Source organism: Haliotis asinina, chromosome 10 (genome assembly GCF_037392515.1).
Source record: "Haliotis asinina isolate JCU_RB_2024 chromosome 10, JCU_Hal_asi_v2, whole genome shotgun sequence".
Taxonomy (NCBI): Eukaryota; Metazoa; Mollusca; class Gastropoda; order Lepetellida; family Haliotidae; genus Haliotis; species Haliotis asinina.
The window spans coordinates 51,898,371-51,970,459 of record NC_090289.1 but is presented as its reverse complement, the minus strand read 5'-3'; the positions used below and the strand labels follow the sequence as shown (position 1 = coordinate 51,970,459).

Below are 72,089 nucleotides of genomic sequence, written 5' to 3'. Positions count from 1 at the left end.
CGTAGTCTCCACAAGTCAGTGTGCTCAGTTGCCTCCATTCAGTGTGCCCAAAATCAGTGGACAGGGGTTTAGAATCTGTGATTATTTTCTTAATTTGTCAGTTCTAAACCAGTGGTATCTGTGTTTCCAAAGAGGTAAACATCCAAGAATATCTTATGTTTGGGGTGTTCCTTCCTCATCAACATGACAATCAATGAAATAAGTGAAATACTGTAAATCTATACTCACTCACATGAACTGAATTGCACAAATAGATATACAGTGTTCAGGATTTATTTGGATTTAGCTTATAATTTCATTTACATATTGCGTTTTATAAGATGTTGTCTTATAGAAATGTTGGCATTGGTTCCAGTCTTGAAATCCAGCGTGATGAGAATGAGGCCCTGAAGGTGGCGCTGCAGAGCACTCTGAAGGCCAAGGAGGAGGACCTGAAGCTCTACAGTGACGCCATGGATGAAACCAAGAAAGTATTCCTCCAAGCTCTCCGACAGTTCAAGGGAAAGCCTCAGACAGCATCTTGATAATCAGTTACCAACACTAGGAATGTTCAGACACAACGCTAACTCACTATCTCCATCATCAGCTACATATGCGTGACAGCATCTCAATCATCAGCCACAATGTGTCCATTCACACATCCTATGTATGTCCAGCTAGAGTATTCTATATGTTGGACAAAGCAGGTAGACTCGGTGAAATATGATATGCATAGTTTTCACAAATTGTGATTTGTGGCACGTTTTGATAATAAAGTCATACATCCAGTCAGGAATCAGGTGGACATCTACTTGCATTTTATGTGAAAAATGAACATGACTCCATTCCCATGTCATTGATCAATCATGGAAGCATTCCAGATTTGCGAGGTGTCCCGGTATTTTATCAAAATTCTATCTTAAGCTTCAGTACTTCAGTGTGCAGGTGTCATGTGAAAAGGTTCTTCACATACTGACATGCTTGGGACATCACTTCATGAAGTTGTGGATGTATGGATGTTCCAAGCCACTGAAAAACTGCTGATGCTACTGACACTTTCTAGGCCAATGTTTGTTGCTTTTAGATCACAAAATATGTTTTGTAAGACATTATTGTTGAGTTTGATTGTAATTGTCTGTTATGTATGTAGGTACGGTTCCATAAACTCGGTAAAGGAATGGTTTTGCTCAAACTTTTTTCAAATATTCCATCCATTCCTGTTCCATATGTAGCAAGTTGTCTTGTTGTGGATCTGAAAAAGCAACCTGTTGCATGTCTATGGAATTCGTTTTGGTATGCTGTTTTTCATTTTGCTTGAATTCTACAAGTGAGAGTTTACAGAACTGACATTGATATAATTATTAGTGATATAACTAAAGGCATTTACACTTAGAAATGCTTAGGAAAACTGAACAATTTCCTTAACGTTATAGTATCCAAAGTTAAATAAAACATTCCGTCCAAATCTCATACATATGTTATGTATAATTTATTCAGTACATGTAGGTCAATGGCTTTTGAAGCACTATTTTGACATTCCCTTGCGCTTGTTCATTTTTTTCATGATCCTCCCCAATGTGTATTGTCTTTCATGAATTCCCACTTTTCCACTTTCACACTGTGTATGAAATCTGACTGTTTTCTTCAATAACAGGAGCATTCCTGCTTTAAAGACAGCCAGTAATTAGTTTCTAGACATATTAAGGCTTGTCAGCTCAGTGAGGGAGACAATTGGAGGTGATGTAGATGGTGTTTGATGAAGAAGCATAATGCAGACAAACAAGGCTCATCATCAGGTTAAACATGAGACTTGTGGTTCCTTGCATAACTAGGGGACACCACTTTGTACAAGGAAGACATAAGATTATGGCCACACATGCCGTAGGTGGTGATTATTCTTGTCAACATGGTCATGACTTAAAACCAAACTTATCAGCAAACAGTAGTCTTGTAGTGTCTGTTGACTCTGTTCAGTTTAAGCAGAAACAAAAAAGACTTTTCTTGGCTATCCAGTAAAATGTCACAGAATTTTTATATTTTTCAGTAATATTTTGCTGTGGGTCCATCAGGAATACAGGTTCATCATCCTTTCACACATAATGTGATAGCCCCAAATGTTATCCCACATTCCATAAAAGGGAGATTTTTACCTCTTTCATCAATATTCCATTGGCTGACATCAGAAATGGGTTGCACATATTGTCCCCATACTGGGAATCAAACCTGAGTCTTCAGCATGATGAGTGAACACTTTAACTAACAGGCTACCCCACTGCCGTCATTATGTATTAGGAGATGCTCCAGAATGTACCAGTGGTGTGTAGATTCTGTTCCGGCACTCATAATGCAAAGCTTTTTGCATCCACATCATTGCTCAAGCAGTTGCATTACCTTTGTTTTCATCACAAGATAAATATGTGGAATATGTATATTTATTCATAATGATATGCATCTACAGTTGTTGTTGAATGTGTTGTTTTTCAGAAAACGCCAAATGAACAAAAATACAATGCACAAATAAACTTGATTCCAAAGTTGTCCTGCTAGTCTTGTATTGATTATTATGTGACAAGCTCTGCTTCAAGAATTGTTCTGACAAGTATCTTGGATGGGATGTAATAAGACTGGTGACAGTGACTGTGTACATTGAACCCCTGTGGTATCAGCAGATACTCAGGCTATAAACATCTAGTCTGAATCTTTGTTACAGGATGCAGTGTGCTGCAATGACTGCAGCATAGTATAACACTGAATCGTGGAATCATGATTGAGATGTTGTATACAGATGGAGATATGAAACACATTCTGGCCAAGACCTTCAATTAGTAACTGATGCTGATATATGTTGTGACTCAGTGGATCACATGGGCAGATTTGGTTGATGACTTGGTCATTGTGTCCTGGCTCACAATATCTACATCTGAATTGTCCAAGTATGTTACATGATGCATGTTAAGTTAATAGTAATAATGAGTCCATTTATATGGTGCCAACTCCATACACTATGTGTATGCTTATAGGGCTACAAGTATTCTACAATATTAACTGTGTCATTAGGACACAAAACACAAGGCAGTAGATCATAGTAAAGGTACAAGGGCTGGTCAAAACTTTGTAAGCCTACATAACTCCTAGACCGGTGACACCAACTAATCTTAGGAGTGTTGTTGGACAGTGTTCTTCATCACCATTTCCAGTCATTTTACTCAAATCGATCAACCAGTTCGAAAGCAACAGGTTCTTGAGGCCTACTGGGGTATACATATTTGCTTCAAAGTGAGAGATGGAACAACGTGCTGCTGTAAAGTTTTTGACACTGGAATGCATTCAGTCATCAGAAGTGGATGATTGCCCACCATGCTCCACAGTTAAGAGATGGGCTGCTTTATTAAGTCTGGTCTGGCAGGACAAGTCTGGATGATGACCCATCATGATTGCCCATCATGCTCCACAGTTAAGAGATGGGCTGCTTTATTAAGTCTGGTCTGGCAGGACAAGTCTGGATGATGACCCATCATGATTGCCCATCATGCTCCACAGTTAAGAGATTGGCTGCTTTATTAAGTCTGGTCTGGCAGGACAAGTCTGGAGGATGACCCATCATGCTCCACAGTTAAGAGATGGGCTGCTTTATTAAGTCTGGTCTGGCAGGACAAGTCTGGATGATGACCCATCATGCTCCACAGTTAAGAGATGGGCTGCTTTATTAAGTCTGGTCTGGCAGGACAAGTCTGGATGATGACCCATCATGCTCCACAGTTAAGAGATGGGCTGCTTTATTAAGTCTGGTCTGGCAGGACAAGTCTGGATGATGACCCATCATGCTCCACAGTTAAGAGATGGGCTGCTTTATTAAGTCTGGTCTGGCAGGACAAGTCTGGATGATGACCCATCATGCTCCACAGTTAAGAGATGGGCTGCTTTATTAAGTCTAGTCTGGCAGGACAAGTCTGGATGATGACCCATCATGCTCCACAGTTAAGAGATGCGCTGCTTTATTAAGTCTGGTCTGGCAGGACAAGTCTGGATGATGACCCATCATGATTGCCCATCATGCTCCACAGTTAAGAGATGGGCTGCTTTATTAAGTCTGGTCTGGCAGGACAAGTCTGGATGATGACCCATCATGATTGCCCATCATGCTCCACAGTTAAGAGATGGGCTGCTTTATTAAGTCTGGTCTGGCAGGACAAGTCTGGATGATGACCCATCATGATTGCCCATCATGCTCCACAGTTAAGAGATTGGCTGCTTTATTAAGTCTGGTCTGGCAGGACAAGTCTGGATGATGACCCATCATGATTGCCCATCATGCTCCACAGTTAAGAGATGGGCTGCTTTATTAAGTCTGGTCTGGCAGGACAAGTCTGGATGATGACCCATCATGATTGCCCATCATGCTCCACAGTTAAGAGATGGGCTGCTTTATTAAGTCTGGTCTGGCAGGACAAGTCTGGATGATGACCCATCATGCTCCACAGTTAAGAGATGGGCTGCTTTATTAAGTCTGGTCTGGCAGGACAAGTCTGGATGATGACCCATCATGATTGCCCATCATGCTCCACAGTTAAGAGATGGGCTGCTTTATTAAGTCTAGTCTGGCAGGACAAGTCTGGATGATGACCCATCATGCTCCACAGTTAAGAGATGGGCTGCTTTATTAAGTCTAGTCTGGCAGGACAAGTCTGGATGATGACCCATCATGCTCCACAGTTAAGAGATGCGCTGCTTTATTAAGTCTGGTCTGGCAGGACAAGTCTGGATGATGACCCATCATGATTGCCCATCATGCTCCACAGTTAAGAGATGGGCTGCTTTATTAAGTCTAGTCTGGCAGGACAAGTCTGGATGATGACCCATCATGATTGCCCATCATGCTCCACAGTTAAGAGATTGGCTGCTTTATTAAGTCTGGTCTGGCAGGACAAGTCTGGAGGATGACCCATCATGATTGCCCATCATGCTCCACAGTTAAGAGATGGGCTGCTTTATTAAGTCTGGTCTGGCAGGACAAGTCTGGATGATGACCCATCATGCTCCACAGTTAAGAGATGGGCTGCTTTATTAAGTCTGGTCTGGCAGGACAAGTCTGGATGATGACCCATCATGATTGCCCACCATGCTCCACAGTTAAGAGATGGGCTGCTTTATTAAGTCTGGTCTGGCAGGACAAGTCTGGACGATGACCCATCATGCTCCACAGTTAAGAGATGGGCTGCTTTATTAAGTCTAGTCTGGCAGGACAAGTCTGGATGATGACCCATCATGCTCCACAGTTAAGAGATGGGCTGCTTTATTAAGTCTAGTCTGGCAGGACAAGTCTGGATGATGACCCATCATGCTCCACAGTTAAGAGATGGGCTGCTTTATTAAGTCTAGTCTGGCAGGACAAGTCTGGATGATGACCCATCATGCTCCACAGTTAAGAGATGCGCTGCTTTATTAAGTCTGGTCTGGCAGGACAAGTCTGGATGATGACCCATCATGATTGCCCATCATGCTCCACAGTTAAGAGATGGGCTGCTTTATTAAGTCTAGTCTGGCAGGACAAGTCTGGATGATGACCCATCATGCTCCACAGTTAAGAGATGGGCTGCTTTATTAAGTCTGGTCTGGCAGGACAAGTCTGGATGATGACCCATCATGCTCCACAGTTAAGAGATGGGCTGCTTTATTAAGTCTGGTCTGGCAAGACAAGTCTGGATGATGACCCATCATGATTGCCCATCATGCTCCACAGTTAAGAGATGGGCTGCTTTATTAAGTCTAGTCTGGCAGGACAAGTCTGGATGATGACCCATCATGATTGCCCATCATGCTCCACAGTTAAGAGATGGGCTGCTTTATTAAGTCTGGTCTGGCAGGACAAGTCTGGATGATGACCCATCATGATTGCCCATCATGCTCCACAGTTAAGAGATGGGCTGCTTTATTAAGTCTGGTCTGGCAGGACAAGTCTGGATGATGACCCATCATGCTCCACAGTTAAGAGATGGGCTGCTTTATTAAGTCTGGTCTGGCAGGACAAGTCTGGATGATGACCCATCATGATTGCCCACCATGCTCCACAGTTAAGAGATGGGCTGCTTTATTAAGTCTGGTCTGGCAGGACAAGTCTGGATGATGACCCATCATGATTGCCCATCATGCTCCACAGTTAAGAGATGGGCTGCTTTATTAAGTCTGGTCTGGCAGGACAAGTCTGGATGATGACCCATCATGATTGCCCATCATGCTCCACAGTTAAGAGATGGGCTGCTTTATTAAGTCTGGTCTGGCAGGACAAGTCTGGATGATGACCCATCATGCTCCACAGTTAAGAGATGGGCTGCTTTATTAAGTCTGGTCTGGCAGGACAAGTCTGGATGATGACCCATCATGCTCCACAGTTAAGAGATGGGCTGCTTTATTAAGTCTGGTCTGGCAAGACAAGTCTGGATGATGACCCACTGCGAGGACGGCCCTCTACAGCCATTAATGATGAAACAGTAGACAGCTGTGGAGAAATGTATTCTTGCAGACAGACATGTGACTATTGCTGAAGTTAATCGAGAAACGGGTCTAAGCCATGGATCCATTCAAACTATTAACAATGATCGTTTGGGCATGAATAAAGTATCTGTGCATTGGGTCCCAAAGTTTCTCAGTGCTGATTTGAAGAATATGAGAAGTGATATTTCAAAGGAAAATTTTGAATTGATGGAGCATGATTTTAAAAATTTCAAAAGTAGATAAGTAACAGGGGATGAAACATGGATTTATCATTACGATCAGGAGTCAAGACGTAAATCCACGGAATGGCACCACCCCACATCTCCTCCACCCATGACGTTCAAGTCTTCAATGTCAGTAAGAAAGTTATGGCCATAGAGTTCGGGAATGCGAAGTGCATCATCCATGTTGACTACATGGAGAGTCAAAAGACTGGTGCCTACTACGCTGATCTACTCCACAGACTGCGAGCATCTATCAAATAAAGGCGCCGTGGTTTGTTGGGGGCTGGAGTTCTGACTTTACATGACAATGCGTCTTCTCACACCTATCGACTGGCCAAGTCCGCAGTACATCAATGTGACTTCGAAGCACTTCCTCATCCTCCATTTTCACCTACTTCCAAAATTGAAGGAACATCTCGGTGGAAAATGCTATGCCGGTAATAACGAGCTCAAATCTGCTGTAAAGGAGTATTTGAGAGGACTTCAAAACGAGTTCTATGCACATGCAATTGATCAACTGAAACACCGATATGAGAAGTGCATTGCAATCAAGGGTGTTTATGTGGGGGAAAAATGTTAAAATCTGACCAAATAGTTTGCGGTCTGTGTTAGTTAGGCTTAGAACTTATTGACCAACTCTCGTATGACTTGGGAGAGATTTGTTTTTAGCTGGGACTTGAAAAGCAAAAGTGTTTCGAGTTCTTTGTGTTCGGCTGAGAGTTTATAGTTATAAGAAATATCATGGAGGATTACTTCCAAAATCTGGAATCTACGATTTCAGCCTATTAGTTGACAGATACCCTAATATATATATTCCTGTTCAGAGGGATATTGAAATTACACAATTGATTGAATGACTGGGGTCTTCTTCTTTGTAACTTCAATTTTGGGGGGCTGGCCAATTGAACGGATGTTTGCTGGTGTTGTTTGAACTTTTGGACTGTATGATACAATATGCCCCATTTGTCAACACATCAAGCGTTATGATGACACTCTTGGTCTTAGTTCTGTTATTTCTGAAATTTTTTTCTTTCCATCTGCTATGTATCATTTGACCCTTCATCAACGATGCCTAGTACATATGCCTATGATGAGTCTGGCAGCCCTTAAAAATGTTGGTAAGAACTGGCCTAGCATCCTGCACTTTTGAGTGTTGACAAATGGTCGAGTGGTAAAATTCTCCGAGGTGGTTCACATGTATTCATATTCCAGTTGTGAGACATACCCCTCCTGAGATAAATCACTGGGCTATCTGGTCAAAAGATATTTCCAAAGTGCTCTCATGTAAGGTATCTGATATATACCCTTCAAAAGAAGTAGAGGAACTGTACTTTCAATGTACGATTGTTGAAATTGGAAGATATGTGGGACTGAATCAATGTTGATGCAATAATAAAGGCTGTTTTGAGAATGTATCACCACTTGGACTTCATTCAAAGCAAAGCTGTTCGTTCAATTATCCCCCTTGTTAGGTGACTGGATTATGACATGAAAATTTCAGGTTTACAATTTTCAGTCAGTAGTGTGTGATTTGACCCTGAAAACCCTGACCATGCACAGATGCAAGAAAATTATCGGGAAAAAATAGTCTAGAGTGATTTATTGACCTGCCTGAAAAACGTCAAGACTCATAATGACACCCCAGGAGGTTCCCATGTTGTGCATGTGCTTCCCATGCATTGTGTTTGTGTGGTGATAACGTGAAATGATGTTGCATACACAAAATGAATGGCATTGTCACGTTCCTCCATGGGTTTTCTTTCTACCAGACTTCAGAGTTCAAGTTCACCTACTATTTTTGAAGAGTATATTACTAAGTGCAAGGATTAAAAAGAAAAGAAAACGTTCAAACGTGATGCAGAATTTACATGTCTAAACAAGGTGAAACATTTTTTGGACATTTTATTAACATAACATTATTGTTTGATCTCTGGTCCTGATGACATTTGTTACAAACATTTCTTCTACATGAATGGTCACAACAGGCAACGCTGAAGAACTATTGATCTTCACATCTTTTGAAGTCATAAGAACTGTCTCCATGTAAGAATCCCAATACTGAAAACAGTTTTGGTAAGTAATTCATTTTCCACAGTATAAACCTTTCTTTTTCATATTTTATACATCAAACACAATAGGTTTCTCCTCTATCACATGAACAGCTGACTTGTACAGTTGAAATGTGGAATATTGTCCTGCATATCCTGCATATTCAGGTTGATGTTATAAACACATGAAAGATGAAAGTCTACATGATGATGATGACTGTCTTCCAACATAGTTAGGTCTTCATGGGTTCACTGCCATCAGGGTTCTTGCCTTTCTTCTCTAGTTCAGCCCTGAAACAGACGTATATTTCTGTGACTAAACAGTTATGGGCGCTTACTTTCATGTCTTGAACATGTTCAAATATTTCAAGATGTGAAAAACATATGATCAAACCAACTCCTTAAATACTGTATGTATGACAAGTACCTGTTAAGCACCTTATTAGCAATGAGTATTGGGCTGTATTTCATAGTGCAATTCTTAGCAATAATAATTCATGTACTGTCATACCAAAAAATGACTCCACCCCGCTAGGCCGCTACCCGCTAGTCCGCGACGGGTAAATGACGTAATTCAGTACCGCTAGCCCGCTAAGCTGCTGTGCTGTTCTAATAATTTACTCCCTCTGTTACCGCTACAACTGATTAATGCAGACAACACCTCGGACAAGGAAAACTAAATTAAAAGGAATAAAAAAAACAAAAAAACTAGTCTGTATTATATCACCATTTATTTCACATTTTCACATGACCACTTAACTCCTTTTACATAAGCTTTTATTGACGTTTCAATCTCATCTTCGGTACACACTGTCCATCATGTGTCCAATAGCACCCAAGTACGAAGCCAGGCTACGCTCACATAGCATGTACTCCAGTCCTAATCTTTCAAGGCGATTGTCAATGTCATCATAACGTCGGCGACGTCTAGGAGCAGACTGTCCTGACTCCAACTGCAGGACTTGCACATTGGATGAGGCCTCCTCATGAATGAAGAGCTGGACAACTTCAAATAGATTGGGATGCGACTTCCCAGCTTTCTTCATGAGACGAGTATGAAATCCTTCAACGTGGTTGTTGGTACGTGGTCCATCATATTTGAAGTAGTTCCACATGATAAGGGGGTAACTTCCATCCATCCAGGTGCGACGAAAATATTCGACGAACTCTTCAATACGTTGGGCATTGGGAGTATCACTCTTAATAAACATGAACGCATCCTTAACTTGTGTCACCGGCACAAATGGAAGGGCTAACAACATCCTAAACCATTTCCTAACACCTGAATCTGACTGGTAGTGAATGGAAAGTCCAATGTTCTGCAGTTTGCGCCATAGACTCTGTGCATAGTGAAAATAACATCCCTTAATCTGAACATTATCAAAAACACCACCAGCTGCTTTCATCAGTCCAAGTTCAAAGTCTTGCATGATATACAGAGGCTTGAGTTGATAGCCCAGACCACTTGCCTTCTCTTTTAACAAAGAGAAAAATCTATAGTATGTTGCACTGCTTTTGTTCGGTAACAACCCGAACACAAGAGGCATCATGACACCCAGGACAAACGCATGTACACTGATGACCTGATAAAACATTGCTGAGACTGATCTGTACGTAACAAAACATACTCATCTTTACTGGAAATCATAAAAATAACATACCACCCGCCGTAAATTCCATGATAGGGGTATCTATTATAACATTGCTGAGACTGATCTTACCTAAGAAAACACACTCTACTTACCGTCTATCAAAGCATTGCAGAGTAATGAGATTAGAGTAGGGAGGGAGTAATGAGACTGGAACAGCCACATCGCGGACTACCGGCACACATAATCAATCGCGGTCTAGCGGGAGCGGACTAGCGGGATGATGCCCAAAAAATATTACATAAATTCTATCACCTGTTATTGTTTATGCACCTATGCACCTGAATAAAAATATCGAAAGAAACATCCCCCCACCCGACAACACGATTCTGACTTTTTACTTTGTTGGATGTTATGATGGTCTCAACAGATTTATAATAAAAAGTTTACTCAGTTAAATCCTTTCACTGTTCTATCATATGAAACACTTTCATATTACTAATACTGTTGTGATTGTGGAAGACTTCATGTCAAGAAAATCAAACAGTCGATAATTAGAGGATATACTCCCACCAAGATAACAGCATGTGATTGCTGGCAGATAAAGGAATGGAGCATTACCTGAGTTGTTTAGAGAAATCATCCTCAATATTATCATCATCCCAGTTGTCTTCCCACACCTTCACATCTTCTGGGTCTTCATCCACTGCATCCCAGTCTGACAATTACAAATATAGTAATAATCAGTATTAAGCTGTAATATTATGACTGTGTTGATGCTAAATACAAATTATTTTATATGTTGTAATGTTCAGAATGGTAAACCAGGTATATATGAACATATTGTATGGTGGCGTAGTGGTTAGCACACTTGACTTGTGATCCAAAGTGCTAAGGTTCTAATCCAGCGTAATGCCAAAAACTTTTGCAAATTTAATCAACAAATACATAGCCTCGCTTTGAATATTTATGATCACAATTTTACATGACCTAACCCTTGCATAAAAACCTCATGCAAAGGCTGATTCCTGGTGCTACCCACACACTTGGCTGTCTGCAAACCTCTTTGTATGGCAACGCAAATGTGAGTATGTTTCATGAGATATTGTATACTTTATATGACATTTAAATAGCATATATTGTAGGAATTATCATTTCGAATATTTTGACCATTATTATTGTGTAATTTGATAGAAAACTGTTGTTGAAGCATATTATGGAAATGCATTGTCTGTCAATTTTCAAGCGTTGTATGTAACAATTTTGAAATGTTTTATTTGATAGCCTTGAAATCCAATATTTGAACATTCAGAAAAGTTAGATTTAAATGCTGAAATTAATGTATTAGCCCATAGACTCAGTTTGTTTCTTTTAGTTTCTTAAACCTCTGGTGCGAGTTTTTAGACTTGTGTTCTTGCATCTACAGACTGATCCTGCATTAATTATTTTAATGAATATTGTTACTTGATTCTATGATGAAGAACAACAAAGACATTTTCAGTTATTAATCAGGCTAGAGTGCAGTTTACCAGGCGCACAACCTGGGAACTGTCGAGCGCTTGCTAATGAGCGGGCTGCTGTATCCTTAGCCCTTGAGCACACCCCTTCTAGATCCTTAGCCCTTGGACACTCCCCTTCTTGATCCTTAGCCCTTGGGCACGCCCTTAGGGTTAGTGAGTAAAGGTTAGGGTTGGCTTACCTTTGGTGCTAGTATATCCATAAGAAAAATCAGAAAAAATGTGCCTGGTAAAGTGCACTACTCCCATTAATCAGCATAACCTGGGTACATTTCGCAACACTATTTTACCCTATGCTCAACTTAACATGAGGCGGCACTACCTTGCAAAATGACACTTTTTCCACTGGGAACTATTATTCTACGTTTATTTTCATTTCAGTGATTAAAGTATATGTAAAAACACTGCAGACATATACAAACGTGTTTCTCACATCAAGGCTCCTGTCTCATGATTTAAAGTTTATGGCCATGATATATCTGTAGGCTAATGAATGTTCAAAACGAAAGGCCATTTAACGTGTTATCCACATTCAGTTGTTCGTCTGTATGATAGTATCATAATTATATCCCTGAATAAACATTTCATTACCAATACCACTGTCATTTATATGGTAAGAAATACCAATTTCCATTTTGTTGAAGTATTTCTAAAAATGATATACAGCTTTCTAGGCTATAACCAGACGACACGAAATTGAATGACTAAGAACTCAGCGTAGTCGCCACATGGTGATTTCCGTTAACTTTACGTATACAACCTGATAGTTTGGTCTAAAAGTAGACACACTGTTGCTAAATGGAATTCTGGCCTGGTTATTACCTTCAGCTGGAAACTCCTCAAATTCGTCGTCTTCTTCTAAAAGACCTAAGTCCGGCTTCTTTTGTGGTTCGGCCGCCATGATGAAATGGAATGAAAAGATTTAAAAGACGGAGAAATCCGAACACCACTAATGCTTGAAGCGCTCGTAATGTCCCACTACACAGTCAAAGAAATATATGAGATTGAAAAAAAATAAGAATTCGGACCTACTATCCGTATATAGTAATTCATAACTTCACATGAAAATTGGTGAGTGACTAAAATTGATCCGATTTCACGGAAATGATATTGGCTTCGTCACTACATATGATATATTATCTTTGTACATCTATCTATCTGCCTGCTCTCACTCTTTGTACTCATCCACCATTTATTGACGCTTACCGGTTATCGCCAACACCTAGCGATAACGCTTGCACAAGCAGCTTTACAGCTCTCGTAGCCTACAGTATCGTTTATATGAGGTGTGGGAAATATTACTGAAATATAAGTCAAGCTGTGTGCAAGAGCTACAATCAGATGGCGATAACTGCCCGCTAGCCAGTACTGGGTTCTCAGTAAGGGTATGATAACATATTAACACTTAAACACTGTTCTTTTGGGGGGGGTTTCATAGTGATTCCAGTTTCCACGATTGGATAACACCATAATTAACTGACAGTACACTTGAAGCTGAATGAGTTAAAATGATCATGTTATATTTTGTTTCAAACAAGCTACACTCTTTCAACAAATGCAATGGGTATGTACTGTCGTTGTTTATTTCAGACAAAAGTTAATCTTAATCTTTGACGTCATAGGGATTTAATGACCCAACGTTTGTCCCTAGTTTGTTCCCCAGTGCTATCCTCTGCTGGTAACTGAAACATTTGTTACACGTACAGTACTTCGGGTGAAGTTGTGTTTTGCTGGGAACTTTTGTTGGCTTGGTCTCGGTTATTTGATCCGGATTTAGAAGAGATATATTCTCTCCGAGAGTAGAGAGTTCTTTCAACTTATCTCCCCTTTTTGTTTCCTTAGTCATGCTATTTTAAGTGGGGATTGTTTATAATATAAGAGGATACTGTTTTTTTCATATCGTGTTTTTCTGCCTGTGTCTGTTAAATTCCATAGAGAAGACAAAGTGTAACGAAATATTTTCAAGTAGTTCCATTCATAATCGGTCAGTGTCATGTAACGTGTTTACATCACACTGTTAGTAATCATTAATTGTTATTGAAGAATTGAGAACACGTGAACTCTTGATCTACCCATGGCACTTGAGAAAAAGCAGTTAAATGCGGAGTTGTGGAGGCGGGCATCATGTCCAGTTGTGTTCACTGGACTTATAAACCATTGGTCCTCCCTACAGTGGACTCCGTCTCATCTTGCCCAGGTGCTTCAAGGAAAGACATACAGGTGCAAAATTGCTCCCAGGCAGAGCAAGGGTACAGGACTATTTATTTATTCTATATTTACAAATTAAGATACACATGACATTATCAAGTGATGCTACTGTGCCAGCACACTTTATTTGAGAAAATTAACAGGTGTGTACTAATTATAACCTAATTGGTATTGAATCAATATACAAGAACAAAAAATACTTCAATTGAAGACAGTAAAACTGATATAGTGATACTGAGAATTTTGAAAATGTGCACACATGATATATAAATACCTGTGTACAACAATAAAATAACATTTGTGATCCATTTTAGAAAAGGTTTGGGAAACCGACTGTGCTCACATAGAGGCATCTCTGGCTGACTTCACTGATTGGACAGCTGGGAATACAAGGCCAGACAACCCCCTCCACCAAGTCCCACACAGGGACTTTTCATGTTACGTGGACTACAAATACATGTCTGACGTGTTTAAGGACTGTAGTGACTTGTTAAAGGTAATTAACAGCTAACGCAAAATGTGTTTGTCGAAAGAAAGACAGACACAGATAATGTACCTTTTAAAAGCGTTATGTGAACATTGTAGTTCACTCGTGTAGGTCTGGTTTGGAAATGGTCTTCAGCAACACATGCTTGTCAGACGAGTACACGCTGACTTGTTAAATTGTATTCTGGTTTCATGGATTGATGCGTACAAAGTCAATCACTGAATAGTCAAGACTAGAAGATTGTTAATCCTATTTATTTATGTTTTAGTCTGTGGACTGGTCAGTGTTTGGACTGAGTGGACGTGATGGCAAGGACAGCACCATCTGGATAGGCAGTGAGTGTGCCTCAACACCATGCCACTACGACACGTACGGCTACAACCTGGTGGCTCAGATCTATGGCAGGTAGTTCGCCTTAGTATACATATCCTCAGGAAATGTACCAAGACGTGGCAATATTCCAGCTGTATCACAGCAGCCGGTAAACAATAACCAGTTCATCATAGCATTCTAACTAGGACCTAGATTTCTGAAGCTCACTTGACACGAAGATACTTGTTAGTGCCATTCATTAAGTTTCAACGCTCTTAGTGCTTAGAGAGCTTAAAAAATCTAGGCCCTGGTATGTAAACTTTGCCAACAGATGTAGGTGATGTGTAGTGTTTAGGAGCTGTTGTCAGTGTGTGGAGTGTAATTGGAGTATGGATGGTGTAAATAGTAAGTTGAGGGTACGAGGTAATATGTTACTGCTATGGTGGCTGAGTGTAATGATAGCTGTGTTTGGTTCCAGAAAGAGATGGCACCTGTTTCCCCCTGCATCCTCAGAGGCACTGTACCCAACACGTCTACCCTATGAAGAGTCTAGTGTCTTCAGTGAGGTCAATGTTGGACAGCCTGATCTTGGTAAACACCCTCGGTTCAAGGTATTCACCAAACGTGACGCACAAGATCTGGCACTGTGTTACATTTAAATGTCTGCTTGATAAATTGATTCATTTTGAAACAGTTTGAACAGAAAGGTTATTTCAATATAGATATTTCCTTGTGTAATGAGAGGTTTCAACATGCATATCAACAAGAGTAGGATGTCTTGAGAAACAAGACACACACTATAACTGCTTCTGAGTGTGAGGAGCCATCTGGAGAATCTGTGCTATGAGAAAATGAGATACAGTGATAACGGAACTGTGATCTGGTACCCGCATGGATAGGGTGTCAGTGTTCACTTACAGTGTCAGACGCTCATACAATTCAGGCAGATTGTTCACGTATTTTTTTTGTGATTACACTGTGCCATTTAGAAAGTGGTCAAATGCAACACATGTCATATTTGGGATTTCACTTTCTTGGTAAAGTACACATTCTAGTACTTTTTTTGGCTAAGTCCCATTTGGGATTCGAACTCACATTCTCAGAGTCAGGCACCTAATCGCCAGCACACAAAGTCAGCCTCCTAGCCCGCTCAGTGGAAGTTGCTGTGGCTCAGCGAGCCAGGCTGCTGACTTTGTGTGCTGGCGATTAGGTGCCTGACTCTGAGGGTGCGGGTTCGAATCCTGAATGGGACTCAACCAAAGGAAGTACTAGAATGTGTACTTTACTGAGACAGTGAAATCCCAAATATGACATGTGTTACACTTGTTTTCTGTTTATAAAATTTACATTTGTTAATAATTTCAGTGCCAGTTATATGACATGTTAAATGTGAAATGTTTTTAATTTTCATTTTCAGTGGGTCAAACAGACATCTAAAACTTATAGGACCCAATTTCTTGTTACTTTGAAACACCATTCATGAGCACTGATGTATGACACCAAAGGGAGTTCACATTTCTGCTCATATTCAGGTATGAAGAAATAGGCTACTTAATTTACGTGAGACAAACACAACTCATATGATCTATGGCTTGGTTCATACAAACCTGCCACATCTGAAACTTATTTGGCGGCTGACCAACTCCTGGTTTATGGATGACCAACATGTTACAGTTTATCTTGTCAATCACACAGAAGTATTCACCTTGGCTTGGTCCTGTTGTTGGTTGGCATCATACCCATGTTTGTGTATCTGAATACATTTTAAAGTACAGTAAGTAATTAGCATATAAGAACAAACACAAATAGAACAAACTAACGATATGACAAACTGTTTGGTGGTCCCAGGCTCTTACTGTATGTTTTAGTAGAAATGCGTGTAATTATGAAGTGAAAGAGGAGCTCCCTTTGGGTTCATTTTAAGTGCATTTTACTGCATAGAATTGGCAGATCAATGAACCACACTCTTTGATGAGTTGTCTCCTCTTGGTCAGGAGAGCCAAGCTGTGGTGGTGACCCTGGAGCCAGGCCAGGTGCTGTATGTGCCCCGCCACTGGTGGCACTATGTAGAATGTCTGCATACAGCTATCAGCATCAACACCTGGGTGGAACTGGTAAGTATTTTTTGAGTGGATTTTCTAAAAACCTCACAGAAAGTTGTTTATTGAGCTGGATAGGTCAAGAAGATTCAAGATGACTCTTGACCCCAAAACAGTTTCTAGAAATGGATTCAAACTGTGACTAGCCATTGTCCTGCTGACCCCAAAGTACCACTGGTCCTTTAGACACCTTACTGGCCCGAGTAAGTCATGATAATGTATAGACGGTGAAACAGCACATATAAGAACAGTTCAAGTATTCATTTTGCAAATTAATTGTTTCAGACTATTAACTCTGAGCCTTTGACACGGATGGGACACACTCTAACAATATCTGAACATGCATTTTCAAACAAGAAGACAGAGTCATCAATATTCCCCACAACTGCAAATACTCTTCATGAATATGTCTACAAGTTATGATCATGTCAAATGTTTTGGCTTGTATATAGCAAAGTGGAAGGAGAGTATCAAAAGGTGTCTAAGTTCTGCTCCAGAAAGGAGTACTACCAGCAAATTCAGCTGAAGCCAAACTTGATGCCATGAAATCACAATATATATTTTAATCAGAATTCCAAAACAACCAAAAGGCGCCAGTTCCCCACTGGATACGCGGAAATATGGTTAAGAAACAGTGAATAGTTTACAGGTTCTCCTCCAGAAATGAGCACTACCAGCAAATTCAGCTGAAGCCAAACTTGATGCCATGAAATCACAATATATATTTTAATCAGAATTCCAAAACAACCAAAAGGCGCCAGTTCCCCACTGGATACGCGGAAATGTGGTTAAGAAACAGTGAATAGTTTACAGGTTCTGCTCCAGAAATGAGCACTACCACCAATTTCAAAGTCAAAATTGTTGCCATGGAAACATAAAAAATATTTAATTCAGAATTCCAAAACTACCGGCACCAATACGCCACCAAACTATCTATGTGCCAAGTTTGGTGATGACATATTGAACAGTTTTAAAGATCTGCTCCTGAAAAGGCAAATGTGCCCAGTTGCATGGAAGAACTCATGGATGGAGTCCATTTAAATACCACCGCAAAACGTGTTGCTGGGCATAATTACAGTGGAAACCGCCTAAGTAAAAACCGCTTAACTAAACATATCGGATAAGTAAACACTATTCTTTGGTCCCAGCAAACTTCTTCATTAATTGTCACTATTTGAGTCCTGTTAACTAAAATTGGATAAGTAAACAATACCGCTTAAGTAAACATTTTTACATGGTCCGTGGAAGTAAATTACTGACTAAACGAGACCTGATAACTAAATTACCGATCACCACACAATCCGACATGAGGGACATGTGTCAGTCACCAGGTAAATAAACATCCCACTTACAGCTTGCTCTGGCGTAAACAGTTTACAATACACTGACAACTGGAGGCCAGCCCTGATGAGTTGTTCATTGTTATATGTAGCTTGGGAGTATCAGTGAGTACACCGGTGCAATAAAACATGTTATATTACTTCGATCCAATCAGTTGAAGCCTGTACATAAGTTGAAGTCTGTACATCTATCAATCGAAGCCTGTACATCAATTAATAGAAACCTGTATATCTTGTTACCCATTGTTATCAGTCTACTGTTATGTGTATATATACTGCAACCCTTTAGTTTTACCCTCACTTCACCTGAAGAAGAGACTAGAATCTGTCTCGAAACGTTGTGACCTTTGTATAATAAAGAAGTTGAACCATAAAGCACTTTTAGTTTGATTCCTCCAACTTCTAAATGCCTTTGAAACAACCAACTACAATCATTGCTTCTGTTATATCATCAGTGTAACATAGTCAGGACTAACACAGAACTTTCCTACTGTGCAGAAAAACGCAGAAAAACCCACATTAATTGTGGAAATAGCAACATAAATATAATACCTTGCTACTGAAATAGTGAAAATGGCAAGGAAAAAAACTATGAAACTTCACCATTTTTACATCAGCGAACTTTGGCCTCTGTTACGCATGCACATTATGATCCACACTTCAGTGAAATTTCCTAGCAACTGTGTGTTGCCTTGAATAAAAATGTATTGAATATGTTGAAATAATTACTGTTAATCATGTCATACAAATGGAAAGTAAACTAAGCACACAAGCATGATGATAACTGCCAAATAACACAGCAAGAATGCTTTAAAAGGGAATGTAACTTTGTTCACACTGGAAAATGGCACCATGTGGTCAAAACTTCTACCTTGTGGTTGTGTGCTTGTGCTTGTGCTTGCAGGCTTTTCATTTTTTGCTGCAGTTTTAGTGATCTAAAGTTACTATTTTTACTGTTTCAGTAGCAAGGTATTATATTTATGTTGCTATTTCCATCATTAATGTGGGCTTTTTCTGCATTTTTCTGCACAGTAGGAAAGTTTTCTAAGGTAGCCCTGATAGTGGAGACAGAGAATATATCTTTTGCAGCCAAGTGATGACGCATGTCGCCTGAGTGAGTCTGTAACCAGAGCTACCATCTCATGTCTTGTGAACAGTGATGTAGGGGCTCACCTTGAACAGTGGATCAATCCCGGCGAGGTGAGGTCACAATCATCAAGTAACACAAAAGTCTTGTTTAGTAGCTGAAAGCATGTTTGTAACATATATGTTTTGGATCTGTTTGGGGACATCAGTGCTTGTCAGTATTGAACATTGAAATCGATTGGTTGTCAGCTAATCGTAGCTTCTGTTTATGTTCATCAACTCCACAATGTGTATTTGTTAATCAGCTGAAAGTTGAATGTCAAAGATCCCATGAATGTCATATATGCCATTGTTTGTATAATTTAACCTTATATAGATCACAAACAGCTCTGTAAAGTAGAAAAGGTGAGCTCTTGTATCTTTTAAATATTGTTTCTGAAATCCAGCTAAAGTGTCTCTCATCATTGCTCACAATATTCTGAAATATTTTCAAGACAAAAGCTTTTTTAATGATTAATGTGGTCTAATGCAAGTTGGTTTTTTTTCAATTCTTGAAAGGTACAAAGTCTTGTCTTCTGTAATAATGGTTTTGATTTCACTGACATTAACATTCAATAACTTCACAGCAAATAATGCCGATGGATGTTAACCTGACCTATTTGGACCAATGCCTACGCTCACAAGTACACAAGTCAGCTAATGACAACCTGGAAGCCAGTGGGACTTGTTCAATAGATAATCTGCACATTTTCCTACAGCATTTCCAAACAAGACAGTTTGATGTGGTGCAAGCGCCATGGCACATCACTTGTGGGGCCTCCATTGTGACAACTTTACCCAGTAATGGTGAAGCAAAGCATGGTGCCAGGAACATGGACCTTGACAACCAAACCCTGGTGGGAGGCTGTAAAAGTGTTTCTTCTGTCAAGCTTCCAAATGTTGAGATGAAAAACATTAAAAGGAAAACACCAAATCAGAAATATATTGATGATATTCCTGCTGTCCCTAATACTAATATAGATGATGAAAACATAGATAACGTGAAGAAAGCTAGACTTGTTTTGGGGGATATGTGTGTGAATGAGGGCAGTGTTCAAGCAACATGTGGTATATTTGTCTTACAGCCCAGTTGTTTTGATACATATTTCAACACTGTGCATGATTCAATACCCAATGTGGTAGGTGACTTGGAGGAGGCAGACATTTGGAACGTAAGTGACAGGAACTCTGTGAGTCTTTCCATGACACACCACTCAGTAGGTGACACACAGCAACCAGAGGCATGTGCATCTGGGCAGGACTCAGTAGAAACACAGCAGTTGGTATCAGTGGCTCATAATGATTCATCTGATCTTTCAGCTATCAAAGAAATCTTCTTTAAGAGTCTGCTTCATCCTAGAGTCATGAAAGTATTTGAAGAAGAACTTGCAAAGAATTATAAGTCATTGCTGAAGTAAACTAATTTCTATTCTGCTTGGAGTGGGAGTGTTGTGTTGTCTTTTTATACATCTGGACCTCCTTTCACAAAGCACCAAGGTGATCGTAAGTCACAAAGACAACCTTAGTGCAGTGTTAAAGAATGGGAGTTCAGGTTATCGCTGGCAAAGGTTGCTTTGTGAAAGGAGCCCCTCGTCTGCACCCATATAGGCATACGCTGCAAGCCTGTAATAAGCACCAGTGACTACATACACAGACCTTAGAATGGGTGGCCAAGTGCTGAAGTGTTCTTCACTGCCATGTGTATTACAAAATTGCCTAAACCATACTCTGTCACAAGCTCGTTTACAGAACACATTCACTCACTCACTCACCCAGCACATTTGAGGAATCCCTATTGCTTGTTCGAGGTGAACAATATCTCATCGATCCACAAGACCTTTTTCTTACATTTTCACATTCAAATGCCAAGATTCCTTTAATTTGTGAATCCCCGTTTTCAACACATTATTTACACATTTTATTGATCTGTCTGCTAATATAGGATATCTTATTTCGTGCGTGTGTGCGAGCTCAGGTTTAAGTAATGTCACGTGAAAAGTAGGCCTCTGTGGTGTATTGGAGAGGTCAAAGAACGCCAGTTTGACCTATGGGCAGAAGATCGGTCATCCCATGCCCAGCGTCATACCAAAGACGTAAGAACGTAGTATCGACGGAGATAAAGCATGGACTGGTCCGATGATTAGGTTGAATGTGTGAAGAAGGTGCATTGAAACAGTATTCCAGTGGCTGTCCTGTTATGATCGGATCAATGTGGAACGAAGTCCAATGTGAATCAGCGATAAACCACGAATATGGGTTCGGTGCTGACAAGACTGGTAGCAGAATTGGGATAGACGAGATTCGAACCCACGGTATCAGGTTTAGACATGCCCAAACGACATAACTTTGTATATAGACGTATAGAGAACAATGGCACCTTAAGTGACTCGCTCAAGCGCTTTGTCTCGGAATACTGTACATTGACTTGGTGTGGTATGAATAATTCTAAAATAAGACTGTGGTGTATTATCACATCGGGTACTTCTGTTAAATTAGCATACATCACTGGTAGGAACAACTACCTAGGCAGACACGTGAATGTACGTTACTATGTACACTACTCAACACAAATTAAGAACACACGATTCTTTGATACTGGTATAATGACCTGGGGATCATGAGTATGATGTGTATGAATTAATCATCAACTCAAAGTTAAAATCCATTTAACTCACACTGACAATACTTTTAGAATCCTTTATTTCATACCATTCTGTACACATCAACTGGTGGTATCTAAATAATATTTACTTGGAACCATTACTATGAATGTTACTAAGCTTATGATGTAATAGAAGACAAATGATGTTACTGTTACTATATTCATAATGGTTACTGGTTACTGTGATTAGTTTAAATTCAATGTTTATCCGTACCAGTCTCTTAGCAAAATTGTATTTGAAAAATTATTCGAAGGAACTTCTACCTTCATTACAAAGATAACACAAAGAATATTATGACTGAATACTTTCAAAATGCGGTGTTAACACTAGTCCTATCTACGCCTCCAACCTTATTTAGTCCATGGCACCACGCAATAACTGTATTGCAATTTGATTGGCGAACTAAGCCTATTTCTTTCCCTTTAGTAGGAAAGCCACGGGCCACTGCCTCGTATGCCTGGTAACAGAACAGAATGGGCGGAGCTTGTGTTGCATAATTGTGCTCAAACATGCAACAAAATTCGTATTCTCCTTGCCGTTTTTTCACCGTAACGTTAAGGTGGGGTGTATAGATTTTTATGTTGATCATTGTGACGATACATACCCCCAGTGTATTTACACAGTGCACACCCAGATATTCACCTTTGTACCTTCAAAAACACGAAAAAAATATTGCATTCAATTCTGAAGTATATTGTTAGGAGAAGATATCGCCGATCCCACACCAACCATGATTGGATTATTGTGTTGGGTTTAGACTATCCATTCTTTGCACCGCCTGTGGCCATTAATTCAACAGCAAAAAATCAGAAAGTATAATGAAATACACAAACTTTGGAATGTTTGTAACGTCACTGTCATGTGTGATGGGTTGTTTCTTGTCCCGAGTGGTGGGTGTGCATGTTCGGAGTACTCTTGTTAGTAGACAACACGCTCCTCGGAGTCACTTAAGGAAAGGTGTTCACATAGGCGTAGACCTGTGTCTGTGGAATGTTACATTGTGTGGAGACAAGGGGATTTATTGTGGGGTATGATGTCAGTCTTCAAACGGATTTATATACCGCTGACTGTGTTTCGATATTAATTATTATTCTATTTTTCTCCGATGAATCAGAAGACCTCCACAGTGAACACAAAACCTTCAAACAACAAAGTTAGATTTGAAGAGATTCATGCTTCTCTTCACTGACTTTTAAATGTCTTCTGATATTTAGCATGGACATTTACTGAATATATTTTCTGTTCTAAAATGTTCCTAGATAACATCTGTCATGACGAAGTAGCAAGCAGCTGCTGCTGCCAAATACACTTGATGTGGAAATACTTCACGGGGCACATAGCATTGGAGTACTTAGGAAGAATAAAACTTATTTATGAAAAAAACTTCTACACTCTGAAATTCGGTGTAGATTCTAACAGATTACTTCTTTCTTAACAATGAGGAACAGCGCTTCAATATACGTCGTTCCTCACTGTAAATTAAAATGTTTTTCATCCAGAAATCATCGGATAGAATTGTGATATCTATAAGCGTGCTAGAGACTTTTAAAAGATCAAGAAAGGATTACTTGTAGTACTTGTAGTTTATCTTTGAGATATGTGTTTTCCGATGCTGGAAATAGTTGTTTTCTCGTAAGTAGCCGACGTTTATAAAGGAAAATGTTAACTCGTTAAACGTTATCGCTACTACGAAAACTCCCACTATTTCAATCCATTTGTAAGGAGCCATAATATCCTCTTACCTATTTCTTACATACTTTCATTTTTACCTGGTCAGAAAATTATTATATAAAGATTAATTAAGTAATAACTGCGGTCGCCTATTTCCCGATAGCTGTGGCTTTTCGTGTGGTAACATGACAACCTTGGGTAATACCTCCGTCTTCGAAGCGCCGTATGAATGAATAACAATCGAGAAGATTGGTTTGATATCGGGTTGGAAAGCTCTAGTCACAAATAATAATATCACGTTAACTTTTCAGGAGTATTTCTGCAGCTATAAGAAGCGACTTTATTGCATAAAGTTGATTTCTAATGATGTTTTTTCGACCCAGTCTGCCCTAAGCATCGTGATTGGTGAAAATCGTTCACATAACCTAAGACATCCGTCCTCAAAAACGAAAACTTTTAGACACAGGTTTTAGGTGTATTAAAGCTATTTTGAACGTGTTAAGCAACAAATGTCCATATATACGTAAATTGTGGAAGTTATAGGGCGTATCGTGCTAAATGGCAACTTGTGACTTTTATGAAAACTGATAAGTTTATTCATTAGTTTATTGAAGTCTGACGATATTCTGTAAACGTTATAGGGCGTATCGTGCTAGATGGCAACTTGTGACTTTTATGAAAACTGATAAGTTTATTCATTAGTTTATTGAAGTCTGACGATATTCTGTAAACGTCGATACTTTGCTCTTTGCCAACTTTACAGTGGACTCGTTGCCAATTATTTTGGAAGACTTCCGCCCAGTCCACACCCGCCACCACCCATATTACCTTAAAATACACATATATATTTTTAAGCACCATTAAAATTTATACCATATAAATTTATTAATTGAAATTCACATTTGAGAATGTATTCGTTTATTATTTATTAACATAAGACATATGTTGTTTTTGTTTCACGACATCATGCAGTTGCTTGGCAACCGTTTGTCTGCTTCTACATGTGACCTTATACCACTTGTTGAAATATCGGTTTCTCCCTATAACATTTCCACAGTATTCATTCAACCTTAAACAATTTACAGTACACCAAAGACACTGTTGGGCAATTTCAAAGATACAGGTTCAATTGGAATACTCTATTTCCTTTACTAATAAGATTGAACAAGTTGTTCACCTGTCATAATAGAGGTCAGGGCGTACATTCTGTTGAATGCTGGCACAACGGGCAGCAAGTGAATCTAAAAGTACGCATGAGGGAACAGTGATTACATGTATTTACACTAAGGTATCATAATAACAGAGTCACGTCGTCCAATGTAGAGATCGATGATTGTTCTGGTCGGGAACTGATGACAACACGTACAGTGCCGAACCAGGTGTACAGCTCTGTGATTAAGCGCTTTTTTCAGACATGAAAATTATTCCCAAAAATCAAAAGTTAGGCAACACTTACTTATATTTATCTTTAGATGCTATATTTTTCTAAGTATACATCGGTACCATATCACATATTGTCTATTTCGGGCTGCCATTTATGACATTTTACTTAATAAAAAGTACTTATCGTAATATTTTTTTGCGTAACATATTGTCGTGAATTTCGGCTGTAGATGCACTACTATATTCAGTCAAACTCTGAATTACTTGAATGAAGGCCAACTGACAGGGAACGCCAATATGGATAGGAATTTGATCCATTTCACACATACGAGTATCACGTCACACAAATCAGGGGAAGACAGTTAAATATAAAAAACCCCATTATTTTGATTGTCAAATCAGTGGGATCATTACGTCTTCAAAACAGAAGAATGTGTTGCTTTCCACAAAACAATCTTCTTTCAGCCACTTCAGCTAGCGTCCCAGTTTTAATGCTTCCAATTTGTTTATAATCCCCCCCTTATTGGCGGATTACTTCCCACCGGACAACGATCATCATTGCCGGAAATGTGGTCGACGGTGTCGTGCTGATTGGCTGTTGACGTGCCTGACCTATTGACGTAGTTCATACCGGAGGATACAAACACATGAATACCATTGTCGTCTCAGAGCTCGGGGATTAATCTCTGAATGACTCGGTAAACGGAATACTGTAAATTGCCACTGACGTTCTCCAAGCATATAATTGTACTTAAGGACATGCATGGCACTGTCTCTTACTAATAATATTGTATAGTCACCAGTAGCTCAGTGGTCCAAGGCGCCTGATCTGGTGTCGATCACAGATACGGCCATTAACCATGGTTTCAACCAATAATGTTCCTTGGCTTGTCTCTTCAATCAGTACGGGCACAGTGAGCGGCGAGGCAGCCAAGTGGTTAAAGCGTTCGCTTGTCACGCCGAAATCCTGAATTTCATGTACATATGAGTATGAAATGTAATGTGTATAACCCATGTCTGCTCGTCTTAATCTGGGCCTTGATGGAATATTGCCAAACAGCACTCACACTAGGGTGCTGTAGTTTGTTCACCAGCGTTACATCCCTTGAATTGTCAGAATCCCATTTTCAGATCTATCTGTTCATTTTCTTGGTTCGCCTGCACAACGCATACCCATACCACAGGTTTTCACCGAAGAAGTATACAGCTAAATCTGTGTAATCGTTATCATTTGGAATTTTCCTCCAACATCAAGCTTACACGACGTAAAACGACAGACATGCTATGGAAAACAGCGTTTAAGCCGGATGATGAGTCAAATGGTCGTGCGACCTATGAAGATCCGTGTTAGAATTGATATTCAGTAACTCATGCTTGTCCTAAGAGGATACTAATAGGATCAGGTGGTCAGACTCGTTGACCTAGTTGACACATGTTATCGGGTTCCCAGTTGCGCAGATCGATGTTCATGCTGTTGTTCATTGGATTGTCTGGTCGAGACTCGATTATTTACAGACCACCGCCATACCTGGAATATTGCTACGTTCGGCGTAAAACTAAACTCAATCACTCACTCAGATGGCCGTGCTCTCGTACACAGTCGTGCCGTATGGTTGATGGAGGTTTCACAGAAGTGTTTGGCATTTTAGATATTTCTTAATGATATACTATTTATGCTTTAATCCGCTGTCAGCTATATTTTACGCTTTCAACACCGCCATGATGTATGTATGTATGTATGTATGTATGTATGTATGTATGTATGTATGTATGTATGTATGTATGTATGTATGTATGTATGTATGTATGTATGTATGTATGTATGTATGTATGTATGTATGTATGTATGTATGTATGTGTGTGTGTATGTGTGTGTGTGTGTGTGTACGCGTGTTTTTAAAAGAATAAATGAATAAATAAACGAACGGGTGAATGAATGAAAGAATGAATGAATACAAAGGTGCCTGTGTGTTCTGTCTTTAAGACAACTTGATATATTCTGTGGTCACGTTGCGGGCCGTTGTTCATTACACCAGATAGTGGATTATCGGGTCATAACGCCTTGCACGCATGAGTCGCATGACTTCTTGTTACGCAGGTTCGCAAACGACGTCACATTCATAACTTACAAGCTGTCTATAGATGCACTTGAAAGTGTGTTCAGATAGTTCTATAGACAATATGTTGCTGGGATAGAACAGTGTCTTGACGCTTTCGAAATTCCAGCGTCATTTCACAATTTAACCTTGATTGATATGATTCCTTTGTTTGATAAGGACTGAGCAGGTGATTGGAAGGCTGTTCAATGGATGACTGGAGGGATTTAACTTCCTTGATTATTGCTTTGGAATGTCCTAATGTCACAAATTTATCCACAAACAATACTTACATGGTTTTCAGTTGTGCCTAAATACTTCATAGTTACGTATGTTAGGAACATCGGTATTTTCATGGCTGATATTTTACCATTATGTCAATGAATGAATACATCATTATTCATAATTTCAAAATTTACATACATCCCTAACTATTTTTATCCAGTATAGGACTGCCTGGTATACACTACACAGTTCACACATTCTTACATAGCTTACACGTATACTCTATAGAGTTTACACACATTTTTACATAGGTTAAACATATTCCTACATAGTGTACACATACTCCCACATAGATTACATAGATTCCCAAACAGTTTACAGATATTCCTATATAGTTTACACAGATTCCCAAACGGTTTACACATATTCCTACATAGCTTGCACACATTCCACCATAGGTTACCCATATTCCTACATAGTTTACACACATTCCTACATAGTTTACACATATTCTCAAATAGTTTACACATATTTCTACATAACATATACATATTCCCAAATAGTTTACACATATTCCCAAACAGTTCACACATATTCCCAAATAGTTTACACATATTCCCAAACAGTTTACACATATTCCTATATAGTTTACATATATTTCTGCACAGTTTACCCATATTCCTGCACCGTTTATACATATTCCTATATAGTTTACCCATATTCCAACACAGTTTCCACATATTCCTACATAGTTTACACATATTTCTACATAGTATATACATATTCCCAAACAGTTTACACATATTCCTATATAGTTTACACATATTCCTACATAGTTTGCACACATTTCCACATAGTTTACACAGATTCCCAAACAGTTTACACATATTACTCCGTAGTTTATACATATTCCTACATAGTTTACACACATTCCCAAACAGTTTACACACATTCCCACACAGTATACACGTATTCCTACATAGGTTACACACATTCTTACATAGGTTACACATATTCCTACATAGTTTACGCATATTCCTACATAGTATACACGTCTTCCTACACAATTTACACATATTCCACCATAGTTCACACGTATTCCTATTTAGTTTACGCCTATTCCTACATAGTTTACACATATTCCCACATAGTTTACGGGTATGCTCTATCTAGTATATTCTTACGCATGCTTAGTTTACTCGCACACTCATGTAATTTACACGAATACTCTACATAATATGACATATACTTAGTGAATTCTGCATTGCGACAGACCTGTGAATATCAGTACTCAGTTCTGGTTAAAGTTTTATTAAATGACAGGTGACATTCGTTTAATGCTGAACACGCGTTATTGTGTTCGTTAGTGGTGACAGTTTCATAGTGGGCGGTTGTGAGCGCGCTCGCGCTCGTGCGTGTGTGTATGTATGTTGGTCATGTCACCGTCACAGTCAGTGTTTATGCGTAAGGGATACCTTGGTAAAGTAGCGTTAAGGGGTCCTAGACGGCTTTATATGGGTTTGGGTTCAGGGTTAAAGCTCAGGGGCAGGATACTTGGGTATGAAACAACACTTATATTCGCAGCATTGTATATACTAATACAACATCTCCAAGTGAATGACTGACCATTGTGGAAAATATGAAAATGGATTAAAACACATAACGACTGTGCAACATAGCTTTTGAAATTCGAAACCAGCGTGGCAAGCAAACCCATTAACCACTCGGCTATATAAAAGTCCCCGTATGACTGGGATCACGCGAGTAACACCAAGTGATTTACGTTTCAGGGAAGTAACTCGCGGTACCATTAACGCTGACGACCATCAGTCTGTAAGAGCGAGTGAGTTTGGTCTAAACAGTTTTTTGCAATATTCCTGCAATATTATGGCTACTGATTCCGGAACTGGGCTTCACAAAATGTACCCATGTGGGGAATCGAATCAGGGTGTTCGGCATGACAAGCGAACGCTAACCACTAGCCTACCCTCCACCATGAAGTCAACTGACCTTCTTACTGTGACGAGAACATATGATCTTGACCATGAGGTGTGCTGTGCCATTATGCGGCAGCGAGCTGTCTGATGTTACGTTCCATGCCTCACAATTCTTGCACTAACCATACATCAGTCACAGATACTGTATACTACCGCACACCAAACGTTTCACAAGTCAACCAGACGAATGTGCTTATTTTGGCGACGGGTTTACCTGTGGACGTCATGTACGGCGTCGGTTCACGATGCTGTTGTTCTGTCGACACCACTTAGTCTATATGAGTATGTTGTATGGTGTACGGCACGGAAACACATTTTCCATGTTTGCTGCAGTTTCCTTTTCATACATTCCGGTGCAAGTAACTCCTGACTTTGTCAGCTGTGGCACAATGTGTACAAAGTTTACTTTTCACAAATAAAACACTTCATATTCTGTTTGGCTTGACTCGATCTCTGTCCTGTCCTGTGAATGTCTGTCCAATTTCTTAACCAGAGGGATTCTATGCGTGCAAAGACCCGACACCACGTGCAATGTCAGGGTCATCCAGGGTAATCAAACGAAATGTACAATCCAGTTATCATGCATGATTTTAATAAACCAGTGACAATTATTGTTTACAGTATTTATAGAACACAGGAATTTATCCCCATCCAAACCAATATATCCCACAATCGAAAAAAAAAAACAGTAAAAAATAATCTATAGTCTCAGTCGGTATACAGGGTGAATGTATTTTCTTTGTATGGTGGAAAGTTGCTCTGTATGTCGGTGTGCATTGAGAACATTAAACACATCAAGGAAATATTAATGACTGTTCGTTGCCTTGAAAGAAGTTTCTCCGTTTATCAAAAGAATTTTGAAGCACATGTAGTTTTAAGTTGTCACCCATGTCCATCAACAAGCATTCTAAAGTCGAGGAGGCGTTGAGAAGAAGCGAAACAACATACACAACCACTCAGTTGATCTCCGCCGTCGATAGAAGTAGAATCTATAGTCATATCTGACCAATGAACGACGTCCGTTAGTACATTCACACGTTCTCTGTCCTGATATGACAAACAACACACCTGGAGTGGTGTAGAAGTAGCACATCAGCAATCAGTGAGTGGATGTCTGCATTGTATTCTAGGTATATACCACGTTATTACAGCCTTGAGTGTTAAGTTACGTAAATTGTGTTTGACAGTGGAATATGTTTAGTTTAGGTCTTACTATTAAGCGGTACATGTGAAAATGCGTTTCGACCCGAACAATAGTTTACTGAGGTTATGGGTTCATCCTAGAACATATTTTGTCTGGTCAAACAAACGTCCTGACAGATTCTGTTGGCAGGTCTCAAATATTGAATGTTCGGCTCATGCGATCATTTTGGTTTCTTGAAACAGGAAAATGGTTTCCAGAGCGTTCATCATTTCTCCAGTCACTCCCCTGGGAGTGCTCTTCATGACTGTAGTCGGCGTGAATGGCTTCCTTCCAAACAGATTGAGTCCGATGGCGTCAAAATCTGATTTCACCCACCAGGACATCACAGAAACCGCCATCTTGAGGGCTGTGGCGGAGATGTTCGAGGAGACGCCCTTGCATGACAGGCCCATTAAACCTGGAGAACTCACAGGACTACCCAACATTACGGCCAGGTCACTGTTTGACAAATATTATGGAGGTACGTTCAACATTTGGACTGTAGGTACTTATATATTCACATATATTTCATTGGGACTTTATTTGTACAGACAAAATATCAAATCTAAATTGCCTTCCTTAGCGGTACCAGGATGTGGTTAGATAAACCGATTATACTCCTTTGTCATTTGTGTGTTTCCCCAAGTCAAGCCATCTTTGGTTTTGTTTCAACAAACTGCAATGATAGAGCTGAAATTCGCATCAAAGCACTTTCACCTTTTCCATTTCTCAAGAATGAAGTAATTTGTTGTCGGCAGTGATTTCCCAAAGATCTGCAATCCACGGAAGCATAGAATGTATAAAATGTTTGTAATTTTTCATCGTTGAACCAATTCAGTTCATCATTCAACTGATTACTAAACAATATGTATACCTAAACCAATTCTAACACAGGCCGTAATGCGAATTATACGGAAAGCACTAGAGCCAAGTATTCAAATCGTTCGTCAGTAATGGTGAATAAAAGTTATATAATAATCACCACCTCGTTTTACTGGAACATTGTGAAACTGGGCGAAAACCCATTCATCTTCCTCCACATTTACACCACAAAGGTGATATTGTTTAAACGTAAAAAAATCCAAAAGACACGCAAGATAGACATTTCTATCAGGCAACCGTCTCTGTGTACAAACGATCGCCTGCCATTCTTTACTCAAGCTGAAAACATGGATACTTCATACACAGCTGTTATGATGAAGTAATGTGCTCTGTTGTGATGAAGTAATGTGCTCTGTTGTGATGCAGGAATGTGCTCTTTTGTGATGAAGTAATGTGCTCTATTGTGATGAAGTAATGTAAAGTTCACTCAATCTAGGGGCCGTGGGGGTAGCCCAGTGGTTTATGTTTTCGCCCGTCTCGCTGAAGTGCCGGGTTCGATTTCCTACACGAGCACATTCTTTGGTGGTGACTAGATCTGCTGCCTGCCCACTCCCCCACCCCCACCCCCACCCCACCCCCGTTATATACATGAAATATTGCTAAAAGTGGCAAAAAGCTACACTGTCTTCACTCAACCTGATCACGTGATAAAGACGTGCATGACTGTACCCACTGTCTAATGTTCTTGATGAGGGGATACGAAAACAGTATTCAAACACAGCACATTTTAAGTTTATAATGTTTAGTAAAACACGTGGATAAGATAATGTTAACGCCCTTCATCAATATCAAATCGCGAACCCTTTGTGACAAAAAAAGCCAAACAAAGACAACAACCAATCAATCAACAAGTCCCATATTGACCACACAAGCGTAGGGCTTCGGACTTACACAATGTGTTATCTAATGATCGGTCCAAAAAGCGTGATCAATTATGCCATAAAAAAGCATCCAAATTGAAGTTTACAAGGTTCTTGACATCGCTAAAGAGATTCAATCAATAATAACATAAGCAAACAAGTGACTTTGTTAATTACCATTAACCGGCATGATTATTTTAAAAACATTTCACTTCGGCCACCTCACTGACTCTGAAGCACTGGCAACCGAGTAATCAGACACGAATCTCACATTAGGTTTGTCATATAGCGTTCACCCTGCTTAAATGTTCTATGGAGTCTGTCATTATACAAACACAGGCCTCTGAGGATCGACGAAAGCGAGGTATTTGACAGGCATACGGCATAAACACTCTATGAAATACCTGTCGTGTAATTGATTGAATGATTATGGCGTGGCATTGGATGACGGATCAGAGGAACCACAAGAGGGGAATATTAACAACCGATGCACGTACAACCCCAGATTAATCCCAAGATCCCCTGCTGACTATAAGTATGAAGTATATTTCCTCAGGCACTGACCTCTGGAGCAAAGTGATGACAACTTGAAGATTTTGTTTAATGGTGTTTCAAAGGTAGCTGTGAGAATTTCTCAATACTGATGAAGTATACAGGTAAAGTCTCCATTCTTTTTTCCTGGTTGTTTAAGGAAAAACTCCAGGTAAATACGACGACCAGACAATCCGGTGAATGGCGTTATTATCCACGTCTTCGGGTGCGAAAGAGCCATGGAGCCGCCCCTCAAACCGATCGTAGAGCTACCACTGTCGCAAGTCTATGTTGAAAGATGGGAGCTAAAATCGCTTTTATGAATAGGGCCCAGATAACCTTATCCGTTTGGTTGTCACTTACGACATTTAGATGTCGCTGAAGATAGGTTAAGAAATTCAGATATATTTAGCTAAGCATTACATTTATATGGTTTGTATGTACTACTGAAATGAGGGTGATGTATATTAACTACTATCATAAAAGGCATTTAGAAGTTGGACTAACATGAATACATGGCACCTTTAATGGATAACAACATATTTTGCTTCTCTGTCACGACACATCAGGGATGATTCTTGCTACCTCTTCAGGTAAATGTTGAGTCCGTCAGTATCGTTTTTTTCAAAGACCACTTCTAGCAGGATTAAATGTGAGTCAGTACACATAATTCAAATCTGTATAGATAGGTAGATTATGTTTACACAAAACAAGGAGCTGGCGGCGTACAAGATACAATGTATGCACGAAACCAATTAGATAGGAAGAATGTTTACATGTAAAAACGAAGACAATGATCTCAACGGTAAAAGAATATAGGACAAGCCAATGATTATACCAAAGTGCAGTACACATTGGGAAGAGAGATGCCTTGGCCTCGGTTCATGGCTGACATCTTTCGAGAGGTTACTGGTACTCACTGGGAAGAGAGATGCCTTGGTCTGGGTTAATGGCTGATTCTTTTCTTTGGATGTTGATGATATTTGGCTGTCCCTCTTTTCCAAGTGATGTTTTTTTGTAATAGGAACTGTGTCCGAGAAGCTGTTCCAGGAGGCCATCGATGACATCGTGAAGGCCAACAACAGAGTGGACCAGGACCACTACTCCGAGGCTGCCTGGCACTTCAATGGGGAGGCCATCAAAGAAGGTGATAGATGAAAGACACCACATTATGTAGCTTCAAGAGAAGATCATGAGGTTAACTCTTTAAATAATTTTACAGAACTTAATTAGTCCTAACGTACAGGACTGTGGTCGGCTAATTCGAACCGCTTCTGTCGGTCTTGTTCTGGTCATGGGGCACGTTTGGTAAGATTTGTACATTGTCCAATTCGATGTTGTGGCTAATGCCATTGTGGTTAGGTCAGATAACTGATTTTAGGTCTAATTTGGTGGCAGATGTATACTTACAGTTAAAAGCAACAGAAGCTAGGGATATCTCAAATGTCATCATAAACTAAGGATATCTCAAATGTCATCATAAACTAGGGATATCTCAAATGTCATCATAAACTAGGGATATCTCAAATGTCATCATAAACTAGGGATATCTCAAATGTCATCATAAACTAGGGATATCTCAAATGTCATCATAAACTAGGGATATCTCAAATGTCATCATAAACTAGGGATATCTCAAATGTCATCATAAACTAGGGATATCTCAAATGTCATCATAAACTAGGGATATCTCAAATGTCATCATAAACTAGGGATATCTCAAATGTCATCATAAACTAGGGATATCTCAAATGTCATCATAAACTAGGGATATCTCAAATGTCATCATAAACTAGGGATATCTCAAATGTCATCATAAACTAGGGATATCTCAAATGTCATCATAAACTAGGGATATCTCAAATGTCATCATAAACTAGGGATATCTCAAATGTCATCATAAACTAGGGATATCTCAAATGTCATCATAAACTAGGGATATCTCAAATGTCATCATAAACTAGGGATATCTCAAATGTCATCATAAACTAGGGATATCTCAAATGTCATCATAAACTAGGGATATCTCAACCTATCATCACCAACTGAAACAAAACAAGAACTCAACTATCACATTTTATGCTATCAGCAACTTATATATTGTACTACCTTTAGTTCATCCAGTTATTACTGGACTAATATTACTAATATTTACCCCTTCACGGACGCCATAACATTGTTTTCGTTAATCTCCATTAGATATATGTAACTCTGTGCAGTAGTACATGACCGTTGCTTGACAACAGTATAAGAATCTATACTGAAACATTCCATCAAAATATAATAAAGATGTCGACTTCTATAAAAGTATTTTGTCTTTATTGTTAGTCACCAGCTTCTAAAATTCCAGTCAATCAGTTTATTGTTTGAACCTCATCAGTGCGATAATACCTGCAGGTAACGACAAGATCACGATGCTACGAGACACAGCCATTAATATTTTAAACAAGATCACTCCCAACTTCGACGCTGCTCGAGAGGCTATTGGTCAGTTTCTTCACATTGTCCAGATGTTCTACAGCAACACCAACTGGCCGGAACACAAAGGAAGCGCGATCTTTGAAGCTCTAGGTGAGTAGGTGGTATATATTTGACAAGGTTACTGTAGAAAGCAAGCCAAGTTCTATGGATAGTCAATTTCGTTATTTCAATGAATGGTCAGTTACTTGATGACGGTGTACCTACCCCGAAACGTCACAGTCATTACAATAAAGAAGTTGATATCCACAGGACTTGGTTTTCCTTCACCTATATATTTTCTAAAATGCCCCTCAAAGTAAATACTACTGTTGTAATGACAAACCCCTAAAACCAAGTTCCAGTTGTTAATTTTGAATGGCCACTGTTTAGAAGTTAAGAGATGCCTCTGTTTTGAAGAAAAACGCTTCGGACATGCTTCGACTCCACATACAGCAGGAGGTCACTTTTGATGTATCAGACCGAACATTTCTTTCGTGAATAGCTCTGCGGAGAGAAATGGTAATTGGGCTGATGATGAAACTCTGGACCATTGAACAATAAATCTGTTGACTCGAGTGTTTTTGTGTGGCCAATAACACAATTGCATCATGTAATGACTACAACGAAATACTTCTAATAAAAACAATAAAAAATCTAAGTATCTCTTTAAACCATACATTTGCCTGTACTAAGCGAGAAATTAGTATTTATATTTCCGTCGTGTGGTAACCTTTGTTGGCATTCAAGGAATCCCGGGGAAGCCCTTGCTGGATGTTGCTCCGCCCTCCGTGGACACGTGCAAGTCATGTGGGTGAGTCACGTCACAGAGTCTGATCATACGGCCCCCGTTCCATGAAGATCCTGGTTAGAAGTGGTTTGCAGCAACTCATGCTTGTAGTAAGGGGCGACTGATGGGATCGGGTTCTCTGACACGCTGGCTTGACTGACCCACGTCATCGTATCACAACTGCATAGACCGATCCTCCTGCTATTGATCATGGGGTTGTCTGGTCCGAACACGATTACTTACAGACCGACACAATGTAGTTTGAATATTGTTCAACGTGACTTGAAACAACAACCTAATTACAAATCCAGCTGATCGGTACGACGGCGTTAACTCTATGTTATAGTATGGACACTCTTCCCCCAAGATAGCTTAATGGAACGTTTCTATGATTGTAATGGTCATGGAGTAAAGGTGATTAGGACAGACGCGCGTTATGGCCTTTCGTACTTAACATGCACGTCACTAACTACAGACATTGACACTTCTGTGACGGACGGGCGAGCTTCGTACCGTTTGACACAGTGTATGGTTGTATTGACGTGAACAAAAGCTCTCAGACGGCGTTGATCAGTGCTCACAATATCAGTCACCGGAATGTCTAGTTCTGGCACGTTGGCATAGTTTACTTAACTATGGTACTGAGTGCTGATTTAAACAAACAATCGTTTAACAACAATGTTCACACACACGGTCATTATGTACATTAACGCTAATACAGAATCATACTGAGGAGATCACCACGGGCAGACTAAGAGCTAAGAATCGAGACATGTAGGCATGAGTGAGTGAGTCTAGTTTTACAACGCACTCCGCAATATCTCGCCTATACAAGCGACTATACTATACTATACTATACTATACTATACTATACTATACTATACTATACTATACTATACTATACTATACTATACTATACCTCTACAGATATGATATATGTAGTGCTGTTATCCTGAGGTTAATACTACAAACTTACTGTAAACGTTATCTTTTACCAACGCCAAAGGAAGCAAATGAATTGTGTTTACGCCGCCTTAACAGTATTCCAGTTATGTCACACTGTGTCAGCTTAATATCTGGATAAATCCCATAGTGATGTACGTCTCAGGGCCCCATTCCTCAAACCGATCGTAGAGCTACGGTGATCTTAACTCCCATACTTTAACACAGACTTGCGACTGCCGTAACGCTACGGTCGCTTTGAGGAGCGGGACCCAGATTTGAAAAATGTGATATTGTTAAATGAGCCCTCTCTTTCTCAGAGGGTCAAGTGGCGTTTCTTGCACCGGCAACCTTCTCGTCCAAACCATGTTGACCAGTGGCTACCGCAGCGGACAGGACAGGTCGAAGCCGAGCAGTAAGTGACTCGTAGCACCTGCTCATGTAGAAATCGTTCGCTTCTGTGGCGCTTTGACCCCTGCACATTGCCTACTCAAGGTGCTACGGCATAGGGCACCATCGTCCTATCCGATATTGTTTCAACTCCCAGGGGATCATACAGTCATGCTGCCTGTTAGGTCAATGAACTAACCACTCACATTACCAGCATATCCTCACGGGTACACATTTTACAGCCGCATGAAATGAGCCACTGTGCATTTAGATATCTTGACGGATACTATGCAAATGTGAATACCTTTGGATCCAAATCTAGGTGCGTCCACCAGGAATAGAACCCTGTCCGTCAACGTCATAGGCAGAAGCCTTGCCACTGCACTAAAGCACTCCACAAATTAAAACAATATTATTGGTTAGCTGCTGAAGAAAAGATCAGTTCGTGTAAAGATCTTTGCTAGTGTAGGCCACTGAAGTCAGTCAGGGCATGCTCGTTTGGTCGACACAACTGTAACTGCGTGCTTGACTATAAAGAAATGTGATGTTAATATTTCTCCAGAAGACCCACAGACTCATCAGACTGGCAAGTGTAGTCACGGCGGACCCCATGACACGTCTAGCACGACGTCTGCTGCAACTGGAGGCATCAACAAGGACAGCAGCAACTCCAGTCTATCCCCCCACTACTACCTCCACCAGCAGGCGGCAGAGGGCGCCATACGACATACAAAGTTCCTGTTGGACGATCCGGGTGGGTGTCCAGTCAACAGCACACACACACGTTCTGATTTGTATAGAGTTTCTTATGACGTACGCCACCTTATCCACTCATGCCTGTCCCACATTTTGCTAAATACAAAATCCTGAAAATCAGTTTCCAGTACTGGTGTAATTAGAAACTTCCATTTATTAAAAACAACGTAGTAAAACAGGATTTCTTTAGTAACGATAAAACTGAATATTCTTTTCAGTTTATGGATTAAGGAAACGGATAGGAAACAACACGTTCCTCTCACTCTTCAATCTGGCAGTGTCATCCAGCATGGTGTTCGTCATCGACACGTCGCATACGATGGCGGATGATGTACAGGCAGTTACAAAAAAGACACGTGAAATCGTAGCAGAGACAGCAGGGACCATAAATCAACCTGCCGACTATATCATTGTCACCTTTAATAACCTGGGTAGGTAGAAAGGGGGCGACAGGCCTCACTGTTTAGTCCAACAAAGTCTCATTAACTAATCTTAAAGCTAGTAGTGTTGAGTCACCGATGAGTCTCAAGCTACGCCTTAGTCTCTGAGTGTCATAGTGTAAACGACATACAGATGTACTGAAGTTTGCATCTCTTAGTGGATTTAACACTCTTTGGGAGACTTGATGTGACCTTCTGGTGAAGAAATGAGACAGTATAACTGTATCTGTGCGGTCAGTGACACAGATCCAATCCAGAGAGTAGTATGGTCCAAATGTCACCCTGCGGCTGGGTCAGGAGTTAGCTTGCCCTAAGTATATTGTCTAGTCTAAGCTATCAACCACAGTTTTATCTGAGTAGGACTGGGGGCGGCGGGGTAGCCAAGTGGTTTAAGGCGTGCGTTCGACACGTCGAATGCCCAGGTTCGATTCCCTGCATGGGTACAATGCGTGGAGCCCATTTCTGGTGTCCCCTGCCGTGATGTTGCTGGAATATTGCTAAAGGCGGCGTCCAACAATACCTGCTCACTCACTCACTGACTCGGACAGATCGCGTATAATTTGCCTTAACTTTGCTGGAATAGACCTTCGGCGTTGAGAAACATTCATTCTCTCTTTAAAGGTATCCGAAGTATGGCATCCAATGAGGTATGATGTAATCTTGTGGAAAGCTTGACAAGTTCTCTCTATCCTGTTACAAAGATTGTACTTTTGCACAGGAAACAAAACCCACATATTTCATACCGCAAAAGGGACCGAAGCGGTCGTGTATCTCCAGACCATCCATGTCACCAACATAGTCGGGGACTGTCCTACCTACTCCTTCACGGCTCTCTTGGCGGGTAGGTATCTGACTGTCCCACATACTCCCTCACGGCTCTCTTGGCGGGTAGGTATCTGACTGTCCCACGTACACCTTCCCAACTCTCTTGGCAGGAAGGTATCTGACTGTCCCACATACTCCTTCACGGCTCTCTTGGCGGGTAGGTATCTGACTGTCCCACATACTCCTTCACGCTTCTCTTGGCAGGCAGGTATCTGACTATCCCACGTACACCTTCACAGCTCTCTTGGCAGGTAGGCGTCTGACTGTTTCAAGTACTCCCTCATGGCTATCTTGGCAAGAAGGTATCTGACTGTCCCACGTATTCCCTCACGACTCTCTCGGCGGGTAGGTATCTGACTGTCCCACGTACACCTTCACGCTTCTCTTGCTGCAGGTAGGTATCTGACTGTCCCACGTACCTTCACAGCTCTCTTGGCAGCTAGGCGTCTAACTGTTCCAAGTACTCCTTCATGGCTATCTTGGCAGGTAGGTATCTGACTATCCCACGTACTCCCTCACGGCTCTATGGGCAGCTTGGGGTCTAACTGTTCCAAGTACTCACTCGTGGCTGTCTTGGCAGGAAGGTATCTGACTGTCCCATGTATTCCCTCACATCTCTCTTGGCAGGTAGGTATATGACTGTCCCACGTATTGTCTTGACGTGAATCTGACGGTCCATGATTGAACAGAGGTGTATGTTTGCTGTATGACTAACAAAAATTCTCAAATCAACACACACATATTTTGTTTGTGAAAGGGAACTAGTCTATTCCATTCTAGTCACTGCTTTTGTAGAATTTGGGTTGTGTGGGACATCGTCTGTTTATCATCTGGGGGATTTGACAGATAGGTGTAATGACAAGCAAGGCAACAGTAACACTACCACCACCACCACCGCTACTACTACTACTACTACTACTACTACTACTACTACTACTACTACTACTACTACTACTACAGCATCATCGCCAACAGTACCCCTGCACCCCCTCTGGATCCGACTTTGACCACTAAACTACTAATTCTACTACTACAACCTTTCAGGTGCAACTGTGGCCAAACCCAACTCTAAGATCTACGTCTTCACGGATCGTTCACCCAAAGATGCTTACTTGATTAATTATGTGACAAGCATGATGAAAGAGAAGAAACTTTCTGTAGCATTTATCTTGACCGGTGACTGCAGCAGCCGGAGGAGGAGACATGCTGGTAAATATATAAATACTGCTTCAACAGGGTGCGGATATTGCTTCATGTTTAGCAGGAGCAAACCAGATAATCACAGGGAATAATCGAATACCTGTAACCCGAATCTAAAGCAGCAGTTAGCGTCTCTCTTGATACGCATAACACGCTTTGTATGCTACGAACTTTCGAAGGTTGAAAACCTACTAAGGTAAGATGGCCGATGAATTTCATTAAAATGACGTACTGATTGTTAGGATTTACGTAGTCGTTTCATGACTGGCGTGGCTATCGTTAAGACGCACATACCTATTGTTAGAATTGACATTGTTATTGCCAGGACTGATATGGACGTGATTAGCGTTACGATGGACGAACCTATTGTTAGGACTGACATGGTTCTTGTTAAGGTGATGTGGCTATCGTTAAGATGGACGAACCTATTGTTAAGATTGTCATGGTTAGTATAGCATTGGGATGATTATTTTAACTATTGACATTGCTGCTAGGAATAATTGTTTTGATAATCATGGTTGTGATGCATGAAGTTATGTCATTGTGAATATTAGGATTGCTATATTCGTCATTCACGATGAGTCGTTGTGTTTAGCGTGGTCCCGACGTCGGAGGTCAACGGGAATGGATCTGTACGGGGGTCTTGCTGCCTCGACAGGGGGGTCTGTGTATCACACGGACAAAGGAGGCGTGGCTAAGATGGCAGACATCATTAAGGTAGAACTGTGATATAAAACGTCGGGGATTCGATATGAACTACTCATGACAACTGAAAGGATTTTCATGACTGAGTGTCATATCATGTATTTGCTTACTAGATATGAATGATCGAAAACTGCATCCAAAGGTCAAAGGGCACATATACGCAGAGCGGAATAAATATTATACTATTGTCAACAGAACGATATTTATTGCACATGGAATGGAGAAAGGAGTTTTCTTGGAGCACCTCCACTTATGGAAGAAGAGCATTTAAGTTAATTTAAAGTCTTACTGTCAAAACTGTTGTCATCACTTTCTTCATTATAAATATTCTGTATCTCAAATAATTTTTCTGTACTAAACAGAAAATAAACCAAATATAAATAAATTTGGCAATCGCTCGGTCAACATGCTGTTAGATTATGAACATTATAAACATGACCCCAAAATCTGCCTATCGAATAGTTTACTTTGATTTTATATTTTGTACTTACACCAATTGCAAGTTTCTGTAACAAGATCAGAAACAGTCGTAACGTTCAAGAGCAGCTTTGTAATGTGTTTCGATGTTCTCAAGTAACACTGACTAGTAACACATTCATAAGCAGCATCACTACCCTTCCTGCCATACAGGAGTCAGCGACGACGTCAGCAGCTACGATCCTGAAGCTCGACGTCGTAGCACCGACCGTGAACAAGGTGTTCGACATCCCCGTGGACGCCACCATCAAGGAGCTCACCATCAAGATCATAGCTAGCACAACCACAGAACCAGATGACATTCTCAAGGATCCTTCTAGTAAGACATTGTACACTTCGTATTTTCCGAATACAGTATAAGAGACGTGTGTCCATATTTGCACTGATTACATAACAATTGAGGGAGTCTTCATCAGATTCTATAATGTACGGATCTAAAAAGTAAACGTTTGTATTGAAATCTCAATGTTCAACTTGAGAAAAACATAAGATTTTATTTGTTCTTGATAATGACATAAGTACATCCCTGATGTTAATCTGTATTAATTGGCTTTTAGATAAAATGATTCCAATGATACCGGGGACGTTTGGATCAAAAACCATCAAAGAGCTTGGGGGAGGCGTCCGCCTCATTAAGATACAGGTACGAGCATCATATGGTATAGAGCGATGACAAATTGGACACTGGGGGCAAGGGGTCTGCAGTTTTAAATGTCTCTGCATTACTTTTGACATTAGCTCCGTGAAGGTCTCGGGGTAGAATAGGCCTTCAGCAACCCATGCTTGCCATAAAAGCCGACTATGCTTGTCGAAAGGGTGGATCGGGTGATCATCCTAGCTGACTTGGCTGAGACGTATCATCGGTGTCCAATTGCGCAGATCGATGCTCATGTTGTTGATCACTGGATTGTCTGGTCCAGACTCGATTATTTACAGACCGCCGCCATATAGCTGGAATATTGCTGAGTGCGGCGTAAAACTGTAGACTCTTAACTCTTAACAGCCGCCTGAATACACACTAGTAGTATTACCATCAGAGGTTTGCAGTGTCGTGTTGTCAACAGCATACATTCAGTCTCTAATTTTGACATACAAATCCCACGTTTTACTATTCTAGATGATTTCTAAACTGACATGTTGGGTTTTACCCAGGAAACAGTAATCAGTTAGACACCACCAATGAATAAATAAGTTTATATTCCAACGTATAGTGGTTTAAATGACTAAAAGGCAATTCAGTTTGTTTAATAATGTCTGTCCACTATCGACTGTCCAGCATGTTAACAATGTCTTGAAACAGGCCTTGAATCTCGCATATTTGTATAAAAACGTCTTCCAAACAGGTATCTAAAACCTCCCTTGGCAAGTTCATAAAGCGATATTAGGTTGAAACAGACATCACATTGCCTTCTTGTCCCTGGCAAACAGGTACATTCCCTAACGACCAAACCTACATGCTGTATAAAAAACTCAACCATGCCATCTGGGAAACTTCATTCGCTCGTTCAAATCTAGCCACTGCAACACATCATAATGCTCCCCAGTACATAAATGATATACATATATACGACATTTACGCATTTTACTTATAAATGTATAAAATCTAATCATGAATATTTCGTCGTCATCTCATCGTGGTTGCTTAGCAACAGCATTTGTGGTATTACCTATTGCCAAAAGGTAAAGAGAGCACTGTAGGAATCTCATGGTGTGTTACAGCTGTGTGCAATAGAGTAACTTTGTATGTTGCAGACTCCGACGCCTGGCGTGTGGCATCTGACAAAGAAGGACAGTTACCACTGGGACCTAGAGGTGACCGCCCAGAGCACCATCGACTTCAGCACCAAGTTTGTACAGACAAACCCCATGAACGGATTCCAGTATGAGATCACAGGAAGACCCATTGCAGGTACTCGTTAGGAAACCCTGTTAACATAACCAAACAGAATAAGACCCATTGCAGGTACCTGACCCGTTAACAGGAAAACCCGAGTGCCATAACACTAAATGACGAGAATTAATTTATATAGATTCACTAAAGTACAGATTGACAAGTTATTCAGAATTATAAGAAATGTTTATTAATGATAAAACATAAAATTTGCAGGTGAAATGGCCACAGTTATAATCACCGTTCCCTCAATAGACAAGATAAAAGGCATAGACCAAGTTGTTCTCATGGAACGGGAAATCGCTACAGTCGTCTTCGTTGAGTCAAGGTCGAGGACGGGCAGCATCCATGTTCAAGGGAAGTTTCACCCTTCCCAAAAAGGTAATTAGCTCGAGCAGTCCTCTTTGGCCTTCTGAATGTTTGAATAAAGGGAGAACAATAAGTGTGGAAACCCATCCACGAACGAAGTTTGTGCTATAAAGGAAAGGATATTGTGAGTACGAATAGTCCCCACTAAGGAGAATGCCAACAAGGACAGTTTGGTTACAGTGAGTACTTCGAAACAATGGTTGCCCATGCTATTGACCACTATACCTGCCTCGATCTGTAGCGAATGCGACATGTGACATCTCCTTAGGCAACGTCCTCTGCTCGAAAAATAATCCTGCTGACCAACATGGAAAAAGTACCCATTATCATGTGATAGCAATGTGTGTAATCCTTCTGTCGCTTAAAACAACTTGTGATGAGCTCTTCCCGGGGAGACGGCGCGTGCAGACTGATCCTGTGACGGGAATAGTAACGAAACACTTTCTGCATAGTTAAATCAGTGTGACTCTATGTATCACTGCAGGCCTTCCAGGTGAGCATCGTCGGCGCTGATATCCTGCACTTCCCCCTACAGAGACTGGACCCCACCAGGATAACTCCCATTGCAATCAAGCTGGACATTGGAACACTAGGTGGTAGGTTTTATATAGGGAATATGTCAAGGATATTTAATTAACGGCCCGCAGACCACTGAGCGCCATCACGATTCTCGGCGAACAAGTTAAAGACAATTATTCTGATTTTGAAGTTTCTGTTTCTTGGATGTGTTCGTGGACATATAAACTTCCTTATGAGTGTACCTGATTGGATGAAATGAATCAGGCGGGATTGAATTGTCGCGTTGTCTGTAGCGTCATCCAACTCCTCAAACAACGGTATGGGAACTCCAGTACAGTGCACTCTGTCCAACTCGGACATATCCTTCCTCAGTACTCCCTCCACCTGTGTCGTGTGTATGTCGCAATAACTTTGGCCTCTGAGTACTAATACAGAGGAACTACTTCCGATGTTTTGTCTGTAGACCCTTTTAACAGTTCGTCAAAACTTCCATGGTATTAAGAGAAGATAGTTTGCACAGATGTTTCGAGGTAAAGTCTTATCGGACAAACAGCGCAGGAAATCAATGTAACAATATTGTTGATACCTTAGAGGCATTGGCCATACTAATTGCTGTTCAGGTGCACTGCCACTAATCATCCGCTGATGGGCATATTAATATTGCTGACCATTCTTGACCACGTTGCTGACTTTGTTAACCAACAGGTCCCCTCTATGTTGACTCACCTCTCAACATTCCCTACACTGTGGCAAACAGGGGCGACAGCATGACCGCCATCAAGGTGACCATTAAAGACGACCTCGGGTTCGCTGTCAACCCCACCGAGAAAACATTCAACCTTGACGGTGGAGCCAATGCTACGGGCTCCTTCACCCTCCACGCAGGACACACAGATGGGGTCACCACGTAGGTTAACAAGTCACGTGCTGGAGTGATTTATAATATGGAGTCATAGCCTTGTTTAACTCCGAGATCAGAAATGTACTAATTGTTTCGTCACCAAACAATCACGTGATTGGCTTCCGAACATCTATTTATGTAATTACCATGTATGAAATATTAGTCAGTTATCCTATCTCTTTAGTGGCCTGTTACGATATGCATGGGCCGATGAAGATCGATTCGAATCCGGACCTTCTCAGGGGCACTCACTGTATGTTCTTCAATTGTCCTGATTATGGCTTGTTAAACGTGATATTTCGTGTTTGGGAATGTTGTGCTATTTAGGAGATGGCAATGGTTCGAGCATTGATTCGATACTTATATATATCGTCCGTCAAATTGTTGATATGATGAGTTTGACCTTATACAAGGAGCATCATGTTGAGTTAGGGAACGATCTTGAGCGACATTCTGGTTTTAATAATCCTTTATAGTGGTTCTCTAGTGATGAGTTTACGAGTGAAGATCATGTTCTTTGAATCAGAACGGTGACGGTGTCGGCTGAACCTGATGGCATGTCGGGACATAGTCCACAGTATGACACTCGCAGGATCACAGTGGAGAAACATGTAACTAAGGTGAGCACGCTACAAGGATGTGTGTGTCTATGTATTGGATGTGTGTGTGTATTAGATACGTGTGTGTGAGTGCTTGTGCGTGTGCGTGCGTGCGTGCGTGTGCGTACTAATGTGGATGTGGCTACCGTTGAGTGGATAAGGCATTCATCCAATTCAGTAAGCTTTTACGTGGTGGGTGTGGATGGAGACGAAGGTTAGGAAGAGGACAAGAGCTCTGCTTTGGAAGTACCTAAAATCCAAACGTGGAAATGCCATTCAGGTCGCGTATGGTGATGAAGATGTGGATAAAGATTAGGATGAGAATGTCGACGGGGATGTGCTGACAAGTCAGAATTCCTGTCTAATGTTAGATCAGTTTTGCTTAATAATTCAACTGTTCCAGAAAGTGGACAACACGACCCCTGAGTGTAACGTCACCTCGGTGACCGGAAGTTGCAACATGGCTCAGATGGATCCGTGTAGTTGTCACATGTACACGTGGTCGGGGACGGCGGTGTTCGGAGATGTGGGTTTCGGGCTGTTCCAGATATCGTCCACGGTGGACACGTCGGGCAGCTTCACGTACGACAACTTCACCAAGGGACATACCATTGACAAAGGGGCCAAGACGGCCAGAATAGGGTACGTATTGTCTAACACCGTGTAATTTATGAAAGTTGGTATACCATATAATCTAAATGTATTCAAAACATGGAGATGAATCGTTTCACTGAATACATGTAGTCCATACTTGTATTACGGCAATATATATTATCGGGTTGCACTGGAACGTTGGGGGAACTGTTGTGCAATTCGAACTAACTTCACTTTTTGTAACTTCTGAATGTAATTAATTGAATTTGCTTTTACCAGGAGCGACTGCTGCCACCCGGTGTCTTACATCAACGTGGTCGACATGGCCAGCAACACTGCTCAGTGTACTTTTGACTTGGCTCCTGGTCTCACCAAACCCGTTTACGACTGTACGACCAATACTGCAACAACAACAACAGCAGCAACAACAACAACATCAACAACAACGATGACGACGACAACGGCTCTACCACCAGTTACGTCTACTACGATGACATCAACATCCCTAAGGATCTCAACCCTGGCATCCGGAGTCACACGCACGGTAAAGGCGCCTTCCGAATGTACACTGCACCGGACTATGCACTCTTGGAACATTTATCCCGTTAGCTTGACGCGCTCTATGTAATCTACATAGAGAAATAGTCGGAAATTTATAATAAAAGTGTCTATTTTGTGGAGAAAACTATACTAAAGTCCACTGTACAGTACTGACTAGTGGTGTGTTATAAGAATATTGTTAACACCAGGTGTTCACAAAAAGGTCAACATATCCCACCCCACAGGAAGGAATGGAAAAGACGTCGCTTTCAAGATAATTGCACACATATAGTAATGTGTATGTGTACGTGCGTGCGGTGGTGTGCGCGCACGGATGTTTCTGTCGCTGTATAAGTGTTATCTACTAAATGCTCAACACCAGTCAGGTTAAGAATGCTGAGAAGTTCATTGTAGTGTTCTCATGCACAACTTCACATGGTAGCCAGTCATTCCTCACACTGATTTCTTTGAATATGATCACGGCTATAGAAAAAAAACCCGTGTGCCAAGTAACAACTTTTTAAAACATGGGATGTTCATAACAATCAGTATTGTGAGATAACCTCTGATAACTCTGTCCCCAGGACCACACCCCACCAGTGTGTAACGTCACCTCCATACACGGACGGTGTAGTCAGTCCCAAACATCCCCCGACGACTGTGACCAGCACGTGTGGTTTGGAAGGGTTCAGTTCGGAGACGAGGGGTCAGGTCTGTATCTGGTCAAGTCCACTGCTGGTGAATCCAGCGTCCTCAACTACGACAAGTTCGCCGAAGGAGACACCATTAGTTCTGGATTCAAGACGGCGACTTTAACGTTAGTATTAGTTTCCCTGTCTTCGAACGTTCCATGTGACAATGGTCATAGTGGACTTAACACTTACTTACTAAACACTTGAAACTGGATTTCTCAAAAATATCACAAACCTTATCTAAAAGTTACTTTGCTGAAAACAGTCCTCGAATGCTCATAATGTCAGTCACTGGATTGTCTTATCCAGACGCAATGATAACTGCATGACTTAGTGAGGCGCTAAGCAACAAGCACATGCAAGAGCTCTGAACTGGGACTAACGCTATAACATGGCTGCCTATGTGTAACATCGTCCCCAACGACTGCGGTTGTATTTTGTCCACGTTACATAAGCGTAACACTTTTCTACTGTCAGTGACGTTGAACATGACTGACCGCCGTCTCCTCTCTCCCCCAGGGCCACATGCTGCAACCCCTTGACGTATATTGTCGTTATTGATGTCGCTCGTAATGAAGGACAGTGCGAATTTGATGTTTCTGACACACAGGTATGTATGGAATGTACCAATATTAACAGGTTTCAAAAAACATTTTAGTGCCGTTAAATCAATGTGTTTACGTGCACCCACATAAAGTCGTTCATACGAATAACTAATGGACCTATCAACGAAAATAAAGCAAACAAAATGATAAAAACAAAGAATACCCAAAACAACCCAAACCAGCAGCAGCAGCAGTAGCAACAACAACAACAACAACAACAACCATATAACAAAAAGAAACCGACACCAGCGAACATGAACCTATGTCTGTCGTCATTGTCAGCATTAATTCAGTTCACTCAGTGCACAAGGGGGATTCCAGTCAGTACCCGGTGACACCATTCCTTGCAATCGTCACCGCTTGGTTCCGTCTTTGAAGGGCTTCAAAGTCATCAAATGTTTGATTGGGGAAGTTCACCATTCTTTTTGCGATGCGTTGGCAAATTGTACATGGGGCTGAGGACGATGCTGACGTTTGCGGACACTCGATGGTCGAGCGGGGTCAGATGAGGAGATCTGGAAGGCCAGGGAAGGACAATGACGTTTGCATTGGCGAGACTGGCTCCTTTTACACGTGCTGTGTGGGGCCAATCGATTTGCTGGAACATTGCCTTGGACCAACACTAGGTCAGAACTACCCGTTTAGGAGATGGCACCCGACACCCGGTTTCTTCACCAATCTGACCCTCTGTCGAACGCAGTTCAGCGCAAACGCTCGTGTCGCGTGGACGTTGATAGACACGTTTTCTTCCATCTCGTCACTGCGGATGGAATCATAATTCCGTGGGTTCCACGCATTTACCCTGTTGGCCGTTTTGACACGTCGTTGTTGGTGTAGTCGTGTTAGGACAGGTCCAACCTTTGGTCAATACATATGCTCGAATTTCTCAAACGATTTCTGATGATTTGGTTGGAAACTCTTCGAAGACCAGGCATCTGCCCTGCAGTGTCCGTTGCTCAACCAAATCGGTGGTCTTCCACTTCTGTGACGATATGGATGCCATAATCGAGATACGGTGCTGTGGCAGATGTTGGAGTGTCTTGCAACTGCAGATTGCAACTCCCTTGCTTCCAAACGTCCAATGGCGATACGTTCGCCAGGAGCATTCATCATTGGCATTCTTTATCATCCTTTACGTCATAAATGTCGACAATAAATGATGAATTTGTTTTGGTCTTTCATAGCTGATGTCTTTACTCATGTTCCGACTTAATGCACGTGCATTACGTGGAGAAAGTTTCTGCATGTCCTTTTCATGAATGATTTTTATTTTTTATGACAAACGTTTAGAAACACATTTTGGGATGCGTTTGCGGGCAATACAAACAACCACGAAATGATTAACAGGATTCAAACATAAGAATTGTCTTCATGGCGATTGCTCTCAAAATATGTCAAATTGAGCTACTGAAAACACCTGACCGTTTCTTCATGGTACGGAAGTTGACATATACTTATCTGTAACATGTGTTGTATTGCTATTACATTTTCACAAGAAAAGTACAATAAAGTGTGTGCTTTGGGTTTGAGGCACCTAATATCCAGCCCACCATGACAGCAGTCTAACTCACTGAGATACCAAAGTGTAGGGTACGTGATATATATTGTCAGTCTTAAATTTGTTTTAGGTGTCACAGTCAGTAACTGTTATTTACCTGACAAAAGAGACGATATGATACCTAATATTGAGTATTTGGTCGTTGACGAATAATTATCTTCCTCTTTTCGAACTCATGTGCCAGGGCTAACATTCAATCGGGAACGAGTATTGCATTTATATGTGATGTTAATGATAGACAGAGCACATGAAACATGCCTTTTATGAAGTGCGTTTCACTACACGTGAATATACAACTGAGACTTGCGAATCATAAGAGTGACGGAGGGTTCAAGTAACTGTTGAACATGAACTTTCTTCGGACAAAAGGAGAAACGTGTCTAAACAGTTGCAAAGTTCATTTCTAGTGCGGCACATGCGATTACATTCTCGGCGTCTGTTCGGTTTCCAAGGTGCGAGGTGAAGGTGATAAAATTCAGATACAATTACCATTAGCAAATTATCAGAATTCATTCAACACTACAGTGTTGCCTGACATCCTTGAGCTGTTATCAATCAAACTTGTCATCTGTGTCACCTTGTAACAAACAGTATTAACTGAGGTCTTACCACGGGCACGGCTGTACAGCTGCTTAGATGACTGTCATTCCTGTGCACAACTGCCTCCCGTGGATACGCTAGAGACCTTGATTATGGGTTCGAATCCTGGTTCCCAGCGATTACGTTTCTTGATATACCAGAACCATAGCCATGGCCATGAGTTTGACTTAAGTGATAAACATCTAAACCTAGGCCTCTGGCTTTGCTCCAACAGCACGATGCCCACAGTATAGCAAGTGTTGTTACTCTGTACCAAAGGACAGACTACAAGCTCCTTTAACAACGGAAACGCTTATCTCATTTGGCTACTCCACACACACTACTATTTAGGTCTGAATTACTTTTGGTTGTTTATACTGTTTTAAACAGCCTTAGAATGAAGGATCTGCTGCTGACTGTAGTTGTTCGAAAATCACAACAACTCAACCTGCCACTAATTTCAAACCGATTAACGTATAACTGTTCGTCAGAAATATTTTCTAATATACAAACACTGACATGAAAAAAATGTTTTCTTCCTGACTGATGTATGCATGCATGCATGCACACACACACACACACACACACACACACACACACACACACACACACACACACACACACACACACACACACACACACACACACACACACACACACACACACACACACACACACACACACACACACACACACACACACACACACACACACACACACTGTCCAAAACAGTACAGGTGTTAAGTAAAACATATCAGGTCTCATGATACACCTTACGTTTCTCCCTGATAAGTGAACAACGAATAATGTTGGAGAAAATGGCAATTTTTTTATTTATCTAACTGATAGTGTGTTAATGTTAGTGTTTGTGTGCTTGCGTGTGTGTTTGCTCACTAAGTCAAGCATGTGTATATTTTCTAAGACTAAGCCAGGATGGTATCATCTCACCCCATCGCTTATATCTCCCCACAGGAAACTGAGACAGAGGACACGCTATCCACAGGAGCCATTGCGGGGATCTCCGTCGGTGTTGTGGCAGCGGTGGTGGGGATAGTGTTTGTGGCAGTTCTCATCACCAAATACGGGTCGTGTTCCTCGGTCAGCCCGGCCACTAAAACAGGCAGGTTCCGAACCACAGCGTGGGACTAGACTCCTGGACAATGTGTGTGTTCATAGAAGGAGATTGGGTTCCATACCGGTGATATTGACAGCATATTTCAAGGACATGATAAAATGGCAGTGTTGTATTATGTGTTATCGCCATTGAATGGATTCACGAGGAAATACTATGTTCTGTTTTCCGCGTTCAGTCTTTAACTTTAAAAAGGATGAAGATCTCCCGCTCCATTAATATTAATAGTTGATGTCTTTAGTAATGTGTTTGCAGAGGAATCGTTTCGTTTTCATGATACAGTACAAGAGGTATATGGCGATCCATTTCGGTCACATGATAGTTGTTTATCTATCACCCGGAGTAGATTTTAAGAGAAGAAGCTCAATAATTAAGTCACTAGAAACGTGTCGTATCAGAAATCACACGTAACACAGGATTTCTGCATGGCTGTTTCGGTGAGTTTGTATATTTCTAAGGTACAACGTGGCCGACCAAAGAATAATGCTATTCAGCTGTTGACTCGTGAAATATACACATATTTGAAACACGTCGATAGTTCAATAATGTAACCATCATGTACTCAGGAGCCATTAGAATGATTACCACATTTGTGATACATTTGTAATTTGTGAGAACTTTGCTGCACCGATTACTGAAGATGTTAATTATTATTGAAACCAATCATTAGGCTAAAGATTACTTCATCTTTCTGATTACTACAACTGTTAGGAATTGTTGCCCAGCACGTTTATAATGTACATAAGTGGATGTATATTTATTGAGTCTACTGTGATAACTGCAACCATGGTTGTTTGATTTGCTCAACTGCCTTTGTGTCTGTGTATTTCTCTGTATGTTTCTGATTTCATAACAGTGACTGTATGTCCGTTGTTTATCGGGTACCTTGTTGGCAATAAAATGAAATGTACTTCCGTTTAAGTTTATTTTTTCTAATGTAAATCTTTAGTTAGAAGATTTATCGACGTACACTGTTGACCCGTTGCCGCTGTCACTACGGTGCACGTTGTCTGTCTGTGTTGTATAAACACAAAGACTCAGATTAACACAATAACTGAATTCCAGAGTTGTTTCCGTGTATGACTTAAGTCTGATGATTTCATTGATAAATGATCCTATAGAGGTATGTAATGCGGTAGTGTCGTTACACAACATATGCGCATTAGATAACCCTAATGAATTATAGGTGCTCAGTTTTGCTACTTTTCTTCTCCCTAAGCATAATCACTCATGAGATAGATATCATATCGCTTTTGTCCAACTGATAAAATACACACGTAGTTTAAACGGTATATGACGCGGTAGATTACATTTTAGTAACAGCCACAGAGTTTTGAATACTTTAAGATGGTTGTATATTTCAGCAGAGATTTGTGAATAATATCACATGGCGGAATTTTCTAATGCTCTCTAATGCAGGTATTCTTGTATATGAAAGTGCTTTGAACATTTAGTTTTCTTTTGATATTTGATACACCTAGCAGTGCACCATGTTGATTTCACGTCAAACTAAGCCAAAATCGGTTTTGGTGTATTCAGTTTTCAAAATACTTGTACTTCTGAGATTCGAACTCACAATTATTAGTTCTATCAGTTTTACTAAGCAAGCTGATATCTTAAGAAATCGGACACAATAACCAAGCTGTTTGTCGCCATATTCCTACTCTACAGATTCGTAAATTTTACATACGTTTGTTATCTGTTTGGTGACTACAAACATTGTTTTATGTTGTAGTCGTTGCTAAGGGTTTACTAAGCGCTGCGCTTATCAATGTTTATCAAAAGACGCATTTCCTGCAATGTGTGCGTGTCTCTCCAGGACCAGATAATCGTTATCCGTACGACCTGAAAATTTAAACTTCGTACTTAATATCTGATGCATGGATTAGTGAGTAAGGTGAATCTGTATTTAGTCTTATGACGTATGTAGGACTATAAGCTTGTGTTAACATCCGGCCGGCGATAAGAGTTCCGCCAGGATATATATTTCAGAACGGTTAGCCTAGAGTATCATTTCTTTTTAGAAGGGTCTCTGATTAGTACTACACGAAAGAGTTTCTGTTAAATTGTCCTCATGTACGACTGGGTCAAATTAGGTATCATTCAGAAGTCTGAATTTTCATCGATCTCTTAAAATTGAATACACTGATCTGTTTTAAGAGACGATACAGAAGTTTGACTTTGTTGACTGTTTTTAATCATCTACAGTCATAATTATTAGCCGCTGTGTGTTGTGGCATATTTTGTAAATCTGACCTGGCTTAGGGTGTGAAGACAAGTGGTAGTTCTAGATATTGTCTCGGAAGTTCTGATTGTGACTACAGTGAAGAGTAACAACGAAATGATGTGTTTTGGATTGAAATTCGTTACATTGTTTTCGTGTGTCGTCTGCGTGTTGGGCTTCCTGCCTAACAGGTTCAATCTTCTGTCGTCTGACTTCACTCACCAGGACATCACAGAGGTTGCAATTTTGGGAGCTGTGGCGGGGTTTTGTCAGGATTCGATACTTACTGGAAAATTCGGTAGAAGCAGGGATTTCAACAGCAACACAAAACTAACAACCAAGAAACTGCCTGAGGAGTATTGTGGAGGTTGGTGGAAAACAGGTCAAAGGTGTCCTAAGAGGTGCTTGATGTGGAAGCCGTGTCCTCATCTGTATATTGACACAATACTAGATAGTGTGGAGACGATTCGATTTATAGCAGCAGCTGGGTTTCATGTAGAATCGACTGGTCACAGCGTGAATCACGTTGAAAAACATCAAAAGTCGTACACATTATTTCAGTACATTTCAGTTTTTATCATCACCGCAAAGGTTTGTGTGTGTCTTAGTGGTGATCTTCGAAGACTGATGATTGGTCATGAATGAAACATTTTCAATGTCTCATGTAATATGAGCAGCACTGCAATCAATCAATCAAACAAACAAACAAACAAACAAAAACCGCTTGTGGCTTTAGAGGTAACAACTACTTCAAATTGTATGTATCATAGGTACTGTGTCTGAGAAGCGGTTCCAGGAGGCCATCGATGCCATCGTGAAGGCCAACAACAGAGTGGACCTGGACCATTACACCGAGGCTGCCTGGCACGTCAACGGGGAGGCCATCAAAGAAGGTGTAACACAATGGATTTTTTTACAACATCCGAACATTATTAGGTTGAATATTCAGATGATAGATGATGAATTATTTCAAACTTGAATGTTGTATTAAAGGCTTGAAAGTATACTAAATGCTTTAAGAGACGAAACTGATTACGCAAATAAACAGGCATCATCATTTAAATATACAAATTGGTTGGCAAAGTAAGATGTCTGCTTGTGGAACATTTCGGCCTGGTTGCCCTCAGAACATACGTGAAATCAGCAATTTACTGAATACAAAGCCGTTTGCTTATACATGTCGCTAATGTCTTCCCCAGCTAATGAGAAGATGATGCTGTTACGTGAAGCAGCAGTAGCTGAACTAAAGAAGTCCATGCCAGACTATGTCCTAGCTAGAGATCTGATTGGTCAGTTTCTCCACATTGTCCAGATGTTCTACAGCAATACCAATTGGGCGGAAATGAAGGGGTCTGTTGTATATGACGTTTTAGGTACGCTACGTTGTCTGTTGGAAAACAGGTAAACTTGAAAGGAAGGAAAAACAAACACGACCTGAGAAAACGAATGACACTCCGCAACAAATGACTGATTTGCTGACCAAACCATGATTTATAAATCACACACTACTCACAGATGGCACTGTACATTATAATTTCAATATACACAGGTATTCGCGGGAAAACGCTGATGGACCAGGCGCCAGTCTCAATGGCTACGTGCGGATCATGCAGGTTGGTACCGTTTTAGTGTCCTAAAAGTCACATCTCATTATCAGAGGCCGCATCTAACTTGCCTACTTCCTTCTTTCAGGCCACTGACAGAAACCCCGTGTATCGGTAACTTACTGGTTCCTGGGCATCTGACCAGCGGCTACCGAAGTGGACAGGACAGAAGGAAACCAGAAAGTGAGTGGATTATGATTAATAACAATAATAACTCGCTTACCAATTGCCACGCTCCCTTCTAAACTCAGGGGTCCTTTTCCCCTGTGGTCTCTTCTTGTCTCTTGACTGAGAGTTGGAGAGTCTCCGCTCTGCTGTCAGGAACAAGCACGTTTAGCACCCTGGATAATACCGAAGACTGCTGTGTTGGAGAGTCTGACTATCTGAGAAACTTTCTTGTAAGTACAGCTGTATACAGTTTAGGAGGACAATGCATGATTTGACGAAAACCAGCCTGGCTCTGCCAGGAAGACACAAATTGTCTTTGCTGCAGTTATTTCTACTTCGATCGTCGAATGAAAATGATAATAACACTCTTGATACCGACCTCAAGCATCTTCTCAGCATCACATTCTTAGATCATTAGATCGCTGAAACATTAGACTCACGTTTGGAGATTAGATAAATTGGATGCTTGCTAACAATGTTTGAGAGTATATGAATAAAGTAACTTGACTTTTGTTAATTTAACGTTTTCGCAAAGGAACAAGCAACGGTATTGTGACTCTATGCCGGTTATGCCTGGTCAGTTGTTATTCCCGAAGAAAGAAATAGATGAAGTTGTAAATAAAATATAATATAGACATGACTCATAACAGTAATATCGCTTTATGCTCTTGAAGGAATCTGGCCTGGGCTTTAGATAAAAAGATCAAATGGTCCTCTGTTTCTATAGCCCATGAGTACATGATCGGATTTTAGATTTCAAATTTTGGATTTTTCTTTAAAAATGACAAACCCAGCTATGTATTTTCTTCTGTGTCAGGAAATCCAAGTTTACACCAGACTGGCAAATGTAGTCACGGCGGCCGCCACGACACGTCCCGCACGACGTCTGCTGCAACTGGAGGGATCAACAAGGACAGCAGCAACCCCAATCTATCACCCCACTACTACCTCCACCAGCAGGCGGCAGAGGGCGCTATACAACACTCCACGGCCTTCTTCATTCACCCAGGTATTAAACCTTTTGATCACAATACACTCACCCGCAACTGAGCAGTGAGATAATTAAAATAGGAACAGTAAAACATTACATAAGTAAACATTAGTAAAAGACTCCAGTGGGTTTGTTTCTTTCAGGATATGGATTACGAAATCTGATCGGAGATGGGAAATTTCGTGAGCTTTTACAGCTGCAGCCTTCGGCCTCTGTAGGATTCGTGGTCCACGCCGGCGACTCTCTGGGCATTGCCACGGCACGGGAAAGTGTTAAGAGAATAATGTCTGCTGCTGTACAGCGTCGTTATGTCGTAGTCAGCAAAGATGACTCAGGTAATTAATATGGATAAGGCCATACCCCAATAACTATTTGTTCTTGCAAGAACAAATCCCCGTTAAAGGGGAAACCGTTAACTGCGGTTCACTTAATGCAGATTGTCAAGCAATACATGACATTAGAATGCAATGACCATGAATAGTGACATCTTAACCCCCTTTAGCAAAGACTTATACCCTTGTGGGAACATTCTCTTCCCACAGTGGTTACTTGTCATATCTTCCTACGTAACCTCTGTTCTAATACGACCCTTTCATGGTGCGAGTGTTCAAGACTCGTGATTGGAGGCAATCAGATTTAGTAGTGAAATCAGCGTCCCTGTTTCAAAAGTGATCGTTCGCAAGATCTCGGTAATTTCCGGATGCATCGTGAAAACTAGAACCTCTTCCCGAGCGCGATACTTAAATGTTCCTAACAGACAGAACTCAGTTATGTCATATTTGTTTCTCCACATTGCTTGCATTTGTCAAGTTGAACCTAGGTCGATGTAATACGTGTTCTGATTGGACAGAAAAAAGGGAAATAAGTCTGCTGCCAATTTTTGTCGCTATGGGATTTTATGAGAACCGCGAATTATGGCCGTATTAGAACAGAGATTCGTAGCAAAATATGACAAGTAACCTCAGTGGGAAGAGAATGTTGAAGGAATCGAGCCCGGGCTTTTAGGAATAATTATTGAAGGTTAATACAGTCTGTCTTTGTTATAAGGATTAAGACCGGAATGTCTGTTTACCCCAGCGGTAATGCTGCAGTGAGACATGATTACATGATTGCAGTAAATACACATGGTATTTATAGAAATTTGCGCGGCGTGTATACTTTTTTTCTACAAACATGTTCAGCCCAAGGTGGTCTGATTATCGAGCAAGTGTTTGTTCTATTGGATCCTGGCAGACAGCACCGATGTTGTCACGTCACAGGACGGGAACCGTGTTCTCCAGTATCTGACTACCCTGGAACCCAACACCAGCAGGGCGTGTCCTGGTTTACCCTTAACTACTCTAGAGACTGGTGAGTATATATAGGCACCCGGATGAGGCAAGCCTTATTTCAAGTTTAACGTTGAAATATTCTACTGAAAACAGCAATACTGATACTGGCGTTCCCCGAGTGTGCTCAAACAGGAATGATAATAATAGCAGCATGAATCAAGAGAAATTCCAAATTGGGTTCTATGTGTATTATATCTCCAGACATATATGGTTCTATCCCGTCTTATGTTAACCCACCAAACCAATAATCATTCAGGTGAATGTGAAGATCTGACAGCTGAAGTTGTTACAATCATCGATCATGACTGACATGACTTTGTTAAGGCCACTGACGGTAAACGATGAGGCACTTTGAAGAAGACTTTTTAATGTCAGTGATTGCTTGTCGATGTCATGCTAGTTAACGTTTTTTCCACAAAGATGCACCAATCAAAGTCCTTACGAATACCTTAATATTAGATTCAATATGGCGAATATATGCTAAGAATGCATCTATAAATCATTTATGCGAGATGTGTTGATGGTTTGTACTTCCGCTAACACAGGACACGGCAGGGCGGCTCAGATGCCTGTGGAACTTCTGCCATAATCATTGGCATTTGGTGAACGATTTATAATATTTTTAATAATCTTTTGACTTCCCACCTAGTGAAATTTGTATAGCTGGATAATCAATAATAATATTATTAATTACGTCTGGAACTTCTAATTGAAACCTGTTTGACCTCTATCCAGTCGCCGGTGTGATGGACCAAGGATCGAGGATATATGTATTGACCAACATGAAACTAGAGGACCTTGACAGATGGGGTCAAGTGTCAGGGCTGTTGACCAAGAAGAAGCAGAACATGGAGTTTGTTCTCACCGGGAGCTGTGTAAATACATCAAGGAAACATGCAGGTATATATTAGAGTAGATAGTTACGGGGGTCATGAGGATCAAGATTTCTGTATGTTCAAAACAGCGTGTACTTGTAACTGCCTCAGACGAATGACCAGTTGACTTCGCTGCATGTCATCGTCTTCTGACATTGTAGGGCGTTGCTCATATATCAGTCATTGGTATATTTTCTCGATTCCATTATTAGTGGACCTGAACGATCTACCTTGAATTTTTCCGGACTGTGCGCAAGACCTGCGACACGATCTGTGAAGCCGTTATGTAACTGACATTATGTTGAAAGCGACGGTAAACCCAACTGGGTATGATATAAAGTGAATGATGTGAGTACGAGAGATCTTTCCCACGAATAACCAGCCATTTCACGATGGGGTCGGCTTCGGGAACGTCATGTCGGAAAGGTATGGAACACACTGCGTCTTCAGCGTAGGAGTTCTTCGTGGTGCTCCTCTTGAGCATGTGGTCTCATCTCAGTTGTCGTTGGCTGTGTTTATTGACGTGCGACGGTACGTAAATATGACTTCGTACTTTACTAAAGCATGCAGTCTGTCCCAGGACCTTCCCGGGCGAGGCGATCCTTAGGCTCCGATCTGTACGCTGGCCTAGCATCAGCTTCAGGAGGGTCCGTCTACACCACAGACAAATCCGGCGTTGCAAAAATGTCAGATATTATCAAGGTAAGCAATGTAAAGCGCAACAATGATAATTATACACTACCGAAAATAATATTAGTATGTTATATACTCAGAATTCAGATGAATGCCTCCTGACCCATTAGAAGGGTTGCGAGTGAATGAGTTTAGTTTTACGGCCCACTCAGCAATATGCCAGCTATATGGCGCCTGTCTGTGAACAAACGAGTCTGGACCAGACAATCCAGTGATCAACAACATGAACATCGATCTCCGCAACAGGGAACCAATGACATGTGGCCACCAACTTAGCGAGTCTGACCACACGATCTCGTAGGTCGCCTCTTACGACAAACATGAGCTGCTGAAGACTAAGTCTGTATCTTCACGGGATAGCTACATATAGTAACGCTCCAACAAGGGTTCCTATTTCTAGTTTGACCGTTAGAGGGGATATCTTCCCTGGGTCAAGTTACAGGGGTGTTCCCTCAATCAACAGTCCCTTGAATAGTTACTTGGACCGTTTGAATGCTGGGTTAATATTCTAACCTGGACCTTCACTTATATGGAATGGTTGTGAAGGCACGCGTTATGTGTCCTCGCGTGAAATGTAAATGTTAAAACCAAATATGTCGGCGTGAACACATATTCCCATGTCATTGGCAACAACGACAATAAACGATCTTTTATGAAAGACAATAACGTATATAAACATATGCAAGGAATCTGCGACAACATCCGGTGCGACCATTGTGAAGATGGCAGTTGATGTAGCGGCTGGGAAGTCGATTGCCATCCCCATTGATAACACTATCCGAGAGGTGACTATCAAGATCATAGCAGACGTTGGCATTATTGGGGAGCCCGACAACACCTTGTCTGACCCACACGGTAAGTAAGCTACCCTCATAGACATTTCTATTTTCGTAAACGCCCCCACCTATCGGCTGTTGATTTTAATGAATATATCAACTACGGAAAATACAATGGAAATTGAAGAATATGTATTGCAAAATATGTGTTCACGAATCTCAGCGAGTAAGGATACAATGAGTTGGGATTAGCTGGTACCAGAACACCATAAGTTCGTGCTGCCGTTTGTGTGGCATCTCTCTTGAGTGAAGGTCAAGCTCGTAAGTTGCTCCCCAAGGTATTATCCGTGCATCTCAACTGTTTCATGATTTGCTTTAATCTACTCATAGCATTAAAGTGTCCCCCATAACATATACCATGGATTATCATTTTTGTTGATATTTCAATTCCAGGTAGCTCTATCCTCATGACGACTGCTGGAAATGTAACGATCAAAGATCTTGGAGGCGGAGTTAGATTCATAAAGATAAAGGTGTCGTTTTGTTTAACAGTTAGAACTTTCAGACAGATTTTTCCCAAAAATGTTTGATTGAGGAAATGTGAATAAAATACCACCATATTATAAGAGGAAATATAGACTGCACCAATACCAGTTCCTTCCAGACATATGTACACCAATCAACCCAGGAGGTCGTAACTTATATTGCAGTCCCCCCAGCCTGGCGTGTGGCATCTGACGAAGAAGGACAGTTACCACTGGGACCTAGAGGTGACCGCCCAGAGCACCATCGACTTCAGCACCAAGTTTGTACAGACAAACCCCATGAACGGATTCCAGTATGAGATCACAGGAAGACCCATTGCAGGTACCGGGGCACTCAGTCCTGGGTTAAAACCCTTACGACTGGACAAATACTGGTTTCAAAAGTCCCTGTGAAAGGTTTTGTTACTGTTGTTCTAACAATATAAACGTACTTGTTCATGATATAGGTTCAGAAAAGGACAAGGGACAAAGGCATGATCCCGTATTTAGAAAAAATATGTGGAGAAATGGTTATAAAAGTTATCAAATCTGTTTATATGAATGGCAGCAGGACAACATGTGAAAGGACTGATATTAGGTACTTTCCGGGAACATTATGTCGCAATAGAGATGCCCATTATCCATTACTGAGCATCTTTGAAGATGTGGAGAAAAGATGCTGTTGAAGATTCATTTTCAATCATGGACTGACCGATAGTTCGATCTACTCTTGACGTAAAAAATGTTCTCCCTTTTTCGTTCATTTTAGCCAGTCTTTATGTCATTTATTGAACAGCATATCAGCGGAAGGGTGAGAGAAAGATTTGCAAACAGTAGGTGTCGTGGTATGTGTTACCATGAAACACAATTTCAGAACTGACTGCTTAGTTGTGTTGAAAGAGACGTTGGCTTTCTTCAGGTGATGCTGCTACTGTAATCATCACAGTCCCGTCAATAGACAAGATAGGGGGGATCACTCGGGCCGTTTTAACAGACAGTAAGGGAAGTTCACTGGAGCTATCTCCCTTGACACAGGGTCGAGGTCGGGCTGCTTCTATCTTCAAAGGAAGTTTCACGTTGCCGACTAAGGTTTGTTAAACATCAGTCACATCACTATTAGACTGCATTGTGTGGATGTTTATTTGGAGACATTTTGAAGTGACCACTACATCAGATTGATAGTATCCAAGTATCAATGACACTGTTGTTCTTTACGTATACACGTTCAAATAGAGATGCAGCACCTGTCACAACTGGAACACTTGTAGGCTACTGGAATTATAGAGTTTGGAACGTCAAGGAATATTGTGTCTAGATGTTTATCGTCACACTGTGCAGTCACGTTCGTGCACTCACGTTCAACACATTACCTACAAAACTGGCCGCGCGGAAGATAAGAACGACCTCCCTTCGACGATATGTCGGTAGAAATATCTATTTCACACAACTTCTTTGGCGCTCCTTAGCATGCATGTCCCAGTACTAGCAGTGTCATGTATCTGGCCATGCCCGCGTTAAACTAGCCATTTTCGTCTAAGCCCGACAGATTGCAAAAAGCTTAATATTTAGACAGTATTGAGGCTTGCCCAACCTTTTCAGTAACATTTATGTTTAACCCCGGGCTTTTATCATAATGGTAGCGACGCCCGTGATGGCGACCTGCGGGCTCGCGTTTGCTGTTTCGTCGTCCTGGTGTTTGCCGAGCATGATGGTCACTGAGCTTGGCTTTGGCAAAATGTTGGGTTCTCGGAGTCATTGTGTCCACCGAGTGTCATGTTTACCATGTCATATTTTACAAAGAAATGTTCCAATTTCAGACGTTCCAAGTGACTATAAAAGGCACTGATGATGGAGGGAACACCCTCCAGCGACTTGACCCAGGAAAGATATCCCCTCTAGCTGTCAAACTACAAATAGGAACCCTTGCTGGTGCGTTACTGTGTGCAGTTGTCCCTTGATGATGCGGGATTAGTCTTCAGCAACCCATTCGTGTCGTAGGAGGCGACTTACGGGATCGGGTGGTCAGGCTCGGTGACATGGTTGACACATGTCATTGGTTCCCATTTGCGTTAATCGAAGCTTATGGTGTCAATCACTGGATTGTTAGGTCAAGAGTTAGATTATTTTAGTCTGTCATGATGCTGCATCAATATCAATATAAGGCACAATTGTAATGTTCGGTCAACAGGCAATAACCACGGGTGTTACATGTACTACAACCTTTCCATATCCAATGCCGATCACGTTTCGCTGGTTTTCATTAATTTGTTGCATAATGCGTTACGTTTCTTAAAGTACAATCTACCTTACATTGAATCGTAGGCTCTCTGTACATCAACGAAGATCTGAAGATCCCTTACACTGTGACCAACACTGGAGACAGCAAGACCACCATAGCTGTTGATATAACAGACGATCAGGGATTTGCTGTCAGTCCATTGAAAAAGTCCTTTACTCTGGAAGGAAACAGCAGCGCCACTGGTAGTTTCACACTGCATGCTGGGAGCACAGCTGGAATAACCACGTAGGTCCTCGCCACACATTTAACCCTTCTGAAATAGATCGTCATCTAATGAGCAAGTTGCCTTTCTTAATCAACACATACAGATTCAGAAGCCAGTTAGCCTTTGACTTCCGGATTGTTAATGAGTGAAATGGTATTCAGTCTGGAAAATAATCAATTTTGAATGAGCGGTTTCAAACCATGATAACCACCTCAGACCGAAACAGCCATATCAACACTGAAGATAATGATTAGAGACATTATCCGAATGTTATTCAGTCACCATGGAAACTAAAGTGCAAAGCGCTCAGACGGACATCAACCTTAAACTTAGTTTTAAATATGTTTATATTCTTATTCGCCGACTTTACCCTTGCAGGACCGTTACGGTGTCTGCCCAGCCTGTGGGGTCCACGTCTCACAGTCCACAGTTTGACACTCGCAGGGTTACAGTCGAGAAACACGTCATGAGGGTTAGTAGATCCTATGTAGTGTGACCATGTTACCTCACCTGCAGGCCACATCAGATCAGATGCTTGTGAGTAATGAGCAGGGTTCAAACAATTATCCAGTTAACTTGCAACATGGTCGTTAATGTTGACTAGGTCCCGCATCTAAACACCTGTCAAAAACCCCTTAAATACTTCACCTTCAATCACAATCGAGGCACGTATGTATGCGGCATAGTTTCACATTGGGACAATCAATTTTACCCTTTCAATGTCTTTGATAAGTGGACAAACTGGTTAACGGGAGGATGCCCTCCGTCATAGTACTGACTGTGACCCCAGATAACATTTGTAGTTGGCCAAACAACGGCCTGATGTTTGCCAATGTTGGGTCAGAGTCTGCCAACGTTGGGCCAACTATGAGTAAACGTTCTGTCAAAATGTTTTTGCTATAATGCGAAGCAAATCTTTTCGTAGCCATCGCAGACGACACAAAAAAAGACAGATTTAGATTTACCCCTCCTTCCATCGATTTGAATTCGCAAAACATCGGTAATTTCCGTACATCATATGTGAGTCAATGTTATTCGAGATAAACAAGTACAACTACGAAGTACCGAATGAGTTGCCATTGGCAACGGGGTGCATTGCAATGCGCTCGCTTGAAAATAATAGAAGGGTACTAAGACAGTCAGAAAGCGAGAATTTATATGTGAGGTAAGATAATGCTAAATATTTGCACCGTTTCAGAAAGTGGACAACACGACCCCTGAGTGTAACGTCACCTCGGTGACCGGAAGTTGCAACATGGCTCAGATGGATCCGTGTAGTTGTCACATGCACACGTGGTCGGGGACAGCGGTGTTCGGAGATGTGGGTTTCGGGCTGTTCCAGATATCGTCCACTGTGGGGACGTCGGGCAGCTTCACGTACGACAACTTCACCATGGGACATACCATTGACAAAGGGACCAAGACGGCCAGAATAGGGTATGAACTATGCAAAGTAGATAAGGTAAAGACTTGATGGCAACCCAAATGATTTTCTAAGAAACATACCTTGTTATAAAATTGAAATAAGTCCTGAAGTTGAATATCTCTGGAACATTGCTGCGCGAGGCTTGAAACAATAAACAAACATAAGTTCAGCCGCTAACAGAAACATTAACGTGTCTGTTATCCAGGAGCGACTGCTGCCACCCGGTGTCTTACATCAACGTGGTCGACATGGCCAGCAACACTGCCCAGTGTAAATTTGACTTGGCTCCCGGACTCACCAAACCCGTGTACGACTGTACGACGACTACTACTGCCACCACTACAACGTCAGCGAATCACCATGTATCGTCTGGCCATGTGGGGGTCGATACGGGCCTTTCATCCAAGGTGATCAGGTTTGATATAGTTTAACAAAGCTACAGCAAGTTACTGCTGTTAGCCCCCATCGTCAGAGATTGGTCTATCTACACACACAAACAAATTCCTCTGGTTGTAAAAAGGCCAAAAGAGCAGTGACGATGTATGAGTGAGTCGGTGTTATCGAAATGTCTAAGCATGCTTAGAGCAAATGCTACAACATGGCTTTTGCATAACACAGTAAGTGTTTGCAGGAATTCAGATTAGATTGACAAAAATAATGGCCTTTGGTGAAAGCGTCAAAACAAAAAAATGACACTTTACTCTCGTATGTCGCGCGATAGCGTGCATGTCAACCATCGGGAGTGTTTTGATTTACAGATATAAATATGCTGGTAGAGAATGTTTGTTATCAACACACATCTTTGTTCTAATACTTAACAATTACATTATATTACCCTCTTCTTTTGGAAGAGGATATACATGGTAGAGGGAACACTATCTCCCAACCAGCAGGATAATTAGGACAGTACTGCCACACGGGACGTTCATCAGCTAGAGATAGAACAACCAGCATCGTGAGATAACCTCTGATACCTCTGTTCCCAGGACCACACCCCACCAGTGTGTAACGTCACCTCCATACACGGACGGTGTAGTCAGTCCCAAAAATCCCCCGACGACTGTGACCAGCACGTGTGGTTTGGAAGGGTTCAGTTCGGAGACGAGGGGTCAGGTCTGTATCTGGTCAAGTCCACTGCTGGTGAATCCAGCGTCCTCAACTACGACAAGTTCGCCGAAGGAGACACCACGAACGATGGACCCAAAACAGCCACTCTAACGTATGAGCTAGTTTCTAAATATTTGATTATATACCGTGATCATAACACAATCCCAGGAGTGTTACTCACATCGTCATTACTAAGATTCTGTACTTGGAGTACCATTTCTCTTCTGGGTTGAATGTCATTAACTGTACCATAAATATATTATAGTGTGTGAGTCCCTGTGTTTTAGCTACAATATACGTAATTCCCAGAAATCAAAACTGTTTTGTTTAAGATGGAGTTAAACATTTTAATTTAGCTCTTGTGACCGACTGGTCTTTATTTACAACATGCCGCCATTTTGCTTGAGTGTTGCTGCGTGTGCAGCCTAAAACTCTCTCACTCACTCATTTGCAACACAATCAACATCCATTTCAAGATACAGGTCTTCTGAAAGCGTTCAGACAGCGATATGTTATGCTATTTATGTGTCGGCCATAAGGTCCTGCAGAAAACAAAAGCTGTGGGTCCGAGTGGTTTTCAGTCGGCCTGGGGGCCGACGTTAACTTCTGACGCTGGATGATCTGTATGAAGACTACAACAGGCATGTCTTGAACGTCTCGTATTTCTCCACAGGGCGACGTGCTGCACCCCCTTGGCGTACATCATCGTCATCGACGCAGGCGGTAATGAAGGCCAGTGCGAGTTGGATGTGGCAGAGATGGTGGTAGGTGTCGATGTCCAAAACCTCATCTTAACATTACAGAATGACTGAGCCCAAAGTGCAGGGATTCAAAGAACTGATAACGTCCTAATGTCATGAATTTTATTTTGAAGAATTTTCTAAAGACATCTGTGTTTTCTAGGGGTACATTTCTTTATGTTTGCAACTAGGTCGCTTCTCAGACTGAGAGTCCACTGACCCCTGGAGCTATTGCTGGGATATCAATCGGTTGTCTCGCCGTGTTGGCAGGGGCGGTAACTGCTGCTGTACTCCTCACCAAGTATTGTCACTGTTCCTCTCAGCCGTCTTCAAAACCGGGCAGGTTTAGGACAACAGCGTGGGATTAACGTCGTACGGCGTCCAAGTCGATGGACGTCTTTGTTGTGCAAGCTGTTCATCTTAAAATGACGTTAAACGTTAGGTGATATTCTGTCTACCGACTGATCGTGTAAGCTGCTGTTCTATGCAAAAGGACGTTAAACATTACGTGATGTTCTGTCTACCGACTGATCGTGTAAGCTATTGTTCTATGCAAAAGGACGTTAAACGTTAGGTGATGTTCTGTCTACCGACTGATCGTGTAAGCTGTTGTTCTATGCAAAAGGACGTTAAACGTTAGGTGATGTTCTGTCTACCGACTGATCGTGTAAGCTATTGTTCTATGCAAAAGGACGTTAAACGTTAGGTGATGTTCTGTCTACCGACTGATCGTGTAAGCTGTTGTTCTATGCAAAAGGACGTTAAACGTTAGGTGATGTTCTGTCTACCGACTGATCGTGTAAGCTGTTGTTCTATGCAAAAGGACGTTAAACGTTACTTGATGTTCTGTGTCTGACAAATTTGCAGTGTTATCTGACGTCCCGTACCTGTATATCCTTCCATTCACAGGAAATGTGTCTCCAACGTGAAATGTCCTTGCGGCGGCCAGACTGTGATATGTCAATTACTATGACTCTAAAATATTACTCGTGTTTTATCATAAGCACTCACTATTTTTTTCCAGTGATCTGACAGACTTACAGACGCGACAGCTCTTTTGAGCTTTTAATGAAATGTAATCACTATCATTAACATTTTAATTTATAAATTTAATAACAGACAACTTGACTACACTCAAAACAAGTTGGTCTCAGCAAATACAATATATCCAAGACTTTAAAGAGATTTTTTTTGTTTCCACAGAGATGACTCACACTTCTAAGGTACGCGCGGGCTTTTATAATTTGAAATGTCAGATTCGCATGTCACTGTTCCCTATTCCCTCATCAGAGTGAGAATTGTCCTATTTAAGGTCCGTATCCAATACGATAAGAACATCAGAAGAAAAACAATTTGAGTAATACAATAACTTGTGTTATGTCCTAAAAATTCGTGTTATTTCCTAAAATTTGGAAAGTACTTGTGTGATTAATATGGAGAATAGTACTATATGCATTTGGCCATATTACACATGATATGTGGCATTTTACTTTAAGCACAATGTTACCAAACCTGTGTGTTAATCCACACCACGTGTGCATATCCCCAATAAAGGAAATATCTTTGTATCATTGTACTGATATCTATGTTATTAAGAAAAACGAACTGTTAATGAATGCTGGAATCCATCAGCAAGAGAGATAACTCTCAGTAAACACTGACCGATGTAGTCATAATGAAGAAACCGTAAAATCTAGGCATGTCACTGTTCGGACAAGCTATAGCTGGTAATGGTCAAATACATTCAGTGTAATTATGACTGAGTTTGATATCATGTGATCATTATGATAAATATTTATGATAAATGGAAAATGACAATTTATGTTAGGGGCATTACCTTACACATGCGTGATATGTGTTTTGGAAAGATAAAGTGATTAATATTGACAGAGATAATAAGCCCTTACTGATCAGTTCTTTTCTGAAAGGTGAGAGGTGGACCTCAGTAAGCAATGCTATATTTTGTCCGCTTAATGAATTTCCCACCTGAAACACATCTTCCTCGGGTCCCCATGGAAACTTAGCATTATCTATATATGACGTACCTAATAGTATTTTATATGACCACAATCGTGCCCCTTTTGCATAATGGACGTATGTCTACCAGAAACATATGGGTTGTGCTTATTAATATCTTAGGCTGGGGTTGCTCCTAGTTTTATATCCCTTTTGAAGAATGGCGCTGGACTGCGTGTTATGTTTTCGATAACGTATATTTGTTAGTTGTTTACAAAAGAAAATGTGTATAACTGTATTCCATTTTCTATGTAATTAACGGTATTAGTATGGCAATCACGAATGTTCCTGTGGCAGTAAGAGTCATCCCTGTCTTCTATGTTCTTTGTGAAAAACATAAATGAAAATGCATAATATCTTGTTATATTTTTTACGATTAAAAGGTTTGAATTTTGAATTTGCTGATGATTTGTACTAGTGATGCACATTCTTCACAAAAGTGTTTTGACATGAAATATATCATCATGTATTAATTTGGACACGGGATGGGCTACATTCAAATGATTAAAATTATGAATTAGAAGTATGATTGTATGAATATAATTAAAACATAAACATCAAAACTGAGGATTTGTTTCTCATAGTGATAATTTGCAAATACCTTGAAACTGCCACGGATTCATCATCACGGCACAAACATATCACGATACTGCGTGTATATATCAGCGTAGCACAAATACATCACGACACAGCGTGGATATCCCAATGGACAAATACATCATGACAACAAGGACATATCAACGAACTACAAATACATCTTGACCTTGCGAGGATATATCAACATAGCACAAGTACATCTTGGCGCTGCGAAGATGTATCAACTCACACAAATGCATCATGACACCGCCAGCAATCGCAGTACAAATACATCATGGCACTGTTAGGATGTGAGCTTCTTCGCTTGCAGGGTGTCTGTTGGAAAGGCGTACCAGAGACACAGTTCAAAAGTAAAACATACCTGTCGTAGTGCTTGATCACCTCTCACTGATTCAGTGTAACATGTCCACGGGTCTTAAGCGAATTACTTTTCTGCGAAGAGTAGCGTCCCTTTGCTGTGCTAGGGTCCTATCGTCTTGGGTTCGAATTTACAATATTGTACCGTAATTTGTCTCCCTGATTACACTGAAGACAAAATTTCTTAGACATGTTTACTACAATACGTGCACACGGAAATACGCGGCTTTGAACTAACTACACACGTTCACTCATGCTGTCCATAGTCATCATTTGGAGGAGAGTTTGTTTCATATCAGTTTATCTGTGAAGTGACGGTATAGGAATCAAAGGAACGTGTACATTATCGAGAGCAAACACAATATTCTGGCCCAAACAGATCTATATCGTACGCAAACACACCATCAAACTGTCACTCATACAGATACACATCAAACTGTCACTCATTCAGATACACATATTTCAACAGCATGACTCTAAATGAAGATGGAACCCTTGAAGAACTTGGTTAGAACTTGTTTTCTGCAAACCTGGTTTGTCGAAGGAAGCGACTACCAGGATAGGGTAGTCAGGCTCACTGACTTGGCTGACACATGTCATCGTATCCCATTTGAGTAAATCGATGCTCATGCCGTTGATCACTGGATTGTTTGGTCCAGAGGCGATTATTTTCTCACCGTCCGCCTTGTAGCTCTAATGTTGCCGAGTGCAGAGTTAAACGACAAACAAACACAACTTAAAGTCGATTGCCGCTACAAACATTAACTCTATTGCAGCCGTTTTGGAAAATCTCGGAAATATTTTTTTCTGTCATAGATTGTGTGATAATAAAGCTAAACAAACGTTCGGTGTCAGGATACATTGCACTTCTTGAAGCAAAGACAAATAGCAGTGTCTTTTTAAACAAAGTAAAACCCCCTGAACTCAAGAGTCATTTGGCAAAACTGACCCCACTTTGTTACCAGCATCTACTTCTTACCCTTTCTATTGGCCACGGATCAGTCTAAGTTAAAGGTCACATGCAACCAAAAAATCAAAGATAATTAAAACACATTTATCACTTATTCATGACATATAATATACATTGCTGCTTTTAAAAAAACAAATAAACAAAATTATAAGCGTACAATCGCGATTCAAAAGTGCAATATTTTGTACTTGGGCTTACTTGCCCCGAAACGAAGCCCTCGGGAGACCGAACCCAGTCATAGCGGGTGGTAATGCACTCAAGTGTAACGACGGCTTCCGATTGGCTGTTTCAATTGCTGATATGCCGAGGGTTCATTGTACAGAAAAATGATCCGTTTGATGGGCATTTTAGAAGTATAGCCAGTCACAAGAAAGTAAGATTATTTATGGATAACACCTTCTTTTTGTGTACTTGATTCGTCGTTTCAGTATGGATTCATATACTGTTGTCAAACACTAAAAGAAGTCGTTATCCATGAAGAATGTATATAGAGATGTTGGGTTTGGAAAATACATGTTCTCTGAATTTGCGCTCGATCCACTAAAAAATCATCTCAGTAGAGATGGTAAACTACTGCGTGGCTGGAATCTGTCATTCGTCCAAGTACAAAGCAGGCCTTGAAACTGACAAGAGTCTGCACCAGTTTCCGTCAGATCCAGTCATCCGAAAACAATGATTGTAGTTTTTTTGCAACCCACAGACATAAAAACATGTCATGTGTATCACACGTGCCTAATTACATAATGTGGCAGAGACGGGACTCGGGTTTTCTTTATGTCGTATAGTCTGATAGGTGTTAAGTTCAAATTGCACGTGGTCAATGATTGAAGCTGTGTATTGCATGTTGTCTTCAGCAGACAGGCAGACAGACATATAGGTGTGAATAAACCAGACACTGAGCTTTCTCTGTGACAGAGACTGCTTACCACAATCAACAAGTTGTTTTACGTAACGAGTAGATTATTTACTTGTTTGTGTACACAAGATTAGACTACTGCTCACGACCTCAGACTCTGGGCATGCATACTGTTTCAAGCTCCGCGAACCTATTCACTGCGCATGCGTTATGGACGCAGCGCAGCACAGTTGTTGAAACCAGTTTTCCCCCCAGTGCTGGGGGGAATTTAGTGAAACGTTTGAACTACGACTTCGCGGGCTTTTTTTTCATCGCGTTTTTTTCAACTTTATAGGTTGAATTGGCATTTTTTATGATTAGTTTCGGTAAGTGCATACCGAAAGGTACCAGAATCTGCAAAGTTGTGTTTTACGTTGCATGTGACCTTTAACTTATCCTCAGTACTTTTCGTTACATTC

At 41.0% G+C, this 72,089-nt stretch overlaps 4 protein-coding genes and 1 pseudogene across 4 annotated transcripts in view; 4 read left to right on the top strand and 1 right to left on the bottom strand.

Annotated features, from left to right (window-relative positions):
- LOC137298273 (coiled-coil domain-containing protein 13-like) overlaps positions 1 to 756 on the top strand; it is a 17,608-nt gene extending 16,852 nt beyond the window's left edge. The window contains exon 17 of the mRNA XM_067830454.1: positions 356 to 756. Coding sequence (XP_067686555.1) covers positions 356 to 524 — 169 coding nt within the window. The 3' untranslated portion in view covers positions 525 to 756. The remainder of the gene's footprint in view (positions 1 to 355) is intronic.
- Positions 757 to 8,544: 7,788 nt separating this feature from the next.
- On the bottom strand, positions 8,545 to 12,778 carry LOC137297866 (26S proteasome complex subunit SEM1-like). The gene is made up of 3 exons (XM_067829835.1): positions 12,672 to 12,778; positions 10,954 to 11,050; positions 8,545 to 9,034 (listed from the first exon to the last, which is right to left on the bottom strand). Exons 1-3 carry the CDS (start codon positions 12,748 to 12,750, stop codon positions 8,977 to 8,979), a joined length of 234 nt encoding a protein of 77 aa, XP_067685936.1. The 5' UTR covers positions 12,751 to 12,778; the 3' UTR covers positions 8,545 to 8,976.
- An 878-nt stretch (positions 12,779 to 13,656) lies between these two features.
- LOC137299151 (HSPB1-associated protein 1 homolog) lies at positions 13,657 to 20,860 on the top strand. The gene is made up of 7 exons (XM_067831698.1): positions 13,657 to 14,098; positions 14,372 to 14,553; positions 14,813 to 14,949; positions 15,335 to 15,467; positions 16,851 to 16,970; positions 19,385 to 19,495; positions 20,008 to 20,860. The coding sequence occupies exons 1-7, from the start codon at positions 13,924 to 13,926 to the stop codon at positions 20,836 to 20,838; spliced, it is 1,689 nt and encodes a 562-aa protein (XP_067687799.1). The 5' UTR covers positions 13,657 to 13,923; the 3' UTR covers positions 20,839 to 20,860.
- Positions 20,861 to 30,845: 9,985 nt separating this feature from the next.
- Positions 30,846 to 52,787, top strand: LOC137298761 (von Willebrand factor A domain-containing protein 7-like; annotated as a pseudogene).
- Positions 52,788 to 54,213: 1,426 nt separating this feature from the next.
- On the top strand, positions 54,214 to 69,244 carry LOC137298760 (von Willebrand factor A domain-containing protein 7-like). Its single transcript, XM_067831036.1, has 22 exons — positions 54,214 to 54,463; positions 54,867 to 54,989; positions 55,296 to 55,469; positions 55,646 to 55,709; positions 55,789 to 55,883; positions 56,686 to 56,877; positions 57,003 to 57,194; positions 58,093 to 58,209; positions 58,926 to 59,090; positions 59,646 to 59,767; positions 60,445 to 60,613; positions 60,988 to 61,067; positions 61,245 to 61,401; positions 61,978 to 62,147; positions 62,876 to 62,987; positions 63,381 to 63,582; positions 63,941 to 64,034; positions 64,761 to 64,999; positions 65,194 to 65,395; positions 65,975 to 66,207; positions 66,769 to 66,859; positions 67,027 to 69,244. Exons 1-22 carry the CDS (start codon positions 54,214 to 54,216, stop codon positions 67,201 to 67,203), a joined length of 3,420 nt encoding a protein of 1,139 aa, XP_067687137.1. The 3' UTR covers positions 67,204 to 69,244.
- Positions 69,245 to 72,089: the final 2,845 nt, after the last annotated feature.

Excerpts from the sequence above, each read along its gene's own strand:
- LOC137298760 (XM_067831036.1), top strand. The coding sequence starts at position 54,214 with ATGATGTGTTTTGGATTGAAATTCGTTACATTGTTTTCGTGTGTCGTC. Across the intron at positions 54,990-55,295 it reads CGGGGAGGCCATCAAAGAAG|CTAATGAGAAGATGATGCTG; the intron begins GTGTAACACAAT and ends TGTCTTCCCCAG. Across the intron at positions 66,208-66,768 it reads CCCAAAACAGCCACTCTAAC|GGCGACGTGCTGCACCCCCT; the intron begins GTATGAGCTAGT and ends ATTTCTCCACAG.
- LOC137299151 (XM_067831698.1), top strand. The coding sequence starts at position 13,924 with ATGGCACTTGAGAAAAAGCAGTTAAATGCGGAGTTGTGGAGGCGGGCA. Across the intron at positions 14,099-14,371 it reads TGCTCCCAGGCAGAGCAAGG|AAAAGGTTTGGGAAACCGAC; the intron begins GTACAGGACTAT and ends GATCCATTTTAG. Across the intron at positions 19,496-20,007 it reads AGTGGATCAATCCCGGCGAG|CAAATAATGCCGATGGATGT; the intron begins GTGAGGTCACAA and ends ATAACTTCACAG.
- LOC137297866 (XM_067829835.1), bottom strand. The coding sequence starts at position 12,750 with ATGGCGGCCGAACCACAAAAGAAGCCGGACTTAGGTCTTTTAGAAGAA. Across the intron at positions 11,051-12,671 it reads TGAGGAGTTTCCAGCTGAAG|ACTGGGATGCAGTGGATGAA; the intron begins GTAATAACCAGG and ends TGTAATTGTCAG. Across the intron at positions 9,035-10,953 it reads GATTTCTCTAAACAACTCAG|GGCTGAACTAGAGAAGAAAG; the intron begins GTAATGCTCCAT and ends CGTCTGTTTCAG.